General features: G+C 42.9%; 3 protein-coding genes across 3 annotated transcripts in view; 1 reads left to right on the plus strand and 2 right to left on the minus strand.

Moving 5' to 3' along the window:
- Positions 1–43,763: 43,763 nt before the first annotated feature.
- Positions 43,764–46,600, minus strand: zic2a (zic family member 2 (odd-paired homolog, Drosophila), a; the record flags this gene model as incomplete). Its single annotated transcript, XM_080752505.1, has 3 exons — positions 43,764–43,961; positions 44,269–44,432; positions 45,625–46,600. The coding sequence occupies 3 exons, from the start codon at positions 46,598–46,600 to the stop codon at positions 43,764–43,766; spliced, it is 1,338 nt and encodes a 445-aa protein (XP_080608631.1).
- A 5,109-nt stretch (positions 46,601–51,709) lies between these two features.
- zic5 (zic family member 5 (odd-paired homolog, Drosophila)) lies at positions 51,710–54,795 on the plus strand (the record flags this gene model as incomplete). Its single annotated transcript, XM_080753028.1, has 2 exons — positions 51,710–52,754; positions 54,353–54,795. 2 exons carry the CDS (start codon positions 51,710–51,712, stop codon positions 54,793–54,795), a joined length of 1,488 nt encoding a protein of 495 aa, XP_080609154.1.
- A 15,059-nt stretch (positions 54,796–69,854) lies between these two features.
- clybl (citrate lyase beta like) overlaps positions 69,855–72,089 on the minus strand; it is a 106,703-nt gene continuing 104,468 nt past the window's right edge. The window contains exon 8 of the mRNA XM_080753740.1: positions 69,855–71,712. Within this exon, the coding sequence (XP_080609866.1) occupies positions 71,617–71,712 (96 nt within the window). The 3' untranslated portion in view covers positions 69,855–71,616. The remainder of the gene's footprint in view (positions 71,713–72,089) is intronic.

Here is a 72,089-nt window from a genome sequence, read left to right on the forward strand (position 1 = left end):
CGGTGCAGTCACACTGTCCAAACAGTAGGGGGAGCAGCTCCTCTATTGTTCTGAGCAGATCCAGGGCCAAGTTGTGGTGGCTGGGTTCTAATTGCTTGTGTATGTGCGTGCAGGGAGGGGGAGATGCACACGGTAAAACGTTGGGAATACAACATATATTTATTATATTCACTTTTATTCTCCTATACTGCAGACTCAAGAAGGCAGAAAGAAAGAAATGAATTCAGTTGAGTTCAAATTAAGAAAGGGGAGAGGGTGGGGGGCAAGCAAGTGTAGAAACATAGTCTGGATGTGTTCTTCTTGCTGCACAGTGGAGGTGAGCATTAGGTGAACATTATTAGATCAGCTTTTCAACCAGTGCTTTTCCATCACTGGTGGTCCACCTGTGGGGACGACCAGTGGTCCTTGAGGTGGTTCCAGGTGGTCCCCAGCTATGATGGAGAGTTGGTAACCAAATTAACCTGTATAGATCCTTAACTAAAGCATAAATTGAAACCAAATGGACCCCAAATGGACCCGTACTGCTGAAATGCTTAGAGTAAGAGCAGGTCCATAAAGCAATAGCCACACGCACGCACACGCACACACACATCCACAAACATGCACACAAACAAACACGCGCGCGCGCACACACACACACACACACACACACACACACACACACACACACACACACACACACACACACACACACAGTGCAATACACACGTATAAAACCGAAACATACATACAGTACATACGTACATGTACACACAAAGACACTCAAAAGCCCTTTCTCCTTACTTTCCATATAATTACTGTTGACTGGCCAGATTTCCCAGTCAGGCAATTATCTGAAAACTGGCTGTTTTTTGAGGGGGACGTGACTACTTGTAGTGACATCCAGGACATCACTTGTTTTCTTCTGTCAGTTTGACAAGACACGCAGAGCTGGCTTGTACTACGGCTCCAGAGAGTGGTACTATGTATGCTACATTGTTCCGTCCCATTGTGTCTGTCCCAGGGTGTCTGTAATGGAGCGGGTTTGTGTTTGCAGCGTATAGTGTTCATGTGCATGTCTACCCTGTCACTCACAATCACAATCACCGGTGTGTGTGTGTGTGTGTGTGTGTGCGTGTGCGTGTGCGTGTGCGTGTGCGTGTGTGTGTGTGTGTGTGTGCGTGTGCGTGTGCGTGTGCGTGTGCGTGCGTGCATACAAATATAATGCAACATACAGTATAGCTTGTTTTAAACTTAAACTAAAACGCAATACAACATGATTGCAGCTGATGTGTTAACAACAAATTAAATTAGGCTTCGACAGTGGTGTGTTGAAGTAGCCAAATGCAGACTATTAAAGAAGGCCACTTTTAATTGAATGGCTTAGTCTTTCTTTTTCTCTTCTGTCCGTTACTCTCTTCTCTTCTCACACACAAACCTAGAATGGAGTCACCACTTCTTTTTAAGGGCTCACACGTTCTACACCTTTTTGTACATAAGCATATATAAGTGCTCTTTCTATTACACACACACACACAGACAAACCACTTAAACTCTATATGTCTTTGTAAATCAAGTAGCGAAAATAGCCAATCTGTTGTTTTCACTCTGTTTTTCCATTTTTACATAATGTTCACCTATTATGGAGTGCCCAAAATAGGAACGCTAGCTAGGGTTAATGGGTTTAAGCTGAACAAAAATACGCTACGGTTATTCATCCTTTGCCTACCATGGAGAACTGTACAGTTTGGTGTTTGGTGGCAAGGACCAGTTGTGAGTGGACCAGTGATTTATGAAAATTCAATCCAGGGACCAAGGCGAAAGGCCCTGGTTTTACACTTCTGTATCTGTACACAAAATGTAACAATAAAACACAACCTTGATTGTACGTATTAGAAGTGTTTGCTCCAGGAAAAAACTGCAAGCAATTTTTCTGCCTTTTTTTCCCTCCAAGATTCACTCCTCGGGCCTACTACCTTGTTTGAATGGGAGAGCAGTAGTAGACTCCAGAAACAGACAGGTGAAGGAGGGCTTGAGTGAGGGATAGATGGCACTCGAGCAGATAACTGACACTACATCAAGTCTGAGTGAGACTCACACTCTCCCATCAATCTCCAGCTCTGTTTACCTCCACCCCTCTCTCCTCCCTGCTGAACGACAGACCTGAGTCATTTGCCATCACTTGTGGGCACGTGTGTGTGTGTGTGTGTGTGTGTGTGTGTGTGTGTGTGTGTGTGTGTGTGTGTGTGTGTGTGTGTGTGTGTGTGTGTGTGTGTGTGTGTGTGGGCGTGCACACATGTGTATGTCCCCATGCTTCCTACAGGACTCGTCACCTTGACCACCCAAGCCAGACTGACCTTGGCTTTCCTATCGGCCATTAATTCTCCATCTTTCTCTCTCTCTCAACTCCGATCCCCCCATCTCTCAGTCCCATCTCCCATGGCTTGAGTAGTGTGTGTGCATGCGTGTGCGCACGCCCGTGTGTGTGTGTGTGTGTGTGTGTGTGTGTGTGTGTGTGTGTGTGTGTGTGTGTGTGTGTGTGTGTGTGTGTGTGTGTGTGTGTGTGTGTGTGTGTGTGTGCATGCATGCGTGCGTGTTGTGGTCTCCCATGGCTTGTGTGTGTCAGGTCCACTGAAGGTGACACCTTGCGCCTCGTGCCGAGATAATGAAGGCTTTAACTTTACAACTCAAGCATATCAGATGGCAACGCCGCACTCACACACACATCACACATACATATACACTCATACAGACACCTGCAAACGCATTATGAATGAATGATCAGTGCTGTAAAGCGTGCCAAAAAGGCCTCATTATCATCATCATCAAAGCCATCATGGCCATTCTGTACGTCTGACTGGAGTCAGGGATTTGGCCCAGTGAGAGACGTATGACCACGACGCACATACGTACATGCAGATGGACACATTCTGAACAGTACATGAACACTGTCACACACACTGTCACACACACGCGCACACACACACACACACACACACACACACACACACACACACACACACACACACACACACACACACACACACACACACACACACACACACACACACACACACCACACACACACACACACACACACACACACACACACACACAGGGAGCACAAGGGAGAGGTCATACTGTATACTGTTTACCTACTGTTCTGGCAGCTGCAGTAATAAATAAATAAAAGTATAATCCTTGAGCTTGTGAGAGTCAAGATGTCACACATTATTCACATACCTACTACGTAACCTACCACTGAGCTGCTAAAAAAGAGAAAGAAAAACAAAACAGAACAAAAAACAACAAAATGTAAAAATAAAAAGCCCACCCCTCCTCCTGAATTCCATCACTGTCCTCTCTTCCATCCTTTCTCCTCAACTTACCTTTTCCTCCCCCCCATTCATTCAGAATGGCTTCTTTTCCATAATAAAAGGAACCTGTGGAACTAATCCCTGCAAATCTCCTGTGCTTTCTGTCCTATACCTCCAGGCTACGGAGCACACTGAAATCCCTCCATTTGCATGCCTAAACTGCACTAACTGTGAATAAACCCTTTTAGCTGCTAATGTAATAACATCTCCATTTCCAGAAAGGAGCAGGGGGTTAGGCAGCCCCTCGGAGATTCAAGCAAACTCAGCTCTCTCTCTCTCTCTCCCTCTCTCTCTCTCTCTCTCTCTCTCTCTCTCTCTCTCTCTCTCTCTCTCTCTCTCTGCAGTACAATAGGTCTGGCATACAAATGCATTAACTGTCCTGCCTTATCAACCACATCCAGTTAAAGGTTGCCTTTGGCACGTGGAAGTGAGGACTCCTGATTACAAGGTGATAAGAGAGAGAACACACATCAACACGCTCACACACACACACAGACACTCAGACAGATCAGTAGGTGGGGAAATATGGGCTGTAATACTTGTTACCCCCCCCCCCCCCCCCCCCCCCCACACACACACACACACACACACACACACACACACACACGCACACAAATCCGGAGCACATTGAAATAATATCTGTGGTTCTCAAAGTGGGAGTTCCAGGGAGTCCCAAGCAAAGTGAGTTAATATAGCACCAAAATCTGTTTAACCACATTAATTGACATGATAAAGTTTGACACCCACTGGTCTATATAACTGAATAATGTTGTATTAATGCATCATTGACAATGATGAGACGTTTTATTTTAATTTTTTTGAGCGGTGGTCACACCGTCTCCATAGTGTGGCCGTGTGTATATGCGTGTATCCGTGTATGTGTGTCTGTAGAGGTGCTGCTGAGCAGCCTTGAAATGTACATGCACACACCCGCACGCACACACACACACACACACACACACACACACACACACACACACACAACACACACACACACACACACACACACACACACACACACACACACAGCCTTGAAATTAATGGACACCACCGATCACTTCAAACTTGGGTTTGATTTTCTTTCTTTTCTTTTGCGTACGCCAATGAGTTGGAACAAGTGAAAAGCACCGAGTATTTGTGCTCCATCATTGGACTTTAGGGGATCTAATTGGGCTGAAGCCTCTCCACCATTCATTCCACAGCAACAGTAACCCACAGAACCCCAACACTGCCTTTCATCTGCTGCTGAATTACATTAACACTGCTATGTAGTACAGAGGCCACAAAACACACTCCATTTACCGCACATACACACACGTAGCACTCCATGCACGCTCGCAGGCATGTGAGCGCAAGTGCAGCGCACATACTGTACACACGCGCGCGCACGCTCGTGATTACGCAGTACTAGGCGAGCGCGGACGTGGGTCAGAATACATTACGAGCTCTCCTTTCTCCTCCTCAAAACAGATAGCTCGGGAGATGCCAAGATATCATTTTAATTGTCCAATTACATGGAATTTGACTGCACCAGTCAGCCCTAGAATAAGTACTGCTCCTCCCAAAAATCTGTTCTTTTTGGAGATGGATTTGGAGGGGTGGAGGGGGTTTTAGGGTGTGTTTTTCTCTCTCTCTCTCTCTCTCTCTTCTTTTTGCTTTGCGTCTGTGAATTAGGGGCTTGAGCGGCGGAGATAACTGAGACATCGCTCGCGCTTCCCCCCTCCAAGAGCCGGCGTTCACTACCTCACAGAGTTCACACGAATAACATTAACATCAAAGTGATTTTGTTGGAAACCATCTGATCAAGCTGTATCATACACCACTCTGACATGCCTATAACACATCCTCTCTCTCTCTCTCCCCCTCGCTCTCTCTCTCTCTCACACACGTATACACACATGGACAATCAGATGCTTGCGCTCGATTTTGATGTGCCTAACGCACATTGGTATTCTCTCAGTGTAAGGAGCAGATCTAGTGACTTCAAAGGAACCGTTTCCGCTACTACTACTACTACTACTACTACTACTACTACTACTACTACTGCTACTACAGCTGCTGCAGCTGCTGCTGCTACTACTACTACTACTCACTGGCACGTTAAGACATCAATGCTGAACGTGACTGCTTTTATTGTGTACAGAATATATGCAAAGTCAAGTAGATAACTGCAAAGGATGACCTATATGCGGAAACAGACAACAGACAGATATCGAAAGCAATATCAAACAAGTAATGGTTTGTGTGGTATTGACTGACCCATTTTGTTTCCTTACTAAAGCCTCCATTCACTCTGTGTGTGCATGTGTGTGTGTGTGTGTGTGTGTGTGTGTGTGTGTGTGTGTGTGTGTGTGTGCGTGCGTGCGTGCGTGCGTGCGTGCGTGCGTGCGTGCGTGCGTGCGTGCGTGCGTGCGTGCGTGCGTGTGTGTGTGTGAGTGTTTATCGCCTCTCATTCTTATTCAACACCAGAAGCTACAATCTTGGCTCCCATGCCAGTGTGGAGATAATGTATGTAGAAGCATTGACACATTAATACACAAACACACACACACACACACACACACACACACACACACACACACACACACACACACACACACACACACACACACACACACACACACACACACACACACACACACTCTGGTGGAATGAGACAGGAATGATCAGGGAAACCACAAACTAATTAACCTACAGACCTGTGACAAAATAAACCCACACACACGCACGCACGCACGCACACACACACACACACACACACACACACACACACACACACACAACACACACACACACACACACACACACACACACACACACACACACACACACACACAAGCGCACGCGCACGCACGCACACACACACACACACACACACACACACACACACACACACACACACACACACACACACACACACACACACATGCACACACGCACACACAAACACTCCACACACACTTGTGGGATGAGGAAACATCCAAAAAGAACAGCTAGCAGTGCTACCAGCCATCAAGCCAACCAACCAACCAACCAGATGCCAAGCGAGCACCCCCTCCCAAAAAACACACGCACATGAAAAAGATGAACTTATTGAGGTCTCTATTTCCATGGCAACACAGAATAGTTTTGATGCTGTTTCTTCCCAGTCGGCAGGCAGGGTTTGGCCGAATCACGGCACAGATTGGTGCTTGGTGCCTTGTTACTAAGGGCTGGTTTAAAACGAGCAGAGAGATAGAGGGGAGGAGAGAGGGAGACAGAAACAGTGGGGGAGAGAGAGAGAGAGAGAGAGAGAGAGAGAGAGAGAGAGAGAGAGAGAGAGAGAGAGAGAGAGAGAGAGAGAGCGATAGAAAGAGAAAGAGAAAAGGGGAGGGGGGAGGGGGGTCGCAGATGGCGGAAGAATCACCACTTTGAAGAAAACCCCAACCCACACTCACAACTGGGTTCTGCAATATTGATTTGAATGGATGGAAGGAAAGAAAACCTAGTGGCCAATGAATAATAAGTAATGGATAATATGGGCTAAATCAAAGGCCATTCAAACTGAATGGGATATGCGTTGTCAGTGATCTCCACAAGAAGCGCATGGTACAGTACCGAAGCGTACAGTACAGTACGGTACGGTACCGACTTGTGCAGTCACAGTATCTAAATGACATGAAGGCAGAAGATAGTAGCCTTCTGTACCAAATTGTACAGTCACTTTACATGAGGGCAGAACCCGTACAGTCACAATTTTTTACGGGCAGAAGTATATAATGTACAGTTTCTACATGAGAGCAGAAGTGTACACTGTACTGAGTTGTACCGTCGGTCTCTACATGAAGGCATAAGGGTATAGTAGCCTTCTGTATTGAAGTGTACAGTCACTCACTGTACATGAGTGCAGAACAAGCGTATGGTAGCTTGCTGTACTGACTTGTACAGTCACAATATGATGGAATAAGCGTGCAGTACTGTACTGACTCATACAGTCACAGTCTCAACAGCTCCTGCCTTGGCGCTTATGTCCCCCAGCTCCATAAGCAGATAACTCAGCCGAAAGACACTGCCGGGGGGGAAATATGGTACTACTGTATGATAAAAAAGTCAGGGGAATACCAAAAAGCACTGCGGAAGAATTTAATCGTCGTTTTAATGAGCGCAATTTTCTATAGCTCTTTGCTCTCGTATGAGATTTTGTAAAGTGTCAGTCACAGTCTAGACGCCAGTGTAGTTTATTAGAATAAATGGCTGTCGGATGGAGCCTCTGAACACAGTGATACATCAACGTGGTCAAAAACCTACTTCACCATTTATTAGATCAGTGGTTCTCAAAGTGGATTCCAGGGACTCTGTGGGTTCCTTTTGGGGGGTCTAAATTGACCCATACATATGTATGTAACTCTGATAGTGTAAAAATGGAACCAATTGAACCCTAAAGCCCCTATCATAGTAGGCATCGCGGTGATAAGCTATCCACCGCGGTGTAGTCTTTTTAAGTCATAAAACTACAACATTGCGTCATTACTCGCGGTGGAGAGCTATCCACCGCGAACCCCGACACATCTCTCTGTTTTTACTTTCAGATAGATCGGCCCATCACCCCGTTCACTGATTGGTCGATCTAGACCAGTCAGTCACAGTGTTAGGACTTCACCGTGACTGACTATGATGGCCTCCACTTATTTTCTCGCTTCAACGCAGACTCTGATAAGGGCTTAACGGGTTCATCTGGTTCCGTTTTGTACACCGTCAGAGAGATGACGCCATGGGGTACCTTGAAATTTGAAAGTTTGTGTAAACACTGTATTAGATTGGCACCCACACCTATCTTGTTTGTTTAGACTTTAAAATCTGTTCTTTTTCTCCTCCCCTTAAACAAACACCACACTGTTTGAGTATTCTAATTCACCCAGCAGGAAAATGTGGGCTAAATAAAACCCAGTTGTGCGGAAAAATACTCTTTCCTCTCCTCTGCACAGATATCAGTAGCATGGTGGACTGCGGCGTGCAGGCAGCAGAGGAACACAGGGCCCTGCCAGGCCCCGGCTAGCCGTGATGCGTGTTCAACACGACGACACTGCTGTTCAGACAGACATGGCTGAAGACACCGGGTTGATAGCGTGGCGGCATTTACACAATCGCAAGCTCACACACACACACACACACACACACACCCGCGCGCACACACTCTTGTCGTCTCCCCTTGTCTCACCTCTCGGCTGTCCCCCACTAGCCCCCATCCCGTCCCCACCAACCCCGAATCCCCCCGGCACGCGGCGACATGGCAGACAGGCAGACACGCAGACAGGTGACCATAAACAATTAATCAACATAGTGACACCTCTGCATCTGCCAGGCTCAACACGGGGAGGGAGGGGAGCTGTCAGCTCCGCACAACAGAGCTGCCCCCCACAACATGTGCACACACGTGCGCGCGCACACACACAAACACACACACACACACACACACACACACACACACACACTTGCACAGTGCACACACAAACGCGCAAAAATAATGGCCCACTGGCAAATGAAACAACACATAACTGCATGCCCCCCCCCCCCCCCCCCCCCCCACCCCCCTTCTTTCTCGCAGCTTACAAACAACATGACATTTTGACCTAACACACTTGTCAGTGACTGATGTGCCTACACAGTACAATCCTTGGTGTTTGCACTGGGTCCACTTGGTTCCATTTGCACTCTCTCAGATTTAAACTAACATTACAGTGTGCAGTTTTATAAGCAAGTTTGTTTTGCATACCAGAGGGAGGGGTGGTGGTGGTGGTGGTGAAGAAGAGCATAACAATGTGAAAATGTGCAAAGTGCTATAATAATACATAAACTAGAAAGATGCAATTGGAAATTGCGAGTGTGGTTGCCCTGACGTGAATTTCGCAAATGAATTTCGTCTTACCATTTGAATTTTCCCCATTCAAGTCAATGGGGAAAATGTATTCACTAATAAATTAATGGCCATATATGGAGATCTCTGTGTCAGTCCTTGTCCCTTTTATGCCCATATGTGGAGATCCAAATCTCTCAATATTAAGCCAATATCTTGGAAAGCCCATATATGCACATACGGTGTCGGTCTCATGTGGTCTATGATGTCAGCTCCATATTTGGGAAAAGTTACATTTTTAATTAAAGTCAATGGAGAAAATGTATTCACGAATACATTTATATAAATTAAACTATATAACGTATCTGTTAGCAAAATAGCACGCATGCGTGTCCCGATGAAGCCGGTCGAAGTGCGTGCCACCAAAAATGTGGAAAGAATAAAAAATAAAAAAAGGTTTACTTAGGAGACGATGGAAGATGGAATAAAGTAATATAGTCACGCTAATAAAAACAACCCTCCCCCAAAAGACTTTCCAGACATTTTCATCTCCTAATCCAATTACTTCTGTTGAGCAACGCTGTGATATTGTGCTCCTCCGTTAAAACCGTGTCCCATGCGACGCGCCATCATTGTCCAAAGCCACCTCCACACCCATGTCGGGCTATCCCTGCAGGCCAGAGGACAAGGCTGAGTGGCATTTTCATATGGATGAGTCTCGCTAACAGGTGATGAGTGTCAGAGCCACTGGTGGCCTATTGTCATCGTGGACAAGGACAATACGAGGGCAGAGATGGAGAGGGCAATAATGGCTTCTGCGCTGCTAAAGCTTAAACTATAAGTGACCTGTGCCATCCATCAATGCAGACACACTATGAAGAATAGGGCCACCGTGCCCCCCAGGCTGCCCCGCAAGCACATCATGCGTGCACGCGTGTGCACGTGCGAAGGCACACAAAGACGACTTATTTCAGACGGTTGCGGGCATGTCCCCGCCTCGCACGAGTTACAACATTCTGAAATATAAATGAGGCTTTACTATTAGTAATTAGCATTTTGCTAGATAAGGCCTTTCAGGCTCCTCGGCTCCTTTTGAGCTGGTGTGTTGTTTCCTTGTGAAGAGGCAGGAAGCTGGAGTGTGCCCGTTGCACAAACACTCCTGGGGATCCTAATAACAATGCTGTGGTCCTGGGGAGCCACAGAACTGTCGAGGTCCATCAGGGCCCTTTGTTTCAGCGGCCACTCATTACATTACAATCCCAAAGAAGGGGCTCCTTCAGGGGGGCACAGAGTGCCATGGAGAGGGGTGCATTGTTCCTCTCTCCATGCGTACCCCTCTGCTATTGCAAACCTGCAGGAAACCCAGTCCTCTGGGATGGACTGACTTTAGAAAAGGATAAATACCCCCCACTCCCCCCCAAAAAAAAGAGATTGGGGAGAATAGCAGAGCTCACCTGGTGTGGGGAGGGAGGGGAACGGAAGGAAGAGGAGGATGAGGAGGAGGGGAGAAGAGAAAAGACTTGGAGTTTGGATTAAGCTGCCATTTTCATACTCTTTAAAGGTAATCATTACCCTGCCAGCTGGAAACTTGTGGGGTGTGAGCTAAAAAGCAAGACACCGGGCTCCTTTCTGATTTGTGTTTGTTCTTAAAAGAATGGGTATTGGTTTGCAGGGGATGTGACATTTACAGTGGTGGGGAAGATTTTTATTTTTTATTTTTTTTATTTTACAGAGGAGCAGGGGGGGATGTTTGGGGTGTGTGTTTGACTGCATCTCACACATCAAATTGAGGTAAAGTGTAACATGTGAATGTTGTGACATATGAAAGACACATGACAGAAAGCCGAAGTAGGTGAGAATTGGGAAGCGTAAGGGAGGCTTCCCTGGGGAACGTGTGTGTGTGTGTGTGTGTGTGTGTGTGTGTGTGTGTGTGTGTGTGTGTGTGTGTGTGTGTGTGTGTGTGTGTGTGTGTGTGTGTGTGTGTGTGTGTGTGTGTGTGGGTGTGGGTGCAAATGTGTGGCAGATGACAGGGACCCTTGTCCTCTATTGAGAATCTAGACAGACTGCAGGCTAGAATGTTAAACGTGATATCATACTAAATTACATTCACATTCAAATCTAATATAATTTTGTCCCTTGAAGGTTTTCAGTGGTTTTAGCTCTAAGATATTGTTTCAGTTCAACTCATTTTATTGTTACTTTAGGTTATGGTAAACCTCAGGTGAAAGACTAAACACATAAAGGTGTCATCTTATTCCATGAATTAATAAATAATTGATATTATGATACCAGGTAATTCAGCACTGTAGCAAAGTTGTTGCTGGGTGGAGCTAATTAGAATAATTCGAGTAATGATTGTTATCTAGACATAATTATTGTTCCATAAATAAAAGAAAATCTGGATTTCCGTGAAGAAATGATAAGAAATGGTTTGATCTAGCCTGAAATACATTATAAACACATAAAAATATGATACAACACAGAACACACATATTATCCAAAGTTATAATTTTCCATCCCCCATTGTAGACACTGGCCATTAACATAACGTTAGAGATGGTGTGTGAAAATGCGCATACGCACGCACGCACGCACGCACGCACGCACGCACGCACGCACGCACGCACGCACGCACTCATGCACACACTAAACACAACACAACACACACACACACACACACACACACACACACACTAAACACAACACACACAAGCGCGCGCGCACACACACACACACACACACACACACACACACACACACACACACACACACACACACACACACACACACACACACACACACACACACACACACACTCAATTCATACTTTCATTCACGGGACATTTGCAAAAGTAATTTTCAGCTCCGTCACACTAATAACTTTTTAAAGCACTGGTCCAATCATTTTCCACTGGTGAATACTTTCCACTGTATTAACAATTGCATAAATCCTCTTTAAAACACACATTAATAGTAGACTAAGCCAGGCTAACTCCACGCGCCGGCAGATTACATAGCCCGTCTCGCATTTTCTGCGGAGAGAGAGACGTGAATGAACTGAGGAGAGAAGCGTATTAGTGCAGGTGCCTGAGCTGTCAGTGAAAGGCTAAGCCTCTGACCCAGGCTCTAATAAGCACGCCACTACTCAGCCCTTTTCCACTACTGCAGGGACAGAAGCTTTGGAAACATACCGTACGAGGCTCTGGCTGAACTGGGACAGCATACAGGGGCGTCACAAGGGGGGGGGGGAGTGGGACTGAGTTATTAGGACCCAAGGTGGAGGGGCCTTCATTATTTTATATTTTAGATATTGAAAAATAGCAGATATACAAGCTCACAGCACGGCACCGAGTGCCGCGCTGCGAGCTTGTAGATCTGCTATTTTTGAAAAGTTGTGAAAATGTGTGCAAATCTTTGAATATATGCTTCTGGGGGGTCCCTGGAACTAAATATTTTGAGATGGGAGTCCGTGGCCAAATACATATCATTTTGGGGGTCCTTCACATGACAAGGCTTGAGCACCACTGACATAGAAACATAGGTTTTTCAAAAAACCTTCAACAACTTTTTTTCACGATTTTTCAAAAATAGCAGATCTACAAGCTCGCAGCGCGGCTGTGAGCTTGTATATCTGCTATTTTTCAATAGTTAAAGCACAAAAAAACGCAGTGAATCCTTGTACCCAGGGCCCAGAATTTGGTGCGCCACCCCTGACAGCATATTACCAAAAACAACATGCTAAGCTAAGCTCGCTTTTTTCTTTTTGTCCATTATAATGCCTCAGCTTGTACCCATGTGAGCCAGAAGAACACTTAGTCCATAGAATCCCACGGTGGCATACGAAAACAGCCGATCTACAAGCACACACGCCTCGATCTACAAGCACACAACGCCTCACATCGCGAGGTGTTGTGTGCTTGTAGATCTGCTGTTTTCACTAGTTTTGTGCGACTCTCTTGTATGATGAGGTAGGGCTTTACTTTACGAAAAAACACACAAATTTGAAACTTGGAGATACAAGGTTTCTGCCCGACGATGACGATATTCTTATGTTCGTACTCTGACTGCTGATTGCCAGTCCTGCTCTAATTAACGTACACTCATTTGTCCTTTCATGTGTGTATAGGTGTCTGTGTACAGTATGTGAGTATGTGCAAGCACAAGCTAGTGTACGTGCTTGCAAGAAAATGTGCACATATTTATTCAGACAAATCTATTGATTCTCACATCCAACCCTGGTGAGGAATGGGGCTCATTAGGGCTGAAGTCACTGAGCTCCCTGATTAACACGCACTGAAACTTCTCAACTTCATTTCAACACCTGTTACTATTACTGCATCTTCACCTTAGCTTGCCACACTTTTGCCACTCATCTTTTGCACAATTTGACAAGACGGACAACCGGAGCTTGACTGAACTTAGGCCTGTCACAATTATAATCGTCTAATCGCAATTATTTGACGTAATCGCGATTATTTTGTCATAATCGTCATAATCGTTCCATGTTGAAAAATGTTCTTATATTTTCAAAAACCTTCATAAATTGCTTTCAATGTTCTTTTTTAAGTATAAAGTTGTCAGATATGTCAGTCATTTCTTTGTATATTTAGGTTATGTGTCATATCTGCAACTTCAAAGCCTACAAGCCAAAATGTAATTGTCAACGACAAAAACACAATTAAATCGTTAATCTCAATTATTTGAGTGACAATTAATCGTCATCAAGGTCAAGGTCAAGGTAAACTTTATTATCCTGTTCAGGGAAATTCATTTGGTCCAAGGTGTGAGTACAAAAAACATAAATTCACGAACAACATCCAACATTAAATACAATAAATACTGAATGTAAAATGTCATAATCGTGACAGCCCTTACTGAACTGGACCTGCAAATATATGCTGACCAGAAGAACCACTGTTTGGGAATGCAGCAAAACTGACCACAGATCAGAGCTGCGATCGGTGTTGTGCACGGTCATTAAGGTCTGAATCAGCCAGTGATCTCCGTGATGAAAGAGGGAAAGGATGAGAGCCTGGCGATCCCCCTCGCTTAGAAAATCTGACCACACTTTCATCACCTCTCTCTCACTCCCTGTACGTCTCCCTTTCATGTTTCCCACAGATGCTACTGAGGCCACCTTTCAAACACAGATTAAAAGATAACTGTGTATTTTAAAATCCGTTTGATACTCGCTTCATTTGTGTCGCATCCGTTTCTAGGGCTCCATATGTCGAGTTATCTCGTGAAACCATTATAAATGATAAATGATGTTAATGCTAATGGCCATCATATAGTACAATACACAACCTCAGGATCGAAAGCGGGATGAAACCATAGTATGTTGTTAACACACTGCCAATGCTATGAGGATAAAAGGCTTTGAAACGCAATGACCCACCAGTTCTTTCTTCTTGGTTCTGCCAAACATCTCCCTTTTCAAACCCCTCCACTAACTGACACTGAGACGTCTAACGTTAGTGTGCCATGTGGCGGGACTTCCACTGCCCAGCACCAAACCCCAAATCAGCAGAATCACTTGAGCGCATCACCAATAAGCCCTTTGGCACACATTGAAGTGGGCTGTAGTGTGAAACCCAGACACTGGTCTGGGTTCATTTAGATTTTTCCCTCCAGTAAGTTCTCTAGAAAGGGGGGGGGGGAAAGCTCTGTGCCGCCAGGCAACTTTATCTACCCATGCTTGGAGGAAGAGCCTCAAGGCCCGTCTCTGAAGAGAGACACTTCCCAAAGATTGATGATGGATAACGCGTCTCCCTGTCCATGGTGAGGGTTCTCTGAGGGTTCTCCCTACCTGTTCCGCTGCACCTTTACCTGATCTAATTATCAATACAAAGACAATTAAGAGTTTCTCCATTTCTCAATGACCCTTATGCTGTGTGCGTGCGTGTGTGTGTGTGTGTGTGTGTGTGTGTGTGTGTGTGTGTGTGTGTGTGTGTGTGTGTGTGTGAGAGAGAGTGTGTGTTCGCGCTTGCCTATGAACACAGGGTGGGTGTGTGAGGGGCATGCGTGTGCAAATGAAGTTTTCACCCTGACAATCGCACCTTTAATTAAATTAAGACAAAGGTGTTAAAGCTGTTGATTGTCATCGCGGAGAGGGGGCGAGCGGTCGTGTAATGCAATGCATATCAATGCAGCCATGACCGACTGCCAGTCCCCCAGCTGTCAGGTAAATTAATGTGAATATTCATCTCTTTCTCCTCCACTTAACTCTCATTTCACTCTGATGACACTTTATTAGCTTTTCCCTCAGCGGTGCTGGGAGCTAAGTGATCCAGGGAAACACTCTTTTTCCTGTTTATCCCATCAGTCAGAGAGAGAGAAAAAAAGAGAAAAATGTATCTCGTCTTTTTCCTTTGTTTGGAGGCTGTCTGGGAGGAGAGAGGGAGGCATCACCTTGGGGTTTCTTTTTCTCATTTCATAGCTTATTGTAGTCAGTGGAAGGAAAAAACCTGCATTTTTCCTGTTAATTAATCAATTCCACTGTGTGGTGTGGTGTGCGTGCGCGCGCGTGTGTGTGTGTGTGTGTGTGTGCGTGCGCGTGCATGCGTTTGTGTGAGAGAGAGTGTGCTGAAGACTGAAGCAGAGGCCGTCTCATGCAACATACCGTATATTTCATCTTTCATAGCACAAAGCATTTTTCTCCACTGTATGCACTGTAATCTTTGACAAAAAAAAAAGAGGAGAAAAATAAATAAAGAAACATGAAACAAACAAAATATGGAGGCACGCTCGGCTGAGATCCAAGATCATCTCCCCTCCCTCCTTCCCTCCTCCTCCTCTCATCCATCCATCCCTCCGGCCCTCTCTCTCGCTCCGCTCCAGCTCTCCACTGTCAACACATGTTCTCCGTGTCAGGGCTGATCGGTGCTCAGTCCTGACGCCTCTCGCTCCCGTCTTCAGTTCGCCCTCTCCGTTCCCCCCATGCCCCACATATTGATTTGAACGGAAACAAGTTGCTAATCCAAATAAACACCATGTCAAAGAGTCATCCAAGCTAACAGAAATATCAGCCCAGCATGATACTATAGGGCAAAGAACCACGGGGGCCGCTGGCGCTCCTGACCTCACGGGGGGTCGAGCGAGGTTGGTCTGTGTGCGTGTGTGTGTGTGTGTGTGTGTGTGTGTGTGTGTGTGTGTGTGTGTGTGTGTGTGTGTGTGTGTGTGTGTGTGTGTGTGTGCGTGTGTGTGTGTGTGTGCCGTATGCGTATGCGTGGCTACGTGCATGTGTCCACATGTGAGTGACTAATCATGTGCATGTGACGACTCTTTTCTGGCCATCTATCTGGTCAATAACTGCTAATAGAGTTATGGAAGCGGCAGCCGCACTGTGCCATTACTGTAAGTAAATCATAATTCAAGTCAGTACAAGTACTCCACCACAGACTGCAAGTGGACGATGCACACGGTAATGTCATATGACTGACTGTCAAAGTCACATTTTCCAAGGACTTAACCACATGAAACCTTCCGTCCCTATCCTGGGCATGTCATTATAGGCGAGCATTCGCTAATTACGCATCACGTTGCGACACGCTGTGAGCATGTAGATTTGCTATCTTAAGCTAAGAGATTTGATGTAGAGGGGGGAAAAGACCCTGGTCAACAAAGTATATAGGGTTGAAGTGTAGGTTTACTTGAAAAGTGTGTCGGAAGATATTTCCTGCAGAAACTATTGAACACAATTCAGTTGTCCATGAACCTCTTAGCTATGCTAAGAATGACACAGTTAATTATAACTGTGTCATTCTTATATTGTTGAAATAAGGGAACAGGGCAACATGAAAGCACTCAATGGCAAGCCATTTAAACTTTCCCCCCCTTAATGTGACAAGAGCCACACTACCAAAGACAAATGTTAACACTGCCAGGAATTCATACTGTTATGTGAGTGATCCTTGAGGTGTCAGACTGCTGCATGGTGAAATCCTCAGAGTGTGTGTGTGTGTGTGTGTGTGTGTGTGTGTGTGTGTGTGTGTGTGTGTGTGTGTGTGTGTGTGTGTGTGTGTGTGTGTGTGTGTGTGTGTGTGTGTGTGTGTGCGCGTGTGCGTGCGCACGTGTGTGTGTGTGTGTGTGTGTGTGGGGGCATTTTTGGTTGATTTAATTCCATTTCTATGCAAACGTTTTTATATGTGTCCCTTTTCTTTGTCTAACATAGTGGCTCTACAAGCAAGTCAGTACTACTGTACGGCTAGGCCAAGCTTTTCTTGTGGTCTTCATTCAAGTGGTGACAACGCGGGTTTCAGACACGCAGACATTGGCCATGACTCCTTGAGGGGCCCAGAGACCCAGGTGACCTCTCGTAGGTTCCTGATGTGGCCCTCCAGGGCCCATGGAGCAGCGGGGGCCACCGTCATCTGTTAGACCCCACTCACAGCCTGGGCACAGCAGGGTCAGTGGCGAAGGACAGGGCAAGCCGGTGGTAAAGAGAGCAAGGGAGTGGGGATATAAGGGGTCCGCGAGAGGGCAGCCATGGTGTTTTTAAGGTCAAGCTAATTGCCACAGTCATGCAGCATGCCTTTAGTTAGCCCTGGCTCCATTGAGGAAGATGAGGAGGGGGAGGAAGAAGAGGGGGAGGGGGGTTGCAGGTGTGGACCTTTAATTAAATACCACTGCAAAGGTTAATGCATAGAGTCAGGAACTGCAGCCACTGTTAAGTGGGGTATATTTAAACACGGCTAGGAATATTACCTGTGTGTGCATGCATGTGCGCTATGCGTACATGTGAATTTGCGTGCGTGTAGTATGCCCTGTATGCCTGGCTACATGTGTGTGTGTGTGTGTGTGTGTGTGTGTGTGTGTGTGTGTGTGTGTGTGTGTGTGTGTGTGTGTGTGTGTGTGTGTGTGTGTGTGCGCGCGTTCATGATCACATTGGGTTTGTGTCTGCTTGAATAGACGAGAGACTTTGAGAGAAATGGAGATACCAAGAAGAGGGGAGGAGAAAGAGCGAGAGAGAAGGAAGGAAACAAAAAAATAAGTGAAATGGATAAAAGTGATATTCAAGCCACATTCTTTGGAGGTGAAAGGATGTGTGCGTGTGTGTGTGTGTGTGTGTGTGTGTGTGTGTGCGTGCGTGCGTGCGTGCGTGCGTGCGTGCGTGCGTGCGTGCGTGCGTGCGTGCGTGTGTGTGTGTGTGTGTGTGTGCGACTGCGTGCAAGCCGTGCATGCAGGCGTGCGTGCGTGTGACCCTTGATAATTAGTACCATCTGCCATATGAGAACACCTCTGGAGAGACAGGTTAACTTCACAGAAGCAAGACGGACAGTATGACACGCAAGTCTCTCAGCTAATGGCAAAGGCAAATATGACAGGCTCAAACTCAAATCACTGAGTGCAACAGGGAAGGAAGCATAAAAGTAATTAACCATGTACAATGGTCGGCAGATTTCTTGGTCCGCAGTACAATTCTGGCTGCAACCAGCCTAGAAAGTGACACACACGCACGCACACACGCACGCACGCACGTACACACGCACGCACACACGCACGCACGCACGTACACACGCACACACACACACAGCAGACGCAGAATGCGCCGCAGACTGGAGACAGGGATTGGGATCATTTAAATCGCCACTGTCGGGCAGAAACCTTGTATCTAAGTCTCCAATTTGTACGTTTTTTCGTAAAGTAAATCCCTGCTTCATCACACAAGACTGTCACACAAGACTAGTGAAAATAGCAGATCTACAAGCAGACAACGGCGTTGTCTGCTTGTAGATCTGCTATTTTCACTATTTTAATGCAAATGCATTTGCAAAACGAACGGTTTTGGACATACAAGGTTTCCACCTGACAACAGCTACAGAGCAGAGGCCCCATGTAGTCAAAATAAGCAGAAAAAACTTTAAACTATCTTTGTCCGAGACAATGCTTTCATCTCACATCTCAAATTAGACGACACACAAATCTTATTGCCTTGCTATAGTAACAGCACATTTATGTGTATTCTGTATTTGCCACGATTCAACATTAAGTGCGTATCTTCAGTTATAAAACGGTGTCGAATCTTTGCGGCACATAAATCATTGTTCGCGGTGAACCGAGGGGAGAGGCAAATGGAACCATGGCGAGATGCCAGGCGGTAGTTTTTATTACTTTCTACCTTTTCCAAAAAACATTCCTTTTCTGCCATTAGGCCTTTACCAGAAGCACTAATTGGGTATTCATATGGCGTTTTTGTTTGTTTATGAGCGTGTTAACACTGCGAGTCTTAGTTCAACACATCTCATTTTCATCCCTGACATGAAAGGCAGAGACGGTGAAATTCCTGCACCGTATAGTTTAGGCACAGAGCATAATCTCAGTTAACACAAGTCGCTTCCAATTCTCTTTTTGGTCTTCATTACCACCCGCAGTGGTTTTGTTGTACACCCCACCACAACCACACATTTTGTTAAATAATAAATTCTTCCTTGAAGAATACTCCCGTAATCTATACCTTTCCATATGTGAAAAGAGTGACTGCACTCATGACTCTTTATTGACAAGTACTAAAGTACCTTATCAGTGGGCTCAACACTGTGGCATGTGGTACAGTAAGTGCCGGTGAGTGAGTGTGCTGTAAAGTGGTTGGTCATAAGGCAAAGAGGGAGCATGTACAGTATAACCTTGCAAATAGGTCTCCGTCCCATGCAGGCCATCTGCTTTCCTCAGTCCTCCCTTAGATGCCTGCCTCTGTCTTCATCGCTGCCTCTCTGTACCTCTGTTTGTGTGTGCCTCTTTCTCCCTCACTCTCCCTCTCTCTCTCTCTCTCTCTCTCTCTCTCTCTCTCCCTCTCTCTCTCCCTCTCTCTCTCTCTCTCTCTCTCTCTCTCATATACTATACAGTGAGGACATTCACAGTAGCATCCCTTCCGCCCTCCTCGCTCCTTTCCCCAGACTGCTTGCTTACCCCCTCCCCCATAAAGACGTTCATTTGCATCACGCTGTAAGACGATTTTCCTCCTTGCACTTGCTGCATCCCACAGTTGGCACATCTCCTTTTCCTTCCAACTTTTAGCATGCTCCATCTCTCTCTCTCTCTCTCTCTCTCTCTCTCTCTGTGTTTTCCCAGGTTTTGAGTTTGTCTTATGCCTAAGCAGCTGCCCTGGCTGAGAGCTGAATCTAGCCTCTTTCAGACTCACAGATTGTGCTGTACTCTAACTCACTCATTCACTACTCCTTGTAGAGTTATACCGGTATAGGGGACAATATACGTATATAAAACAAATCTCTGCTCAGCTTGCCGTTAATTATGTCATTGCTGTCACACACATAAACCATACCAGATAAACAACAGCAATTTTATTTTAGTGCAATGTATGATAGGGTTTGCGATACTGACCATCTTTACCATACTTTTCACAGTGCATTGTGGGATACGATGAGTCCACTAATGGAGGCTATAATTCCACAACAAATAATCACAATAACAGTGCACTATATAATGAGTATGAGTACTCAAGTGATTTTGAACACAGCCAATGTCTAGCATCCAAACCCCAATCTTTAAAGGGATATTTCACTTTCAAAAAACTTTTGGTCATTTTATCAGCTAATCAGGCTTTTATGAACACCCTGGACAGATTTTATTTAGCTTGATTCAATAATTATATATTTGATGTCAATGTTACCAGGCCCTCCTCCTCCGGGGGCCCTCCCCATGCACACCCATTGTAATTTCAAACTCCATTTTAACCATGATAGATTCATTAAAAACATCCATTATTCTTTCTGGTATACTACCCTCCTAATATGTGAGCTGGCCATGTTTTTTCGATACAATTTTTCATATATTGTTATTAATTCTTTGGGAAAATGGAAAAACATTAAATACAATAAAACATTATTAAAAATAAATTAAATACGGAAAAAATCAGGGGGAAAAAAACACGGCCAGCTCACATATTAGGAGGGTAGTATGAGTCACCAGAAAATATTATGTGTGATTTTAATGAATCTATCATGGTTAAAATGGAGTTTGAAGTTACAATGGGTGTGTATGGGCCCTGGAGGAGGAGAGACTGGTAACATTTACATCAAATATCTAAATAAGAATCAAGCAAATTAAAATCTGTCCAGGGTGTTCACAAAAGCCTGATTAGACGATAAAATGACCAAAAGTCTTTTTGGAAGTGAAATATCCCTATTGCATGCCAGGCCCGATAGTCCCGAGATTATTTCAACTAGCCCTTACCCGTTCAAAGATATGAGCTCCAAAATGATGTGCAGTGTGTGGGTTATGGGATGTGCACTGTGCATACAGTATATGAGGGATGGAAAGTAACTTTAACTGGTGCTTGCATGATAATATGTAGGAGCATCAATGTAAGAAACCCGTTTCGTTTAATGGCTACAGAGATACTGTCCCCCCCCCCCCCCCCCCGCGCCCGCCCACCCGCCTGCGCACACACCCGCCTGCCTGCACACACACACACACACACACACACACACACACACACACACACACACAGAGAGCTGGTTAAACATTTTGCCTCAAGCTAGATGCAGAATAGATGTGCCTCATGCTAGATGCAGAATAGATAGTAGATACACCATAAAAATGCTAATATACAGTATTATTTGTGAAAGTGACAAACGGGCTTCACAGTTATGTCAGGTGTGTTCATATGCTAATGGTGATGCGATTTCAGATCAATTGCTCCAGCCACTGAGGAGAAACGCTGTTTCAGACAGACAGACAGACAGACAGACAGACACTCACTCACTCACTCAGACATTCGCAAAATTATAGTATAGATGTCTTTCCCCGCCAGGCCCGATAATCCCGAGGAAAAAAAAAAAAAAATCAAAAAAAAATTTGGACCCCAAAAAATGTAGTAGGCATGATAGCAATCGCGAAATTGCATGTTTAACCCCCATAGCAACCCCATCTTTCAAACATGGCAGCCATCTTTGTTTACATTTTAGGAAAACATAATGGCTGCTATCTCATGAATGCCTGAACGGATTTCCATTCGGATTTTTTTGTTTGAAAGCTGTGAGCAATGTGGACACACGTGGTGCATTATCTAGGCATGGGTGTGCATGATCCGTGCACTATGAATTACATGACAGGGGCAGGGGAGAGTACGAAGGTATTGTTAAATGGCGGGGAATGTGTATCTGTCACTTGTTTTGAAACACAAAGTTTGCAACTGGAAGAAAAGAACTGCACGACCAAACTGGCGCAGAGGAGGAGAAACAGATTACACAATCTCTGACAAAAGATGCAAACATGAGAGATTTTTTTTTTATTCTATACGTGTCACCAATGAGTGTAAGAGCAATGTGTTTTATGACATCTAAAAAGTACAAGGGGAGCCTTTTAATGATTACACACTCCTCTCCACAGCGTAGCCAACCAGTGGCTGTTTCCTGCTAATTAACAAGAGTTCTTGGGCAGAGGAGGCCTCCCGCCACCTACTCTACTCCACACACATGGATTAACGTACTCCACAAAGCCGCGACGCCGCTGCCAGACTTTTTTTCTTCCCACGCGCGCATGTAAACGTGAACACATGGTCGAACACATAGCTCCACTGAGTCCACACCCATGCATATACAGTATACACACACGCATGCTTGCACGCACACCCACATGCACACGCATGCATGCGCGCACACACACACGCACGCACGCGCGCGTGCACACACACACACACACACACACACACACACACACACACACACACACACACACACACACACACACACACACACACACACACACACACACACACACACACACACACACACACACACACACACACACGATAGGTCTGGGATCTAATGAATAAATATTCAATATCTAACTATTCATTTACCACACACACACACACGATAGGTCTGGGATCTAATGAATAAATATTCAATATCTAACTATTCATTTACCACAGTGTCGCCACCATGGTAACAATGCCCAACTGACATCAACAAAGCCCAACTGACATCACTACACTGCCCACATTTGGAGATAACATCATAGGCTGGCCTGGACACGGAACAACATATATGGGCAGAAAAGAGCCAGACAGACGGATACAACAGGTATTGCACAACTGGACATCGATGGTGACTATTCTGCCCAACGGCCAACGGTCTGGGTTCTCCAACACTAGTAAGACGCCTCAGGGCGACATGCGCCCTCGTCGTGCCAATTCTTGGCCATCTGGCCAGTGATGTATATCGGCCCAGTTACCCATATATTGATTGATTGATTGATTGATTTATTGACAAATATATGCACAAAACAAAGCAGTGTACAAATAAAACATCAAAAGGATAGACACAAGAAAGCTAAAAGCTTATTTCCATCATGGTCCTCTTTGTGTGTGTGTGTGTGTGTGTGTGTGTGTGTGTGTGTGTGTGTGTGTGTGTGTGTGTGTGTGTGTGTGTGTGTGTGTGTGTGTGTGTGTGTCCGCGTGCGTGTCTGTGTGTATGCGTGCGTGTGTGCACGTTTGTACGTGTTGGGGGGCTTCAAGTAGAGTTGGCAATGAGCCAGCTCTTTAGGGATGACTTAAAGCTAGCCATGGAGGTAGTAGACTTAATTATTTTGGGTAGATCATTCCATGCAACTGTTGCAGTATACAGGAATGAACTTTGGCCCATGCAACTGTTGAATGGATAAGGCACAAAGTTGGTAGAGCTTCCTCTAGTTGAGTACCTGTATTGTTGAGTACCTGTACCTATATGGAGACCCCTGCATGATAGTCAACAATGTTATGTCAAAACACGCCCATATGGGCATTACCAAATATGGGCATTCCCAGATGTGTCCTAAATATTGATGACATTGGGACAGGGATCTCCATATCTGGGCATAAAACATAATTAGTAAGGCCAAGCAGGGCCTTGGCGAGTTAGGGCCTGGGTTTGATGCCTGGGGATCTCCATATATGGGCATAGGGGGGTACCCTACAGGGAATCATCTGGGAATGCCCATACTGTATATGGACATTGTATTAATTTTATCCTTTATTAATATCTATCCATATACATATATGGACTTAATATTAACGTTTTTGGGGAAGGTAGGGTGTAAATCAGAGTAAAGCAGGCTCTTGGGCCAGTTAGGGCCTGGGATTGATGACATCAGAAATTTCGATGACATCAGGGATCTTCATATATGGGCATAAAAGGGGTTCTCGGGAATACCCATATATGGACTTTTACATAGGTGATGTCACCTGTGATATCACCTGTGATGTCACAGACAAGGGAACCAACCCATAGACTGTAAAAATGTGTGTACACACACACACACACACACACACACACACACACACACACACACACACACACACACACACACACACACACACACACACACACACACACACACACACACACACACACATGCAGACAGACAGACATTTCTCATGGTTAACTGCGACATTTAGTCGCAATTACTTCTGGACTCCTACATTCAATCCCTCATTGCACACGCCGGGCACAGGATTAGTATACTAATACTTATGGATAATTTAGTTATGACATCCAATGCTATGTGTCCTGGGTCTAAATCCATGTCAAGGTCTGCTTCCCTGTGTACTGTATTTTCTCAACTCTGGACTAAAACGTCATATTGATGTTACCTTGACACCAAACCATATCTCGGTTTACTAAAGTGTCAACAAGTTAAAACAAGATTTTGACATACAGTAGCCTCAAGAGATTGCTGACATTTCTCATGTCAAATAAACAATCTGTGGGTCAGTATAATGTAGTTAACTTGCAGGTGCCTCTCCGGACCACAAGATACTAACCTTTCCAAGATGACATCATCCTGCCATCCTCTCAACTTAGCCTATGGGTTTGCTAATCACTACACGGTGGACCTGTCATAATTGTCATCTCATTAATGTAATAACAAATTGTGTCATAATTGTCGGACCATGTGGTACGTTTCCGTATTAACCTCGTCTGTCTCTCGAATACAGTGATTTTTACAAAATACACATGGGCATTCTCTCATAGGGGAGTCTTATGATTCTTTGTGGAATTATTCTGGATTTCATGGAAATAAGGTTTAAGATTTGAAATGGATATCTTATATATTAATATAAATGTATGACGCATGAAACCACCAAATCCAATCCAAAATATTAACAGACCATTTCACCTCTGGGACAACCAGATCTTATTTTATTGTTGTTTGGGACACGATCAACACAATCCTGAGTTATTTTTTGTGTCCAATCAGGTATTTTAGTATTTCAGCATGCTCTAATGCATCATATGATGCAAAATGCATCATATGATGAAATGGCCAATTGGTATGGTGACTTTACACATTTTCAGATACTTGAATGTGTCCTTATATCTTCATCACTTAACCCAAATCCAGCTCAGAGGTTTTTGACTATTAATGTGGAGGCTTTTTCCGCCTGACTTCGTCGTTCTTATCAATGATGGAAAAAAGAGGAGAGATCCGAGCACTCAAAAAAGTTTAAAAAAGGAGGAGAGTGGGCGTAAAAACTGGGTACTTTATTTCATAATAATAAAAGCCGGCTTTTATTATTATGAAATAAAGTACCCAGTTTTTACGCCCGCTTTCCTCCTTTTTTAAACTTTTTTGAGTGCTCGGATCTCTCCTCTTTTGTTCCAAGTTTTATCCCACTGATCCTAGAAGCACCCACTACACGTTTTTAACTTTGCCGCTTTGCTCCTTTGAGCACCTATAGTTTTCTCTTGTTCATAACTGAGTAAGCATGTTTGGGGTCTCACAGCATATCTCCATATACATGGATCTCCATATATGGGTATATCCGATATACATCACTGGCCAGGTGGCCAAGACATGGCCAGACATGGCCAGGTGGCCAAGACATGGCACTACCTCGCCCTAAAGGGCGAGGTCGCTTTTCGCCCTTAGGCGTCTTACTAGTAGTTAAAGCATAAAATAATTTTTAAAGTACCGGTAATAATGCGTAATAATACGGCCCAGTACCACATTTTATAATTTCACAGAGCAGCCATAGCAGGAACTGAGTGAGGGTTCGCAGAGGATCCTGGACCTTGTGCTAAGTTGCAATGGCTGCTGACATTGTTTATACATGCAGATTCAGACGCTGCTCTGTGCAAGCACCCTGGGCAGTGTGGCATAATTAAATGAATTGACTAAAAGGGATGCGATGAATATCCCAACACAGCGTCGGGTCAGCCTCACTCACAAATTAGAGCCAGGGGCCAAAGGAGCTAAATATCAATTCATTTGAAGTAGGAAAAACAGAGAGATGGACGGTGCAAGCCTTAAATGCAATCTTCTAAGTCTGCGATACTCATTCTTGTGTCATATGATAAAGAAATGTTGACATATTGATTGATACATATATTCAGGTGATAGGGGTGTGCATTTGTGGTGTTACATACTGTAAGATCTTTGACAACGAGCAAGCTTCTTTTTCCCATACTGCAGATTTCACAGTTTCACAAATATCACAAGATGTAACAGTTTAGCAGTTGGTGTAATTAATAATAAACAATTAGACGCTGTTCCGCCACACTCTCCAAGTCTCACTTTCCATCACACAGGTGTCAATAGAAATGTTGCAGTGGCTCAGGATTTAGAGCAGCCTTTTGGGAATCGGAATCCTGTTTGATCCCTGGCTCTTCTTAGGTTTTTAGTGCAAACTGTCAAAAATGTCCTTGAGCAAGACACTGAACCCTAACTACTTCAGGGGCGCTGTTCCTAATAGTAGTAATGCAAAGGACAAATAGCAGGTATGTGCAAATGTACTTGGCCCATACCCCATCAACAACTAAATGGGACACTTTTTTAAATCCATTTTACTATGAACAAACAGAAAAGTAAAGAACAAACAAAAACAACAACAATTGTACATACAGGCACGTGTATTGTATGTGCAAAAACGTGCGCAAACACATATGAACACTCACCGCACGCACGCGCGCGCACACACACACACACACACACACACACACACACACACACACACACACACACACACACACACACACACACACACACACACACACACACACACACACACACACACACACACACACACACACACACACACACACACACACACACACACACACACACACACACACTCTCTATTTATCTTTATCTTTCTCTAAAACACACACACACACACACACACACACACACACACACACACACACACACACACACACACACACACACACACACACACACACACACACACACACACAACTTGAGGAGCATGTGGTGTTAAAACTGGAGGCTAATTAAGTGACAGACAACAGCACACGGGGGAGGCATTCCTGGGGATTACTATCATCAACTGCATGGAAGCAGCAGCCTATGGAGGCTTTATGGACCAGTTGTTCTCCTCGTTCCTCGTTTCACCTAGGTGCTAAAATGATCATTGCCTCCACTTTGGCTATGTTCAGACTGGCAACCTAAATCAGATTTTTTTTTTACCTATTCAGATTGGAATCAGATTGGATTATCAAAAAAAGAAAATTGTGAATCAAATTTGAACAACATTCATAGGTGCTTTGAAATTAATTTCAAATTGGAGAAGTTGTGTCTCAGTCTGGACAAATTTCGGACACTTTTATTGTACAACAGTGTCATGTCACTCAAATAGACAATCTACAAGCTCACGTACATACCACGTGTTGCGAGATTGTACAATAGTATCTGCAATCTTTGGCAAGTGACACCATCGTACAAGTATAAATTATAAGCATTACTAACGCCTATGATGTTGTTACCAGAGCAGATAACTGATAACTGCAGAGCATGTCTGATACACAAATCCAATCCTAACATTGACTTGCAAATAACAGTGTGGACAGTGAGTCCTCCTGACGCCATGCATATGAAGTCCCATTCACAGTGCACTAAACTGTGTGTGTGTGCGTGTGTGTGTGTGTGTGTGTGTGTGTGTGCGCGTGCGTGCGTGCGTACGTGCGTGTGTGGGCGCGCTGCATGTGCGCGCGAGCGCACGTGTGTATTGGGGGGTACATGAGTAATGCAATTAGGTAGCAGATGACAACCTCTTTCTGGTTATAGCTGCATAAGAGTACCATGTTCTAGGATTCTGCTTGAAATATAATGTTGATATGGTCAGTGTGCTGGGCATGAATATTGATTCACAGGCTGGTGCTTCTTACGCGAAAGCAAAGCATCCAATGATATTGTGCATACATGCGGCACAAATATTCTTGTAAAATGTGTTGACGTGAATCTAAACATGGAAAATTGCTCAATTCTAGCCAACAGTGCTGCGTTGCTGATGGTTAAGGAACCATCTGGATCAGAAATGCCTGGGAGTGCTCTGGTAAAATACCACTTCGGGCACTGGATTACCGTCTACTTGCCAGGCAATTCCCTATATTCAGCCTGGTTCATTGGGGAGGTGTAAAAATGCTTCTGTCTATTGTGTGCATCTCCATCACAGACTTGTGAACCCCCATACTGTAAGTGTCCCATTAACAGTTCTTCCAGGAGATGGGGAGATTGATTCTCAAAAGCCTTCCTTTGTGTTGCCAACGCATGCTGCTATTGTTGGCTCTGCAACCAGGAAGTACGAGACTGAAAAAAGACAATCACAACAATCAAGCATTTGCGTTTATACGAAATGGGGATGTGGAGAGACGGTCCTTTATCAATATGGCAGGACTTCAATGAAAAAATAAATCTAGCAACCTTGTGTTGAATAAAAGGGCAATTCCGTGAGTTATTTCATCAATCATACAACGGTTTGGAAGGGGTAGGCTCTATCAACACGCCACATTACTTCCGATTTATACTATGATGCTGCTGACGTAAAAGGAGAGAAATGCAGAATGGTTAATTGATTTTGAGCATGCACAGGTCTTATGATATGGCTGTTGTAAGCTGATGAGACTGGTAGCTCTACTGCAGGGGTCTTGGGGTTCGGGACCTACAGGCAATAAAAATTGTGTGATAGAAACTTGTTTTTTCCCCCTTTTTTATATTAACTCATTCTGAGCCCAGGACATTAACGGATTAGGGGGTCCAGAGTGCCCCCTCCCGGCCCCATTAACGGCCGCTGTCTTATTTTGAAGGCCAGAAGTCTAGACCGGAAGTACTTCCGGTCTGACGTCATCGGATCGTGCGCCGGAACCGATGCGTGTCCACGTGGAGTTGTGTAATGGCCGACCGGGAGCTTTTATAACTGTGTAAAATAAGCGAGCATCTGCCTCCATCCTAGCTTCTAAAGTGTAGTTTTGAGATAATGGACATTAAAGATGAGATCGGCCGTCCACCTCAATGTTATGGGATGACTATTGTGTGCTCGTGGAGCCGTGATGATGACAAATCAGCGCGGATTTCGTCTCCGGAGCGTCGGCCATTGTACTAGGTATTTTTACTCGCCGTTACAGTAATATATTACTTTTCCCGCGACATCGCGTGGATGGCACTATAGATACTCTATTACTTTTCCCGCGACATCGCGGGGTTGGCTTTTAATGAGTTAACCACTTGTACCTTAGTGTCCATATTCTGAGAACCTCTGCTATTTTTGGCAAAGCGTTTTGGAGGGGGAAAAGAGCAGACTAAGTACAGTGAAAGGTCAAGTTTATTTGACGGTTAAAGTGGTTAAATATCTGAAAACCCACATTAACTTATTTCCTGCGATCCCCGTCGAAACCGGAGATTTCCCGCTGTACCACTCTGCGATGCCCGTAGATCCCAGAAATGTAATTAGCTTTAATCATTATGAAACAATTAAAAGTATGGTCGCTGTATATAGCCGCTTCGGAGACTTTAGGCCCGCCTCCTAACTGTATCCGGTCGTATTTCCGGTTTAGACCGGATCTAGGTTTCCATATCCGGTCTGAGAGCCAATCATAGCTCCGGGCCCATAGGTTTCCATGTAAACAAGGAAGCATCCTGCTCGGTCATATCATCGTCTTTTTCACACGTTTTTTTATTTATTTATTTGATAGCTGTTTGATTCTTGTGCCCTCCTGTCATATGATCCGCGCACATATCGTCTGCTATGTGCGCGAACGTGTCCATGTGTTACCATAGCGCACAGCTGGCTGTTTCCAATGTTTTCTTATGTAAATACTGGCGGATACAGCAGGATTTTTTTATTCGAAAGCTGTCATCGAGTCTACCGGTCTACTACTATGCGTGCACGTGCCCACGCTAAAAGGTAAGGACAATTTGGCAGGAAAACAGTTCAGCCTATGTTTAAAATAGCAGCAAATGAGTTAACGTGAATCCAAAATATACTGATGATCATGCTGTCAAACAAAGAAACTATATGGAATCTATATGAAAAGGTTGTGGGGTCCCTGCTTCATCTCTCTCTCTCAACAAAGGGGTCCTTGGCCTGAAAACGTTGAAGATCCCTGCTCTACTGTATGGCCCTGGGTACAAGGATTCACTGCGGGCCCCCCATGAATGTTAGCTATTGAAAAATAGCAGATATACAAGCTCACAGCGCTGCACTTTTTGAAAAACTGTGAAAATGTGTGCAAGAAACCTATGTTTTCATGTCAGTGGTGCTCAAACTTTTTCATGTCAAGGACCCCCAAGTTGATATGTATTTGGCCACGGACCCCCATCTCAAAACATTTAGTTCCAGGGACCCTCCAGAAGCAAAATTTGAGTTACAATAAATGTTCGCTTAAAAAATACATATATTCAAAGATTTGCACACATTTTCACGACGACTTTTCAAAAATAGCAGATCTACAAGCTCGCAGCGCGGCACTCGGTGCCGCGCTGTGAGCTTGTAGATCTGCTATTTTTCAATAGCTAAAGTCACTAGGGCCCCTCCACCTTGGGCCCTAGTAACTCAGTCCCACTTTCTCCCCCTTAGTGAACAGAGCCACTGCATGTCAAGCAGAGGTGGGGCCCCGTCCCCGGAGTCCCCTATCACAGCAGGTTAACCTGGCACTGCTTTTTTAAGGACTGATTGCCAGGCCCCCTGTAGCTCGAGGTAAACTGACAATTTTCCATCAGCAGGGAACGCGGCTTTATTAGTGAAAGAAGGGGGGGATGGTGGGAGGTAAGAGAGAGAAGTGAATTCAAGTTCACAGAGGTTGTTAGAATGATAAATATGACCGCAGATCTTAATCATACGATCAATCATCACAATCGTCTCTATACAAAAGAATGGGGGATTAAGTCATTTGTTAAAACAGCTTTGAATTAACATTAGCCCTCCCATGGAAAAAGAACACACCACAAACAATGGAATGGATAGATGCATCCCATCTACCTTAAAGACATTCTGTTCGAGACATTAAAAACAGATTTAGCAAACAACCTCCAGGTATCTTTTAAAGCAATCTAACCATAAAAGACAAATCTGAAACCAAAGACATACTTTAATGTCAAGCACACAAACACACCTTGAGCAGACTTACTGACAGGTGGGAAAACATCACCTGAGCGAAAAGAAACTGCAGCCCTCATATCAAAGATAAGACAAGACAAGACAAGACAAGACAAGACAGACTCCTCGAACAGCAAATCAATATTATCCCTCGGCTACATGTAAATTTAGAAAACCAAGTCTGCTACAGATATTCAAACAGATTTATGGAGAAAGAAAACTGCCCATGAACTCTTGAAGCTCTCTATGTAAAACAAAAAGCACAACTTAGAGGGCAACAAGCCAAGCCTTATGGTTTTCAAGGTCTCCATTTGTTTTGCCGTGTTCCACTGTCAGGCAGAGAGAGTAGAGAGACCAGTGGCGAGTATGGTGAACCGCAGAAGGTTAGGAGGCCACGGCTGGGATTATAGCACAAGTAAGGACCCCATGCAGGGACCTGACATGGCTACCAGCTTACAGTGCATTTTTCTCTGACACTGCAGGGTCACTCGAGGTCAGGAAGCATGAAATGTTTTCACACACGTTGACAGACGAGCGAGTCGCTCTGTGTCTGGAAAAGGGCTCCTTCAAAAGGTTATCTTTCTGTGTAGTGTTTATTATAATCACAAAGTCACATGGCAAAGTCACAAGCAGACAGAGAGCTGTTCTCCACATTGCATGCTCTGGGACGTGTGACTTAAGGGACAGCAGAACATGTCCACCTATTTGAGCGGAAGCGTACGGTTCAGCGAGTGCCATAAGGTTCACTGCAGTTCTGAAGGCGTAGATTAAAAACATCTAAACAATCCACCTGGAATCCACAACGACCTTAAAACAAACATCGATCATCTGCATCTCCACATTAATCATATTCACAATCACTAACATGATCTCCGCACGGCTAGATTATACAAATCAGTAAAATCTATATATACATAGGCCATTACTCACCTCCTCGCTGCTAATGAGAGGCCATTGAGCGTAGGGACGTAGCGAGGCCCGGGTGATAGTTACTGATCAGCATGGGAGCCAGCTAATCCAGCCACTGATGAACTCATCGTCTGTCTGTCCACTGCACCCTCAGACATGTGCTAACATGTCATAATCGTCATAATTCTCCACTGGCTCTCGACTCTATCACCCCAGCTTCCTGATTAGGGCCCTGCTCCCAAAGGGAACAGGGTTAATGCTTTAGTAATTCCACCCTTAGCTTTGCACCACCCTGTGCGTGGCCTTTCCATTAAATACAGCATATCTCAGGCAGTCAGGGAGCCTGAGAGTGTTGAGTGTTTAAGCGCAAGGAGGCGAGCGGAGGTGTTATTCTTGGTAAAGCTCTCGGTGGCATCTGTCTAACAAAACGCGGATATGCATCTCAATGTGTCATCCTTGTAGCTTCTGGATCCGGCAAGATGCCCTTTCATCAACAGCCAGCCACGACATGTCCCACATATTGAAAACTAGGGGTATCTCTTCCTCATTCAACCTCATGTGCAACCTGTTTTTGCCCCCCCAAATCTGCTCTTTTTTTCCCCCTCCAACCATGAAAATATCTGTCATGAATGCCCCTCTTTTCATGCTATTCCCCATCCTCGTGCTACACTGTAAGCGCTTGTCAACAGTGCGTCTGATTTATTTGTCAAGTGTTGGCGGGATGGAGGCTCCCGGCTGGCAGCCCCGGTCCAGGAGGGGGGTTCCACGGGGGCTGGTGGTGCCTCGGCTCCCCCCGGCTCGGGAGACTCTGGGTGGGAAGTAAACTTAGCTGACTCCCATCAAACAGAGCCCCGTACACCCATCAACACCTCCTTTGCAGGTGAGCCGAGACAAGCACAAGACAGGAGGCGATGTCAGTCTTGAGTGGAGCGCTGAAGGAGCGTATGTCGAACGTTTTGGAGTCATGTTTATATTCATGTTCTGCCAGGCAAATATGGATTACTCAGAAACAGAAAAGGCATGCATGAACTTGACAAAAAATAGCATGCTGACAAATGTGTGGTAGATTTTATACAAATGTGTGCACTGACACCGCTCACCAAAACGCAAATGTGTATAATATTGCTTACACATGCCTACCATACATGAACCTCTAGCACACAGGCACACTACAGTTCATAAGCATGATACCGGCTGTTATGCACTGATAACGATTGCTACTGAAATGTCTCAATGGCATTAGTGCAATGATGAAACCAGTGAGAGTAATGGTGAGGCTGCACATGTGGGCCATGTTACATGTGATATTCCCAGAAACACTAAGTGACTCTCAGTAGATGCTGCTTGCATTAACGTTCACTATACCATCATGCTTTTTTAAGGGTATTTTTCTATCTTAGGTTTTCAAACAAGCAAAGGAGCAACACTGTTTTCATATATCACCTCTGCATCTTCAAGCGCTAATGGAGATCTAAAAGTTCGCAACTTTTGTCAGCAATCCTTTGTTTTATCTGGACCAGGAAGAGATTTGTTGACAGGGGGTTGGTTAGGGTTAGGATTTCAATGACAAATGGCTGGGATTAATTTTGAGGTGGGCTGATGAAAAAGCAACAAAGCAAATGAATGGCTGATATAGCCAGTTTATCTCACTGATGGGGGTATCAAACTTTTAATGTGGGCCAACCAATGTTAATTTGATATTGTTAATGTGCCTTAAGGTGCAATGTATGTTCAAATAAAACATAAAATAACAAAATAGCAATGAGTGCTAGTTAATCTCTTAATCATAATACCTGCTAATATACTGATTACATCTCTGAGCGATATAACAGCCGAATGAAAACAGAAAAGGATAAAATAATAACCTGAACCGGTATCACTTCACTTGTTCATGCAGCTAACATAACCCTGACTTTAACAGGTCTGTTGGTCCGGACATTGACATGTGTCAGATGCTAACTGACTGCCCGTCGATACACTCACTGACCAGAAAGGTCTCTGGCTGTCAGGGGACTGCTAGTAGCTTCCAGTGTGGAAAAAACTTGGAGCTGAAAGTCAATCAAATTAGCTCCTTCCAGCCCACTAACTGAAGAACCGAAGGCAAGCAGTCAAAGCCTTCCTCCGAGAGAACTGACAATGTCCACGGGGTGCAATGTGAGAGGCCCCCCACAGAGAGAGAGAGAGAGACGCACAGGAAAATGAACTGACGATCGAATAGGCTTCAAATAAAAACAATATTTGGGAACTTTTAAAGAATTACAGATGGCACAGATGATTTATTCTGACCAACCAGCGGGCACTGGTTTTGATGGAAACGCTGTAAATGTTGAATGCTGCTGTTTCACATGTGACAAAAGCAAAAACCTATGTCATGATGTTTTTTTTTTTTTTGTTTTGTTTATTTGTCTGTCTCTTCAGGTGAGTGGAGCACTCTGGAGAGACGCAGACAATCCAAATGAGATAAAGATCAGAATGATAATGACTTACTGAACAGGAGTCTGCTTCGCGGGGTCCGCAACGGGTTTGATCCCTGTCCTCTTTCATTTCTGCCTTATTAGAAGAACCTGTGGACGACAGACAGCCCTTTTGTTTTTGTACCACTGATGTGCTTAAAAGACATGAAACATGCAACACAATCATGTCAGCACACATCGTGAAGTAAATCCTCAAAGCAATGGGGAAACTACATTGCTTGAAAGCACATCCTTCTGTCTTCCTTTAGATTAAGTTGATGTCAAGGGTTGTCTGTAAGGCTTGAACAAATCAATGAACAGATTCTGAAGGGGGGAAAACTAAGCAGGCGACAGATGGTTGGGTGGATAGTGTGTGTGTGTGTGTGTGTGTGTGTGTGTGTGTGTGTGTGTGTGTGTGTGTGTGTGTGTGTGTGTGTGTGTGTGTGTGTGTGTGTGTGTGTGTGTGTGTGCGTGACTGCGCGCACAGCCGCACACACACACACGTGCACGGTCAAAAGTGGTAGGGGGTATTTTCCACTCATTCCTGTGTCAAGTCATATAAATCTATTTGAATATTAGCAGTGAGTTGTGTTTTCTGATCACTCTTGAATTGAATATGAGTGACAGCAGGGGGCAGGTACAACGTGTTCCTGGGCTCGCTGGCATGAATTGTTGTTCTGAAAACAGACCTTGAGAAACTATTCAAGTGTCTCAGAGAAGGTTCAGAGGGAGAGATCAGTAAAAACAGCATTGCAGACGACTGAGTTTCAATGTTTGTTATAAGATTATGCAGCTCAAGGTTCTCACATCTTTACAACATGCTATTAGTAAACTTCTGGCTTCATCTCACCCTGTCACAAGTGTCTTCTCCTGTCAGAGAAACACAAATCAAATGCCATTGAGTATTCTGCTATACATAATTGCAATCTTGTCAGGTTTACTTAGTCAGTTCGCTGTCATTTGTTTTTGTTCAAAGCTGTCTTCTCAATAAAGAAATTCAGGAACTTTTCACAGACAATCGGCCATTGGCGGATAACGGACTGTCTGTATCCTGCTCTTGTTTTTTAAACCTGCTGTTGTATTAGATTTTTTGTTATATTTGATCATCTCATAACTAATTTGCCTGTGTCTTGACACTTATCGGGAGCGTGTTGATATTTCAACATAACATTTGTTCGACGTTCCATTTGTTTGACGCGGGTGATTGTTAACCTGGTGAAATGCTAACCTGCCGACGCTGGTGAATGTTAACCACTATGCCTAAACTTAACCCAAACCCTAACTCTAACCTCAGTAAAACTATGCCTAAACCTAACCCTAACCTCAGTAAAACTATGCCTAAACCAAACCCTTAGTCGAAATAATGACACAATAGCGAGATTTCTCCCACTTATCCTGGTCTCTGACAATGATTGCAGATGTGTTTCTGATAAATCAAGTTAGTCTGCAAATCAAATAAATCTATTTTGGCCTTGAAACTGTCATTATGGCATTTTATTGTTTAATTAACATATTTAGAAACGTTTATACTGTTTTTTTCTTCATCCTGATCTTGGATGTGGTCTCAAACTCGTCTTGGACCACGGTGTCATGGACCACAACACCGCACAGAGGAATTTACCAACATGTAGGGGAGAAAAACAAACTGAAAGACAAAATGGCCACCAGGTATGTTCCATTACTTCCCAGAGTACATATAAAACACAGAACACACACCATCTACTAGTCACCTCTATGCACACTGTCCCTCAGGGCACAGCACTGGCCTGTTTGAACATCAAAGGAGATGAGGTGAAACATCGTGTTTACAGGTGTTGGGAAATTGAAAATTTCCTTGGCTCAGTGTGCTTGGAAAGGTTGGAGGAAGGAGAGAGAGAGAGTGTGTGTGTGTGTGTGTGTGTGTGTGTGTGTGTGTGTGTGTGTGTGTGTGCCTGTGCGTGTGCGTGTGTTGGGGGAGCAGGCTACTCCATTCAGTAGGACAACAACACTATCACAATATGCTTTATAGGTGCTTATTGTTATCAGTAGGCTGTATCGGTGCTAATGTCGAGCTTCTCTGATAAAAATGAAAGCAATATTCTACTAATAGGAGGGAGGGAAAGCGATAGTCTAAGCTTCTGCATTTACCACGTGTTATGTGTCCCATCAGTTGTTATGATAAAAATAAAATAAACTAAAACATAAAAAAAGAAGGGGGGAAAAAGCACATCAAAAGAATTATCCCCACCACGTTTTGTTGGCGTTTCTGTTCCGCTCACCGATGATTTGCCTTTGATGGCACACCTGCTCCTGTCCTGTCCTGGAGGGCCTCTGCTGTCGCGGAAAGAATAGCCTGCCTCGTGCCTACCCTGAACACACCGCATGTTCAAAGTGCGTTCCTAGTGGTGGTGAATACTCCTAATATACCTTTTTCCACAAAGCAGTTATTTTGCAGTGGTGTAAAGTAACTAATTAGATTTACTTAAGTATTGTACTTAAGTAATTTTTGTTTAGGTATTTGTACTTTACTTGAGTATTTCCAATTTCCAATACGTTTTACTTCTACTCCTCTAGCTTAGCTACATCTCAGAGGCAATATTGTACTTTTACTCCACTAATAATTATTGGAAAACCTTAGCTCTTAGTTACTTTGTAGATAATTATTACAAAACATAGACTAACCACTTAATCCCTAAATACAATTCGGCCATTTTAAAATCGATCTGCAAGCTCGATGCAAGCATTGTGAGGTTGTAGATCTGCTATTTTCAAAAGATTGTTATAGGTCTACATTTGAAAACTATTGAGTAGGCTACTTTTATTTTTGGTATAGGCCTATGCTACATATTGATGTCAATACTTTTATACTTTTACTCAATTACATTTTGAATTCAGGACTTATTACTTGTAGAGTATTTCCACATTAGTATTTTTACTTAAGTAAAACATGTTAGTACCTTATCCACCACTGAACACTCCGCATATTCAAAGTGCGTTCCTGGTGGCGGTAAACGCCAGGGTAAACGCAGGTGTTACCAATGAGCAATGACACTGATTAAGTTTCCACGGAGCTTATATAGGCCTAATTGTGCATGTTGGCTCACTGTAAAGCTGCTGCTATAAATTAAACAGAAATTTAATTTGTAGCCTGTCATTGCTAACGTGTTTACCCTGATTTGTACTGTCATGAAACTGTACTTTTTCCTATGCAAACTTCTAATAAATTCTTAAATCAATCAATCAATAGGTCTATCTATGCTATGGGCAAGGTGGTGTTGAATCATAAGGGACCCTCGCCGCAAAGTGCTAGCAGGGGAGATTGTTGCGTTCGTCAGGGATTGATTGATTGATTGCATAGGCCTAGGCCTATACTTTATTAAAAGTACAGGAGAGGACAGTATAGGCTACAGTTCACTTATACAAGGTCAACTAACTAAAAGGATAAACACCACAAGAAAGCTGTTAGGCTTGTTTGCATTGGGGTCCCTTAACTCAATGTATATAGGCTACAATTTAGAATGAGGGCTATTTCTGCCTATTTTTGCCTCCTTTGGTCCACATGCAATGTAGCCTACTCTGCACCTCTTCACTACTTGAATTCCCCTGTCTGTCTCCACAAGAGGACCAATGCTTGCCAACTAATGCCAAGCATTCTGCCTGGAAGGGGGGGATAGCTTTGGAGGCTATTTTGTGCGCCTGACTCTGTGGTGTTTGTGTCCGATGGGAGGCGCCTGCGCCAGCTTCCTTACAGGAGTATAGGGAGTTTTGTTTGTTTCTCCTCCATGCCAGGAGAAGTGACAGCCATTCCGGCTCTTTTCACAGAAACACATTCATCTGTGTGAGAAAGGCAGCCGCTGAGCGCACATGAAAGGCCACGGGGGCTGCGTTACACAGGAAGGCAGACTGTACATAGGTTACTCAACATGTCAGACTGGGGGTGGGCGTCAAGGGAGGGAGTGATGAGAGCAAGGACGCTCAATTTGCGTATTATTTATTTATTTGTTTATTTGTCTGTCTGTCTTTTTACACATGTAAGGTGGCATCTGTCTGTCATTGCATGTTTGAGGGGGGAAAGGGGACCCCAATTTAAACAAGCTTAACAGCTTTCTTGAGGTCTTTATCCTTTTAGTTGACATCAGTGAACTGTACTGTCCTTATACCTTTTCCTATGCAAACTTCTAATAAAGTTTTCAATCAATCAATTAATCAATCTGATTGGGTCAACGAAATGCATGCAAAATCACAAGCGATGTGCAGCGCGCATACTAACTCGCGCAGTCGCGCCCCCATATCCACAAACCTTGTCTTGGTCCTATTATTTTGAATCGTACTATAAGGCCTAAAGCTGTGCATGGATCTATTTGCATGCTGGAAAGAGGAAGGAACCAGGACAAAAGAAGTTGGACATAATGAATCTATGCTGGTTAAAAAATAAAGTGATGTCTGTAAAAATAGGCATGACGTTAACAATTTATCTGACATTAGTGATCATCAGGTGACCTGACCATGTCTAATAATATGTTCCTGCCCATTATGTTATGAACATAAAAAACAAATATATAAGAAAAGATAGGCTTTGTGTTGGGTGGAGTGGACACACACACACACACACACACACACACACACACACACACACACACACACACACACACACACACACACACACACACACACACACACACACACACACACACACACAGTGATGTGTGTATGTACACATGCATGCAATATAGGCTATAAACTATTAACAGATTAATTCATTCATTAAGTAGGCCGTCATGTAAAGGGACATAGGCCTGCATTCAATGACTCATTTCATTTGAAACGGCTGCGTTTTCCTGAATTTAATGTTTATTTTCCAACACTTGTGAGTCTTATTGTGAGTTTAGTGTAAAACGAAATAAGAGATATAAGTCTACAGAAATATTAGGCCAAGTAACATGACTTTTGCCATAATGTGACTTTTTGTATTGAAGCACTCAACAGGTTTATAAATTATATTCCTGGAAATAAAATGGCCAAAAATCTGTCATTAAAGTTTTCTCAATTAAGACTGGCATTAGTTTAATTCGGAAAGAGTATAAATAAAAAACGAATTAAAACTTTGCTAAATGTTTAGCTTAAATAATACAAATACTCTTAATTAATTTCATGTTAATTTGTAATATGAAAAATATATAATATTTAATTAATTATATCTATAATAGTATTTGTTTTCCATTGCTGAGGAAGGCTACACGCAGCACCAATTGTATTACTATTAGGCCTATATTAAGTCTCATTAAGCATAAACTATGAAATGTTTGGAAGACAGACACAACCCAAAACACGTCTATCTAACTAATACAGTTGCTAAATCAACAGGCTAAAACTATCTCTCCCAGGTTTAGAGGGGGGAAATACATGTTATATATGTGCCCCATTATTTAATGTGTGAAATATGAGTGACTGCCAACAATATTTTATGAGGACACACGGAATCATGCCCAGACAATGTGCTTCCTACACCCATAGGTTTTGTGTTTTCGTTTTATTTTTCAATAGAGGCAACACGAGAAAAAACAATCACGTTGAAAAGACATAGGCCTATAAGCATTAAAATGTTTTGATGATGGAGGTGGCAGGGAGAAAATCTGTCTGTCTGACTGTGTGCGTGTGTGTGCGTGACGTGTGCGTGTGTGTGTGTGTGTGTGTGTGTGTGTATGTGTGTGTGTGTGTGTGTGTGTGTGTGTGTGTGTGTGTGTGTGTGTGTGTGTGTGTGTGTGTGTGTGTGTGCGCGCGCGCGTGCGTGCGTCTAATGGGTCGTGGTGCTATGAAAATAATGAAATTGACTATACCATTGTTAAAACACAAGAGGCTACGTTGGTCGTGACTCGTGCTACTAATTTCTTCAATCAATACCAACTATTGTGCGCCTCGTGCACGCGGCCTCCTGTATTATAGGCTATAGTTATTATGGGCAGGCAGGCAGACCATTAGTCTAGCTATGACGCAAATCTACTAAAGTGAGCCCTCGAGAATGATACAAGCCCCCCCTACCTACCCACATGCATGCACTATAATGTATCACACACACACACACACACACACACACACACACACACACACACACACACACACACACACACACACACACACACACACACACACAACGTTTTAGTATGAAATTACTAATATTATAGGGATGGTTGTGTACGTATTGCGCCCAGCATTTAGTTGATGCCGTTTTGTCCCCTTGTCCTATTTATATGTTGACTATCCTTTCAAGTCCCAGTAATATAGAGAAAATTGTATAGGCTTGACTGACCACGTCTGTGATAATAATTGTGTCCAAATGGAATCATATCGTAAAGCCCTGTGTGTAGCAGGTGACTCCTCGCCTGGAAGAATGGTATAGTATTTTCTAAAAGCCTTTTCCTTCTCTGCGGATCAATATCAGAACAGCATGTGCCGAGGAGGAAACGGCATCGACGCGCCGCGTGGGGCTGACCTTTTTCCACTCCCCACAGGTCATATCATCCTCCAAGAGAGAGGTCACAACACCGAGCCGTGCTCGTGAGAAACCACGAAAGGCCATTAGGACCTGATTTCACATGAAGTCCATATTCCGTTATTTCGTTGTCAAGCCTCTGAGCCAGTGGTTCTCAAACTTTTCTGATCGAGACCCAAAATAGAGATTAGACGTTTTATTTGGACGAAATCTCTTGGCGCCGCTGTGAGCTCGGCTATTTCACTACTTCTTAAACATTTGTTTACTAATTTGTGAAATTTCTTAGATTTTTCTTTTATTTATTCGTGAAATTACTTGCTTTTGGGAATGTTTTTTTGAAAATATTGTGAAATAAAAAATAATTAAAAACTAAAAAAAACTAAAAAAAATAAGGGACCCCAAAAAAGAATTCCGCGACCCACAAATGGGTCCCGACCCACTGTTTGGGAAACAGTGCTCTAAGTCTAAGCCAACTAAACCAAGAACTGGTAAGCTACATTAAAGACTTCGTTAACAAGCGAATCGTCGTGGTTCCGTATAGCACCTATGAACCGCTATATGAAGTCCCATAATAATGTTTATTGTTCACCGTTATTAATAGGCTATAGAGGCTACCGACTCAGACGCCCGTCCGTCCGCCAAACACATGATATGATCCCACGCTTTTCTGTACAATAGCTCAATAGCTCATCTCCAGCAGAAGCAAATGGCACGTTCTCTCTAAAAAATAAAATAAAAAGTCTGACACAGACTTCAAGTTCCTTCTGCCATCTAAATCCAATAGAAAAGTTTAAGCCTAAAATTCCTCTGATTTACACAATGGTCTGAAGCATTCGATGTCATGACAATCATGTATGACAACTGTATACACTTGCCTAGTATCATGTCTAATGGCGAGGTCGTTTTCCAGTGAGGCCTACTACAGCCCCCGGTCAAGTTCAAGTTCACGGCTGTTTGGCGCAGCTCCCCGTCTGCTCTCAAATGACCAATGTGGGGGAAGGGGAGGCTATTTACATTTTCGTTATAGGCCTATGCAGAGGTCTGTCTACAAATGAAGAATTAAGAGGAAAATACATTAGATAAAAAAGAAAAAGGAGAGAGGAAAAAAATAAAATAAAATTATATAGGCTGGAAAATGTGCAATTTCCCCCCATATGCATTTCAACAAGCACTGGATATGGATATCAGCCTATATCTCAAGATGTATGGCCCAAACAACAACAAATTCGTATTTGAGCCTTTATCATTCTATCCTATGTTGGCCTCTGTAACATCCAGCTAAGAAAAGACTCATTTAAATTTCAAAACATAAATGGTCATGCCATTTTAGCAACCAACAGCCATTACACCATTTTAGCACCAACAGCCATACCATTGTAGCACCAACAGATTTGTTACCACGCTTTGCAAAGCTTAAACAAGCAAACTTGTCCTTGAATAAACTATTTCAATGTCTGAGACCTGCATCCGCCAACGTTCATAATTTCTGCCATAGAAACAAGGACCGTCCTGCATCTGCCAACGTTCATAATTACTGCCATATAGAAACAACGAAAGCCTGACCATGTAAACAAATGGAATTAAGCAAAAATAAACAAAGGGAATATTTAACACTTGCAACACCTTTTATTATATTTGTATGCAGTAAAATTCTTATCACAATAAGGAAGAAAACACCTCTTAAAACTTTGAACAAAACACAACAAAACAACTGCCCATGTTTAGCTCATAATTGTACATATTTATAGTAAAGAAACATTCTTTATAAATATTGTTTCATCTGTAGCAAGTAAATACCATAATTTAATTACAAATGGATAAATATGGCAGTTGATATTTACAAAAGTAAGGGTGTAGTTACAGAAATTCGAACGGCACAACGTTTATTTTCTTCATAATCTTCGAGATAGTATTTCACAATTCGAACTTGCAAAGCACAAAACATCACAAGTTAAGCCCAGCAAACTAAAATATACATTCACAAGCAAAATAGTGTGGTCTGTGTTGTGTTGAGTTAAATGTTGACTTTGGCACGCTTTCCAGTTTATAGATGTTTAGTATAGTACAATCAATTTGCCTTAGGATCACAATATTCAACATTATGGTACAATTTTATCGTAGTATGTGCACTAAAAGTCCAGTTAGAGAAATAGCTACCATTGAAGGGACATCTATACACCAAAGACTGACAAATTCTATCACAACCAATGGGAAAGAGAGTGTTTAGTAATTATTTACAGTATTGAATACACATTAACTATATTACAAACTCTGGTGGCAATTGTCATCTTCCCTGGTGAATTGAAATGATTTCCAAAATTGTTTCTGTGTGTGCCTTCTGTGTGTCCATGTTCCAATCTTCTATGTCCAGTGCTGTGAAATGACTGTGTAGGTTCATTTCAGCTTTGTCCTAAACATACCATTCACTGAAATTGGAGGATAGGCCACTGTGACTGCTGGTATTGTGCATAGCTGAGGCGGGGGACAGGTTGTTGTTACTTTGAGTCTCAGTGGTTGGAGACACCAGGCCTGGTGGCGTGGAGGATTCATAACCAGAACTGGCTGCGGGCGATGAGTCAGACGCAGGTGGAGGAGAAGCTTCATGGACCTGTAAAGAAACAGGGGAAAAGGGGACAAAAATAGAGATACAACATGAATACAATGATTGAATGATATTCTATGGGCCCAGAAAACAATAGTAATAGCAGAGTAATTAATGTATTTAAAGGAGGACCTACTGACTCCACAAAACACACATAACACTATCATGAATACATTGTGGTCACTACCCGCACCCACTCACTCACTCACTCACTCACTCACTCACTCACTCAGTCAGTCAGTCAGTCAGTCAGTCAGTCAGTCAGTCAGTCAGTCACACTGCCTGTTTCTGTCTCTCTCGGTTATTTATTTACCTTCATGTGCTTGCGGAGAGAGCTTGGATGCGTGTATGACTTGTCACACATTTTGCAGAGATATGGCTTGTCCGACGTGTGAACATGCATATGTTTCTTTCGGTCGCTGCTGTTAGCAAATCTCCTGTCGCAGCCCTCAAACTCACACTGGAACGGTTTCTCTCCTGCAAAAAAGAAGAAAAAAAGGGGGGAAAAGAAAGACAAATACATTAAAAACAATGACGATTGATTTATGGATGGTCAGAGACATCAACACTGTTATTCAAATAGGCCTCTTGCATATTTACGGTTAATGCTGTAGGCTACTAATGACGTTCAACTGTACAAAGTTGATCATACGAATGCTACAGTATTGTGGACGTTAAATGAAGACTATTATAACTCGATAAGAGGCGACCAAACATGAAATTAAACTTCGAAACTGTAGCCAAATTTAACAGAACATGAATGAGTTGTGCTCCCATATTTTGCCTAAATGACCCATGCAGGTTTTTGCTATTGTTTTTAAAGGGATTCGGCCAATAGGCCTATATAGATAATGCTCACCATTTGCTTGGAAAACAATACAAATGTAATGAACACCTGTCCGATTAGATGGCACTAAACCACAACGAATAGCCCAAGAAAAAAAATCGTTAAAGGCTTGGTTGCACCTGGTCTCAAAGCAATGCATATGATAACAAAAGACAGTCGATGAGAGTTTATGTTGGCTCAAATTCATATGGACAAGACCAAGCACCTCCAAAAACTATAGCCTATATACATAGGCCTATTATCATTATTTTTTACGATAAATATTCAACATTTATCAGTGGATAAAAGTGATAAAAATCGATGTGAAAGGGAGGGGGAGCTGCGGCATGAATTGTAAAAGCGCAGTCTGGCGTAAACATTAAACCAATTGATGAGATTTACTACGAGGCTGCGCTCCACGGCGCACGCGATGCGAGCAGAGCACAGCCCTCGTGTCGCCTTTGACCCATTTTCAAAGTTTACGAACCACAAAACCTCCACAGACTGTGTTACATAATAATTTACTACATAGTTGCAACACCACGCACTCTTAGAATTAAACAACAAATATTTGCGGCCCGTGACAGCTAACTATTCACGTGTTAGCTCTACTAGGGTAAGATCCTAAATATTATTTGACAGAATATGTACTTGGAGGACTAAAATATTCACATGTAATTATATTGCTTGAATTGTTGTGATTTTTAAATTAATGTACTCCCGATTATTAGTAGCACAGTAAAGCTTTTGCATCGATAAACATGCTCGACTCAATGGGCCTATAAAGTAAAATGCATATACAATCTTAAAAACAATTGTAGGCCTACAATCATTATAGCCTACCTGTGTGCGTTCGCTTGTGTATCTTCAAGTTTTCCGACCGTGCGAAGACCTTCCCGCATCCAGGGAAGGGACATGGAAAAGGCTTCTCGCCCGTGTGCACCCGAATGTGGTTGACCAGTTTGTATTTCGCCTTGAACGGTTTGCTCTCGCGGGCGCACTCCTCCCAGAAGCAGACGTGGTTGCTCTGCTCCGGCCCCCCGACATGCTCCACTGAGACGTGCGTGACCAACTCGTGCATGGTGCTAAAAGTTTTGTTGCAGGACTTCTTGGGATTGCTGAGCTGCTCGGGGTCGATCCATTTGCAGATGAGCTCCTGCTTGATGCACTGTTGCCTCATGTAGCGAAAAAAGGCACCGGGATGGTGGTGGGCTGCCATGTTCATCCCCATGTTCATATTCATGGAGCCGTACTGGTGGTTGTGGAGCTGCGCGGCCGAATAGGGATCGGTCCTCGGGCTGGAGACCTGGTGGTACTGGTCGGACCGTCCGAAAACCTCTCCCGGTAGTCCCAGCCGCATTTGGCTGTTGAGTACGTTCGTGGATCCGTGGGACCCATGCTGATCGTGGATCCCTGGGAACAGAATGTGGCCTTGACTGTCTGTGTGGGAGTGATGGAGGGATCCCGCCGCGGGGCCAAAAATAGTATGCTGGCCGCTCGCCGGAGAGGACTCTCCGAAGCCACGGCTGCGAAACAGAAAGTCCCTGGTGGAGTTGAAAGGAGAGCTCGCGTACGAGGTGACATGGGCGGCGTGAGCCCCCAGCGCCGCAGCGGGGTAGCCCGGCGCCTGGGCGCTGAAGGCAGAGCTCTGTCCCGGAGAAAGATCATGGTTCAGCTTAAATGCACCCATGTGTGCCGAGTCTACAAAGCTATTCTGTGCCAAACTCAAGTCTCTCTCCTGCATCTCGCTCGCTGAGTGATGTCTGGCAAACGAGCCTACTCCCAGTCCAGGAAACTGGTGACCAGCATCCAGTAACATGTTTTCAGTTCAGCGTATTATTATTATTATTTTTGCTCGAATCAGTACTGGTTTAGGCAACGAAGTAACGGGAAGAAATTCAAATGGTAAAAGCTGACACGCAACGCTTCAACTTCCAACGTTGTGAAACATCATATCAGGCGTAATTCAAAACGGCGATCCGCTCATGAGGAAAAAACAGCTTGGCTTTTGCTATCGGCGTCTGAATTCACTTGTAGTTAAACTTATGACTCAAAAATCCCAATGTAATGAAGTGAAGAGTTTCCTTTAGCCCTTTCCTCTCGAAACAGTGACAGTTGGTTGTTGTTGTTTTTTTTTAAATACATTTAAAAAAAAATGAAACGATTATCTTACTAGGTGTCCTTCGCATTCACTGAGAGAGGGTGCTGAAGCATCTCAGAATTGTTGTTCCGACTGCTATGTTTATTTCTCTCGCTCGCCTGTGTGTTTATCGCGGACGGTCCCTGTTTCTCCGTGGACTGGCAGGCACTACCTCCTCTTACGCCCCCTTTAACTGGAGCCCGTGCGTTCATTCCACGCAGTCTCATTGGCCACTGCGGCTCATCAATCCCAGGTGCCCCTCCAATAGCAGGTACCGCTTTGGCGACTAATAGATGATCGCCATTTTCCACTAATAATTACCGCCTACTTTTTAGAAGAGGATTTTCGGGGAAAGAAAGAGATATCAGAAAACACAATTGTTTTTTCCCCCTCCCTCCAGTCGTAATGGGTTTTAATGTATAGATAATGCGAATGCCTACGTCTGGTGATATGAAAAGGGCGCTACTATTTTAGAAATAAATATAATATCCTAAATACAAGCAAATAACTTCGAACTTTGGAGGTGACGTTGACGCTGTTTTGTTTGCACAACCCAAACATGATATACAACTGCTTATTTTTATATATATTTTTATATTCGCTTACAAATCTTGCATTTATATGGAACGGTTTATGGAAAGACACCATTAAAGTATGCAAATTGAGCACTGGTAATTAATCATAATGTCATCTAAAATGAAACAATCCATGGACTGTTAATATAATTTAAAAGCAACTTAAGCTTTAACAACCTAACAGATTTCAGTAATAAATCTTTGTAACTGCATATCCCATAAAACTAGATACATCAAGCCCCCAATTTTGTAGCCTATATACAGTGTTTGACACATTACATGGAAAGAAAATCATGACGCATAACCTCCCTGTCGTGCCAAGGATAGTCAATGTTTAGTAAGAAAAATGGGTTTCCTCTGTGTGAAAACACAATTTCCAAACCAAAACAGTCTAAAACTGATTGCATGTTACTAGTTGATTATCTGTAGGCCTACACGATGAACATGTGGTCCTTAAGACGCTCTTTGAGGGTGAAATTGTGGTTAACGCTGTAAAAGCAAAAGGAAAGGATTCTGTTTGACTAGAAGACGCGTTCCGTGGTTCCATGATGCACGCCACCCCGGGGCTCCATATGGAATCATGTGTCTTCTGTGGTTCTGCGGTTTAGCAGTAGAAGGATGAGGTGCTATAATGGCCCAACTATCACTGGTTCTCGGTGACTATTTTGGATCCACAGACTATTGGTTCTCCATCAACCTGCTGTGAATCTCCAGAGCTTTTCAACCCATGCAGCTACACAATAAGTCCCGTGTTATTATGACTGCGAAGAGCGCTCAGAAAAACTATTCACAAGTAATGGTTTAGGCTCAAGAATCTCTTCAACTAACACGGTTGCTATAGGCCTATATCTAAATAAAAGTTGTACGTCAGTGCATATAAGAGCGTTTTGAAGTGGTGCTGCTATTGGTTCTTAAAAAAAAAAAGCATATTTCATGTTGCACCAGAAGTGGCTACTATGTTATTACAAGTTAAACCACTAGCCTGTTTTGTACAGTTAAGCTCCCCGTTTTTTTATTTTTTTTTTGTGTGTGAGACCTCATATTTATAGAGCGTCAATATCTCAAAGAGTCAAAGCAAAGGGATTGGGCTCACTGGCAACCTTCCATTCAAAGCACGAATCTCCGTTTAAATGCTATACGTAGCCTACAACAGCTGCCCATTCAAATGTTTGCGTTTAACTGAAAGGAGGTTTACTTACACTTTCATCAAATTAAAGTCCCTTGGAGCACTCCAGTTCCAACACTGCAACAAACTTTCTCCTGCCTCTCTCTCTCTCTCCACCCTTCGGTGCTCCAGGCGGTAAATAAATAACGGGAAGCCGAGTTGAACGTATCAGGCCCACAACTTTTGAAATTCCGTGTCTCAAAGTGGGGCAGCCTGAGCATACACGCCATTCTTCCAAGTCTATTTCAACCCGCGCCACAGGAAACTTAGGAGCTGATCCAAGTTCAAAGTCACGTCTGCCGACCTCTATAAGAACTGCTTTATTTCTGTGGAAAACCACAAAACCTTCCCGATAGGGAAAAAAGAAAAAGAAAATTAAAAAGAAAGAAAACTCAATCGGCTAGAGTCTATAGGCACACGGCTGTGGGTTTCCCTTCTGCTACGAGTAGAAGGGGGCTAACATAATGAAATCCCCAAAGACCACTATATTTCAACAGGTTTTGGGGCATGGGATAGGGGACGGCAAACTGCTCTAAACCAATCGTACACATTAAATATGATTTATTATAGCCTATAGGCTAATCTAACGCATGGCTATTTCATAACTGGGGGAAAAAGTAAAATAACAAATCAATGTGAATAACACTTGTATACATTAAGGCAGAGGAGAGTTCTATAATGGCGCTGTGCCTGAAACAGGCCAAGGGTGAGAGAAGCGGGGCGTATTTCACTTCTCTATTATTTGACAATATCAATATGTTGACGCATTGGAAGGTTACTTGTGTGGTTTCCGTGACCTTGTGTTTCATGGGTGTTTGACCCATGACCCCTTAAGACCACATATGTTGCCCTCTTGACACTTTTGGTAAAATAACCCTTTTTATGACAAAGCGTCTTTGTTTTAAAGGGGAAAACGTTTAAGACGCCCCCCCCTTACTCCTTCGAAGACAAGACAGCTTTGGGGGATTTTAAAACTAAAAAGTTTAGAGAAATTAACCCTTTCATTAGTCATTGAGTTTTTGCCCTGGCTTTTCCCGCTCCATTTTAACTAATTGATTGACCAATATATTAAAACATGTGCCTCATTCTAACATGAAGCGTTATACTTTAATATGTTCTACACATGTAGGCATATGAAACAATATCAAGACCATACTATTGACACAAGTGGATTCCTGCAAGTAGCTGGGAAGTAGCTTTTCTACTTCTTCTTTTGTTTTTTGTTTTTTTCCTTAATTAGGCTACAGGAACTTCTTAACTTCATTTTGTGGTTTACGCTGATTGCTAATTTATTTACCATTTAACTGTACTGGGTCCATGTATCCAAACAGCCATACACAATTAATCACATAAGAAGACAAAAATGTGCATATAAACTAAACCGAGAAAAACTAGTTTATGGGCAAGTAAGAATGCTGATAGGATACATTATCCTATCAGCATTCTCGTTTTAATTCTTCCAAGTGGAGAAGCTGCATTTAAACAATTGTTTATTTATTTTAATGTAGCAGGTGAACTCTCTATGGCGCATTAAATCATCTTTATCCAGACAGAATTGTGCAAACCCTCCCTCACATCTGATATAGCCTTGCCCATAAGTGCAACACAAACTCACAAGATTTATTGACAGCTGTTGCACATTTTAAGTTATCAGACCTTTGAACATCCATGTCCAACGATTTAAGGTCGGCTGCGGCTATCAGAAATGGATTCCAAAAGGGGCTTTAAATTAAATCGATAACAGATATACACCTGCTGAGAAAAGGGGTCGTGCAAGTTTAAAATAAAAGTGAAAACTTTTAGGCCATATATCTTCACAGTTTAACAACTTTGTTCACACTTCGCCCATGTGGACGTTCTGTGATGATCATTCATGGCAGCTCTTCTGGGTTATGCCTCCGGGCATGTTTTGCAATATTTATTTTCACCTATTACAAATGTTCACTGTATTGGTTCAGTGAAAAGTAGAATTTGTATATATTGTGATAAAGATTTAAATTACATGAACATATACGTTTTATTATTATTAACGTGTTATAAAATAAAGTTGGAAAATAACAATTGTTGTGGATTTTTCAGTTTGCCCCGTCTTGCCCGCATATAGGCCTAGAAGCATACAGAATCACAAAGCTGAATTTAAAATGAAAAGCTTCTTAGCCTATGTGCAAGAATCACGAGCAACATCAAGGCATATATTGAACATTTTTATAATTATTATCATAATGCAAAGCACATATTAAGAGCTTATGTCAAAATAACCCATCAACATGGCATAAAAACAAAATAATTATTTGAATGTTTAAATGTCAGATTATCATGTGAAAACTATGTTAGGTGTGATATTTATTTATTTAATTATTTTAAAGTAATGTAAATATTGTGCTTTAGATCAAAAGTATGTGAGCAGATATTGACGCATGCTTCTGGGAAAACCACAAAACACAAAACGTTAACAAGTGCCAACACAGCCCCCATGTCATCAGCAGTCACGATGAATGCATTTTTTCATGTTTTACTATTTACTATATGCTAATCAATTTGATCTACATCCAGTAGGCTAGTGGTTGGAAATGTCATCAAGTCCGTCCTAAATATTGGACAAAAGAATGACCAGATAGCCATTACTCATAGTCCTTAAAGCGACTAATGTTTATACACCACTAAACTATAAGCGGCACAAACAGATTTGTTGGTAACTTTGTGAGTACAACTTTTTGGAGTCAACAGCGATAAAGAGAGTGAGGGGGCGGAACCCTGCTGAGACCCTGCGCTGAACGACAGCCAATCGCTTCGTTCTCTTAACTGCCAGTCACCGAAATCCGTCCAATACCCGCAGTGCCATTTCTAAACTGTATTCCCTACTGTGTCCTCCAACTGTTGTATGTTCTGCCAATCGCTTGAGGACAGAGTGGGAAAAGGAGCAAGCAGAGTTAGAAGCAGGACAAAAGAAGTTATAGATCCTTATAAACATATATTCTAATGTTTTAGATTGCGTGGTGTGGGTAAAAAACAATAGCGGTGAGTGTGGATGGACTTGACAGTGTAGTTATGGAACCCCCTTTAAGCAAGAGGAATCCGGCGATAAGATTAGCGGATTTGGCAGCGACTCAACCCCTGCCTCATCAGAATATGACAGGCTTCCCGGGGCTAGGGGGGCATCACCCTCTCTCCCACCATGCCCACCTCCACCCTGGGGAGCTGGGCAACGACCCTGGAGTGGCACTCACTCCATTTGGACCAGAGCACATGGCACAGACAAATGCTCTCAAACTTAGCCCATCTCAGCACATTCAGAGCCATCCCGAAGCTCAGACCGCGGCATCTTTCAGTTGTGTTCAGACCACAGTTGGTTTCCCCGTGGCTCACCCCCACTCAGGCTACTCGAGCAGCAGGGACCTCATCCTCAGGAGAGAACTATCAGCCTCTGCTATGCATGCACTTGGCGAACAGCATAGTTCCGCCTCCTCCCCTCATCACCATGGCATGTTCATCTCCCCAACAGGTGCTTATGGGCACACGGAAAGTGGGGCCCATCCACTTTTCACTGGACTTCACGACCAGGCGTCCCCAGGTGCCCATCACCACCATGCCCTCAACGGGCAGATGCGCCTGGGTATACCGGGGGACATCTACGGCAGGCCGGAGCACTTCGGGCACAGGCCAGAACATTATGGACCCTCTTCTCTCCACAGCTACAACTCCATGAACCTCAATGTGAACATCGCTTCTGCTCCGCACGGAGCGGCGGGGGCGTTTTTGAGATACATGAGGCAGCCCATAAAGCAAGAGTTAATCTGCAAATGGATCGACCAGGACCAAACTTCGAAAAAGCCCTGCTCGAAAACTTACGGCACGATGCACGAACTGGTCAATCATGTCACCGTCGAGCACGTCGGGGGACCTGAGCAGAGCTCTCACGTCTGTTTCTGGGAGGAATGTCCGCGCGAGGGAAAAGCTTTTAAGGCAAAGTACAAACTGATCAATCACATCCGAGTACACACAGGAGAAAAGCCGTTCCCATGTCCTTTCCCGGGTTGTGGAAAAGTCTTCGCTCGATCGGAGAATCTTAAGATTCACAAGAGGACTCACACAGGTCAGTAGCCTAGAGAGAAGCGATCTAACAGTGCATGTAGGCTATAATATAACCGTCCAAAGATACCGTCTGTAATGTATTCTAGCACTTTAGTTTGTTATCGCCTTGTTGACATTCTAACTGTCCACGAACAGAGACCGTGTCGGTGCGTAATTGTGCGTAATAACGAACACATACGGTTTTGTAAAGTAAATTACGCATTTCGGTCAATGTATCGCCTCACAGGAGTAAACATGCATCATTTCCTCTCTGAATCATAAACTTTACTCGTAGACGTCTGCTCTTCTGCTGTGGTAGGCGTGAGGGGATTATCGCAGATTTGTAAACGTGTTTACGTACATCTAAACCAGTGCGCATCAATGTTAAGCATAAATGGAGTTATCCTATGATCCGTATAGTCTAGACCACATCTGGTTTATGTTGGTGGGGGGAGTTTGTAATTAAAACGTCTGTGCATATGCTGTTATTCCTATGACGCTGGATTAAAATATGTGGGCAGCACCATTTAACACTCGGATTAAAACTGTTACAGAAAAATGTAATATAACTTAAATGTTTACTTATTGTTTACTCCTTCGCGTAGTTTTGTGCAAACTTTGCTGTGCTGCATGGCTTTATACATTCAGATGATAGGCTATGTAGTCTAACTACAACAACAATGGCGTCAGTGCATGCAGCCCATGCATGTAACAACACAATGAAATGTTGTGAAGAGTCGCACGTGCTATGCAAAATAGCTTAACTTTTAACTGTAGTGTGTTGACTTCCCAACGGCCTATGTTACAATAACAGGATCTGCTGGTCCTCGAGAGCTTTTGAGCTGTTGTGCTGGTTTTCTTTTGAACAGTGGCTTGAGACTGCATGTGTTTTGAACTGACTGTTGCAAAGTCTTACACTTATGTCACGAATAAACATGTCTTCTCTATCGTGATTAATTATTAAGTAGCCTATAGGCTAACAAGTTCAACAATGGAAAGGACATGCCATTAATGGGTTTCGGGCATTCGATTATCTATCTAGCCTATTACAACGCATTCTTCATACAGCAGCACATTTTTGAATGGCTATAGTATATTTGACTGCCTCGTCGTGAATTAGGTGTTTTACTATCAAGTGTATTTGTGTGTGAAGCATGCAAGCAATATTAATTTCACTTCAGGGCACATAAACGGCTCGTTGTGGCCGTGCATGCATGGGTGCTCCGTGTAGCCAAGAGGTCCTGTGACGTGCTCCACGTGTTCAGACAGGAGCATGCTTGTAAATGTGGCTGTGGTACATATATGAATAAATAAACTATGATGAACTGGAAGTGGGTTGCCACAGCAACCATTCATTGAGTAAGTGGCCTTCATGACATGAAGTAGGCCTACTAAACGCCCAACACTTCGGTATGCCAGATATGTATTGATATGTGTTTAGCATAAATGCAGTAATCGAGCATGTAGGCCAAGTACACAGTGTGTGTGTGTGTGTGTGTGTGTGTGTGTGTGTGTGTGTGTGTGTGTGTGTGTGTGTGTGTGTGTGTGTGTGTGTGTCTCTCAGAATTGAGATTTTATATGGCGATGCACTGATCAATCTTTTTTCCCCCTTCATTCAAGGAGAGAAGCCTTTCAAATGCGAGTTTGACGGCTGTGACAGGAAATTCGCCAACAGCAGCGACCGGAAGAAGCACTCGCACGTCCACACCAGTGACAAGCCTTACTACTGCAAGGTCCGCGGCTGCGACAAGTCCTACACGCACCCGAGCTCGCTGCGAAAGCACATGAAAGTACACTGCAAGTCGCCACCGCCTCCTTCCACTAACGCCGCCTACATTTCCTCCACGAACACACTGGGAGACCCCCTCTCGCCCGGCTCTGAGCCGCATCACAGGAACCGATCTGCGAACCTCTCGCCTCAGGTTACCAACCTCAACGAGTGGTACGTGTGCCAGGGGAGCGGAGGACCCAACCACCTCCACACGCCCTCCAGCGAGGTGGCAACGTCGGATTCGGACGACGAGGACTCTTTCAGAAACACAGACCCAAGAACAATGCTCTGATGCAGTGGTTCTCAAACTTTTTCATGTCAAGGACCCCCAAATTGACACTTATTATAGCCCGCGGGCGCCCCATATGAAAAGATATGCCAGGGACTCCCATTAGAGAAGATTTGTGCGGCTCTAGTGATTCTCAACCATAATTTCAAGGACCCAAGTTTGACATGCATTAGGCTGTGGACCCCCATTTAATGGCATTTATATCTCTGAGACTCCAATTTATATTGTAAAATCAACGTTAATTTAACTCTAAGAGTACAATTTTTCTGAGCTACAGACCATAAGGGTCCATTTTGTTCCAAACTTTAGCTGGGGGGACCCTGGAACTCCCTCAAGGACCCCTGGGGGTCCTCGGACCCCACTTTGAGAACCAATGCGCTGATGAACATGTTTACAGCTATACAAGTGTTGCCCTGTTGTTCTGTTTAAATGTGTAGGCCTAATACTGGCCCATGTGTGCATGTGGGAAATTGACCAATGGCATATCAATGATTTAAATATCAACGGTAGGCCACAACCAGCCTATGTAATATTACAAGGTTGTGCTAACCATGTAATAATAACTTGATTATTGTTGTGGATGTCTAATAACATGGGGGAGCAACTGCAATGTGTGCCCTGCTCTGCTCTTTTCCTTAACAGTGAATGTAGATCACAACTTTCAGCTACTTGACACTATAGCCTACATTGGATTTGGATCGGTAAATTGTAGCTTTTAAAGGAGTTACATTAGCTTATGTTCCTTGAGAAAGAAAAGCTTTATTATTTGAGACTAGAACCATGACGTTTGGAGCAACCAGCTATTCAATTTAACCACGAACTATTGTCAAAACAGTTCAGCTCGACCGGTGACTGTGGTGTCCTAAAACTGACACTTGACTTGGTCCAAATGATCTCCCGTCATTCCCTTCCAAATGAATAGGTTGCTTATCAGTCACTGTCAAACTCCAAACATTCCAAGGGAAACAATTGGCGTCGTTTGTAAACCATTAAGTGGCAGTGAATATAGTTTATATCCAGTAGCTAATATCACTTTGAAGTTTTATTATTCCATGTGATTGGGACTACTTATACACGTGGTACAAACACTGGTCCTTCGTTCACGAGGAAAATAAATATATATATCCAAGCTGTTGTAGCCTATAACAGACAAGCATTTGAGTGTCTTAAACGTTCACACATGACTTTCGAGATTTATACATTTGTTTGGATGGATTTTTTTGTAATATTTAAAAACTATTTAAGACTATATTTTATGCAAAAAAAATAAAATAAAAATAATAATACGCCAGTGCTATGCTCGTTAAAGAGTACGAATAAGTCCCTCGAGACCCTAAATGTGTACACTGACAGGCTTTGTCCCTGAAGGATTTGTATATATGTAATTGTATTGATGCTCGTGAATGTCGTAGTTTTAATTACGAAAATGTCGTTTTGTACATTGTAATTTATTTGCTGGTATCATTGTTGTACTGGAATTACAGACACACCAAAGAATAATAATATCAGTTTTGGTGATATGTAGTATACTGATGCTTTTTATTGTGTTCTGTAAAAGAAAAAAAACATTTTTACTTGAATAGGCTGTGTAATGTGAAAAAGTCCCTTCTCGCATGCCCTTTTGTAGTAATCTGTCTTTCTCTTTGAGGTGCATGGTGCCGTTGAATCTGTTGGATATCATATATATATTATATAAAAATGACGAATCAGTTACAGTATGACTGTGCAGACCCTTGATGTTGAAAATCAAATTTGAGATAGTGTGGCAAAGCTGAATAATCACACCTATAGGCCTAAGGCATAAAAAAGTGAATATTGAACAGGTCTCATTTAGTCAAATTACTGTTTTATAAATTATTTTGAGCAGCTCTATGATATCATGGAGACAGAATAGTCTGGCCATTCAACAATTTAGTAGGACTGTAAGGTGTATGATTAACACAGTATGAATAACAAAACAAGATAAAAAAAATCACTGTTTCTGAGTAACCTTCAAGAAAAACAATCAAACAAATCATATATGGTTCCTAAATGTTTATAATTGTTAAATGAAAATATACAAAATATTTGCCTTACTTAAATTCATATGTTGACATTTCTATAAAGTTTTCACTGTTATCTCACAATATATAATGGCCCAAATATGAGACTATATAAAAACCAATCACTGGACTAATGGGGGAACTTCTAGCCCCCTGATGGCGCTACCTCTGAAAGGCGGGACATGCACAAAGCTGCCGAGGCATGAATCATTCATGGGAAAAAATAAAAGATAAAAGCTATCTGACAATAAGCAAGACCTTGTATGGAGTGTATGAAACAAGTCCCCCCTCTTATTTCCTCCATTAAAACGCACAATCTCACTTTCAAAGTGTTCCCTGTCCCGTCTATAGAATTAAAATTGACCAACGCGAGTCCTGCACCACTTCAAAGGCTGCTACTTCTGAGCGGAAGGCTGCCCGCTTTGACAGTCTTCATGGTGCGTTAGGATTTCTATGGCAATTGGGTAGTGAGACGCTCACATTTGAATATTTCTGGTTGAAAACCATTAGCTTGCCACTAAATGAACTATAATCAAAGCGCACGGCACACCTTCTCCCTAAATGTCTGGTATATGTTATTATCACAAATGTAAGTAGGGGCTATCTATGCCCATGTTGACAGGTAAACGACATGGGCCTTCGTGCATTCAGGCGTCTTGGCTGCAAATGAATGGTAACTAGGAATGAGGAGTGAATATGGTGAGCCAAACCATGATGCCCAAATGTGTGCAATATTTGAATTGGGTTTACAATCTGGAAAAACATCCTGACTAAGAATAAATGCATGCAATGTAGTATTCTGCTATTCAGACGAGTCCTTGGTTCCTTTTTATTGCTCGTGAACTCTTTCTTGGGACAAGGGCCTATAGAGTAACCTATATTGTAGGTTCTATTTAGGAACAAGTGCTCCATGAATGTTACAAAATAAACACGATGAAAAATAACCAAAGAGATAGCCCCTTTGGCATGAAAGGGGGGACTTAATAAAAGGAGTGAAGCAGTCACCCTTCAATGAGAAACGCTTTGAAGTAGAACTTATTATCTGAGAAATACTTTTTGGTTGTCCTAACGACGCTGCTGAATGGGAAAGGCACTCCTTTGTCAGCGATTTGTTCTCCTTTAGTGGGATGCCCGTGGAAATCACTTACATGGGCCACCTTAACATACTGCCTGCAAATCAGTAACCGGCAGAGTCAGGCAGAGTCAGACATGCAGACGCCACTTTGGAAAGGACAAAGCAGTGAAAACGATGCTCGTTCTCTCATTCCACCGTTTAAGGGACTGGATGATAATTTCTCAGACGACCGTAGAACCCAAACAAACGCTGTCTTGTCAGATTTTACAAGCATTATCCATCTCCTGAATACTGTCTGCACAATGCACATATAGGGCTGTTTTGTGAGGTGATCATTTTGGGCTACAAAAGTTAGTTTTGTATAATGGGGTGTAGACAAGGCTGGTGCGCGAATGCACCTGCGCCAAATCGTTCCTATTGGCTTACCGTGAGAGAGGTGTTATTGTTGTTGCAACAAAAGCATCTCTTCTCTGTCACTTTTATAGTCATTTTTTTCTGTCATATTTTTAACAGACAAGAAAGCAGGTGGGAAAACCTACAAAGGCAGCACCTCGTGACAGCTTTGGCACGTTTTCACAATCCCCGAAGATCAAATCCCTCTGATTCCATATTTATATGGGAAGAGTTGACTCAGGAATAATGGGGAAAATTTGAGAACATTAATGAGGATGAACCCATTTGTGTTAGTTGTAGGAAAGTTTACTTTAGCTGCTTTTATTGCTGCTGTAGCCTAACAGTGAAAATTCCCCCGGGATTAAAATAGTATAGGCCTACTTACCTTGGGGGCAATATCTCGGACAAACACAATAATAATCCAATGCATGATCCGAATTTGTTGCTAATTTATTTGAAGTTGTTGTGGGGAAACAAACAACAACGGACCACTATCAGTTATAGGTAGGCTATAACTGATTATTGTAAATATACTCAATAAATAAATCATTTTTATTTTATTTTATTTTTATTTGCAAGTCTATTCACATTTCGTTTACCTTTGGATACAACAACATAAGGAACACATCTAATTGGAGTGTGAAATGATTTACACCATTGATTCAATCAATGATTGGCCTAAACTTCCAAACAAATGTTACACTCAGAAGCCACTTGTTAGAACATAAAATAAGTCTATAGCACACACACACACACACACACACACACACACACACACACACACACACACACACACACACACACACACACACACACACACACACACACACACACACACACACACACACACACACACACACACACACACCTGCAGGAAAACATTTCAACAACAAAATCCACAAGGCAAATATTATATTATATGCTACCATTTCAAAATTATGTAGGCCCATTTAGATCCTCTGTCGCAGTGTGATAGAGTGCCAGACGAAACTGCAGATTGTCATTATCTAGGCAGATTGCCAACCTTTTCCAAGCACCCTACCTGGCTATCTTATAAGTTTCGCGAACAAGTGAGAAAACGGGACCCAGTTCAGTTCCAGTTGCACACGCTACGTCAGCCACATTCGGAACCACTAGTAGACTGCTATCGGAACAAGACGTTTTCTGTGCAAGCAAGGCAAGCCCAGACCAGAAGACCAAAGCTGTTCCTTTCTGCTCAGCGAACAGTGAGTATGCACGTCACGATAAGGGGAATATATGCAAGTTACAATCGACTTACACTCTTTCTTTGATCTATTGGGCGTGAACTTTAGTCTTTCTTAATAAGTGGATGTTTGTCGCTCCGGTAGAATTAAGTAACCTTGTCGTCCCTTTATAGAAGTTGGGCGAACTACGAGTGAAGACTCTGTCTGCCTGGTCCAGACTGTTCGGACGTGTGTAGGGAAAATGTCGCTCATCACAGCCCCAACTTCAGCAGCTGTGGTTTCACCTATTAGCCCCGATGTCTTTCCGAAAGGAGAGCGCGAGTTAACACCTGACAATGGGCTCACTGGGGGTACACTCGACTGACCTGTATAATAGCCTACCCCGTTTTTAATAGTTTCATTGGAACTTCATTAAATTAATTATTTAGTGAGCATATCATCATTTATTTGTAATTTGGCTCTGAAAAAAGTAGTAGTCAAATTTTAGATACATTATCATATTTATTCAATTACATAGATTGCAAAATAAGACTATTCTACCCCTGCATGCAGCTATATGTTGGTAAATAATTCCCAAAGTCTTTAAGGCTTTGGGAATTCTCTTCTCTTTTGTATATTGCTCCATATTCTAGACAATATTGATAATTTAATAAATGAAATTGATTTGACTGTGTTACTGTTTTACAAACCCTAAACTTAAAGCACTTTCATGCAGTGTTCAGACAAAGTTAAATGAACACCTAGAACGTCGTACTGTCCATTATGCAACATACCATTCTGCTGAAAGTTTACACCTTTTAATTTGTGTTTGTAAATTTTTAGGCTACACTATTGTATTACCTGAAGTGTAAAAATGTAAAAACAAACACTGCAAAAGGACCAAGCTCACACAATACAGTATATGTGTCTCAGTGCTCCGATAAGAGATAATAAATTATCTACACAAAACATGTACAATATTAAATCTAATAAATAATATATGCCAAATTGTTACATTCCTTTGATTTTCTTTTATTTAAATTAATTAATATCAGAATATATATATATATATATAATTTCTTAAAATTGTTTAGGCATTTGGTTTCATTTTAAGATTTCTGCTTTTTTTCTGCTGTTGCTGAGTAGTGGGTGAAATAAGTGGACAGCAAAATGGAGAATTGTAATTTAACAACTAAAGTATAGGCCTATACAAGTCCATTTTTGCACGGTCAGAGTAAATGAACATTCTGTTATTTTGTGGCAGTTGGCTGTCAAACATACAAGAAAGACAGACAATCTATATATTTATATTTCATTGGGAGTTATGGGGGATTGAGAAAATGCCACTGGCCTTCCATGTACTGTACAGTTACATGGGCTGTGTCTACTTTACATTCATCTACATGCTCTACAGAAGATACATCACTCTAATCCTGCCTGTCTCCATCTCAGAGAACTGACATAATATCTGCCGGCTCAGTAACATCTGTGGGGGTAGAGACTTGGTGCTGGTCCAAAGCCCCATCCGAGGACTGGGAGCCACTCCAAGGCAGTAGGTGAGGAGACCAAGGTCGTCCACGGACAACCACATGAGCCAGGCCCTGCTACCTGGCCCTTATACAGCCCACCGGCCAGAAGGTAGAAACTAAAGTGCAGATAAGCGTAAGTGCGTGGTAGTCTCTCGTTGAGTGACAGGGCTTTCCTAAAAGCCCCTAAATGCAAGATGTAACGTTGAATGTAACAGGAAACTGGGCTGGCCAGGTGTGTGTGTGTGTGTGTGTGTGTGTGTAGGGAGGTCCAGCGTAATATATATATATATATATATATATATATATATATATATATATATATATATATATATATATATATATATATATATACATATATATATACAGAACACTTAATGTTCTGTATAGTTTGAAAACAACGAATGCAGGGTATAATTACCGTAACTATACTTCAAGAAGCCTATATAGCTGGGATTCAAGAACAATGTTCAGCACCTGTTGTTTTATTTGTTGCAGGTTGGTTGGCATGTGTGGGCATAGTTGAAAGATGAGAATGTTGAGAAATTATTGAAAAATTAAGTTCATCATATTCCTATGAATCTGATCTGATTATTGCTTTTGATGTGGCCCACAGCAAAATACAATTGAACATTTAATGTATTTACCTTATACCTTTAAGACTTACTGAAATACTTGCAACCCAATTTGGAAAACTGTATCTTCTCTCTTTCTTTAACCAATCGAAGGACTCATACTGTGATGGGCCAAATTTCTACCAACATCACAGTCCGAGTGCACCATGTTTTATAGACAGACAGATTGGTATCTCCTGGCAGATTTGTGAGGAACTATCATACCTGCAACATCAGAGGGTCATCCCTGAATGCGTCCTGTTTTATTGCAGAAAAGGTCAGCATTCAGAATGGGAGGAATCATTCTCTCACAGCTGGAAAGGGGAATGGACTATCCTTTAAGAAAGGAGACGGAGGTGAAAGGGAAGGCCAGGTAAGGATAGAGAAAAAGAAAGGCATAAAACACATCCTTATAAATAAAGCAAACGTGAGAAGGAAGAGTCCACAGGAACATATCAGTAAGATATGAGTTTACCCCATCCTGCAGATATTTGATTGACTTCACATTGTGGGCCTTCTAAATTGTTTATCGTGGGCAAATTGGTTAAGTGTGGTCACCAAATACTTCCCTTATACCAGTCCATTCCTGGAGCCCTAATCCCATGTGTGATAAGCCAGTGCAGCAAAGTATCCTGTGTGGCTGTCCACTGTCTCCCCAACCATGCAGAGCCAAGACCTCCCCCTGACTTCATGGATGTGGCTTGGTGGATAGGAAACATCATAAGACTCACGCCCATCCTCTCTAACTGACTTTGGATTGGCAATAAAAGATATGGCCCTGGTTGGGCAGAAGGAAATATGGTGTCTTGATGTTTTCAACTGACCAGGGATAAGCCAGAAAGGAAATATGGCTGGATAGGCAATAAGATTGAGATATGGGGTCTCCAACTGGCTGGTGTCTTCAAAGAGATGTTATAGTTCATGGAAGCCCCGGACGAGGCTTAAGAGATGAATGATTTAATAGCGAGATGACCTATGTTATGAATGTTGTCCAGTGAAAAGCACTTATCCAGATCATCATCCACCTTTCCACCTCTTACCTCGCTTCTGAGTCCATCTTGGTCTGTTGTGGAGTCAACATGAGTCTCACTCCAATGCTCAGTCCCAACCTGTAGGTAATACATCACAATGATGAGCAATATTTCAAATGCTAAATCAAATATCCAATAACCCTGTCCCCATCTAAGGACGAACAGCTAACATATTAGGGCAGGCTCTTTTACTTGTTGTGAAGAAACCGATGACAGCCATAATGTGTCTGGTTGTCCCATAGGACACTTAGCTCTGGACTGTCCCAATCACAAGACTAATTGTATAATTAGGCCAGCTCCGCTGGGGATGGGCACCTTTTGGCCCTTCCCTGACACTTGCCATAGTAAATGACAGTATATCTCACAAACTATCACTGCCGATCCATCTTAGTGACACAAAGCCTAGAGAGACAGCAATATTTCCTTAACATGACTGATGGTTCCTGGGGGGAAAAAAGGTAAAAGATAACATGAGATTTACTTCTCAAGTGAAACAGTACAAACCACCTGATAGGCTATTGATATGTCAATTGTAAAGTTGTACAGTGCACTGGTCAGAAAAGTATAACCACACATAATTCCAGGACTCTTCTCTTTTCTGTTTTTAATATATGGCAATGTGCCTTCTTCCCAGTTTATAGCTAATTTCAGGTTCTAAGACTGTAAAGAGTGACTTTATTATTGGGTTTGTGATCCGTGTTTTGTGGACTCATAAAGCCCCTTGAATTGGTCCTGATGCAGACAGCGAGGCCCCTCCCTCCCCTCGTGGAAATGCTTTTATTTTCCTATAGAACAATGCTAACCAACAACCCCTCCTTCCATTTTCAGCATCACCATGCAGATCATTATACAGTAGTTGTCAGAAAGTTGTGCATTGAATCTGAACTGCCGGTGAAAGGGGCTGCGGCAGGCGCTGCCCGGGGGAGCCGTGGAGTGAAGGTGGTAGAGCGCAGTGCTGACTGGCCGTGGCGAGGTTAGGACACCTTTCCATCCAGGAGGCCCCCACAGGTACCCTCATTACGCCGGCTCCTGGAGCACCGGGCTGCGCGCAGAGGTGCGACTCCTTAACTGAAAGTCTCCCGTCCCCACCTGGCCCCTGTCTGCCTGTCACAACTCCTAGAGGGAAGAGTCCTAATAATATGAATTATAATAAGGATGATAATCCCGTGTTTGCGGGAACACTGACTATATTACTATCAGTTTCAGAGGCATATGAACGTGCCTCACTTTCTGTCTTCTGATCATTAGCCTATATATGTGTGCGCACTTTAGCCAACTTCATTCATTAAAAGAAAAATATATAGCGCATAGTTAATAATCACTTTAAAACGGTAGGATCTGCATGCAAGATGAATTACCCCCACTGCTTTTACTTCTTGGTAAATGCATGCAGCGATTAAAATTTCCTCTGCATTTATTTGCCATTGTAGATCCCTACTGTTTGGCCACATCATCATCATCATCGATGCATGCATGTGTAAACGAATGAAGTTGGACCAAACTTCCCCGCTGCATATCTTTGACCGAGATTCAAAGGGCAAGTGGCGCTTCATTAACCGTATCCCCATTTACTTTAGTTCCCCCCTGAGTCTCAGAGAGAGCGGATTAATGTCAATTACCTGTCATTTCGGAACATCTACAATATGTTATGTAGGCTGCTTGGCTCCAAGCTTACAAGGGCACGAAGCCATTTCGTCAAAAACAATATCGAATTGTTCGTCAAGTTTCATTTAACGGATACCACGCTGAAGAAATGGTCATCCAACAACCCTTTTTTAAGACGTTATCATAAAATACTGATGGACTAGTGACTGCTTTCATTTCATATAGGGCACTCTTTCATGACATTTTCATGATTATTAAAGTCAAATGTAATATTGGCTTATTGACCTAAACCCCAAATACTGTTCTGTGTTCTCCTCCCTATCCTATAAATTGTTTTACGTTAATACCTGCAAAGTCAGACCAATTAAATATACATATAGGCCATTAATAGTGTCATGGATTCAATAAAAAAAATCGCGTTATCCTTCACAAATGTATACGCAATTAGGATCCAGGGGCACACATAATTGTTCAACTGAATCCAAGGCAAGGGACCGTCCATCTCATTTTCAAGTCGCCTACTTCTACAAGGGGATCCTTATTCCTTTCACTTTTCAATCACTCCTGCTTCTGTTCGGGATTAAGGAGAGCTCTTGACTCCCTCTTTCACACAGAAACCAAGAGTGCTTGTCAGCAACTCGACGGAGAAAAGAACGGAATAATGTAGGTGTCCTGCGCACGAGTCCAGGGTTATCATGTTTAATTGGATTAGATGGTATCATATTGAAGGTTAGGTCTGGAGCACGACAAACAATTGCCATTGACAACCAAGGGGGGCATACACAGGCTTAAGAGGAAGAAGAAAAGAGGAAGACAAAAACATGTCCAATTCGTGAAACTATAAGGTATATTTTCCACGAGGAGTTCTCACCAAAATAAACTAAACTATTGCCCACATCATTAAACCATGCCCCCCGTCGTCTAATGCAACATGTTGCGACGAAACAGTCAAGTTTGTGGCATTACCTTGACTGCATATGCCGCTGAGGCAGCGAAATATATGGGACAGGAACGGAATCATTATCTTTTTTCTGTCTGTCTGCATTCCCCCTTAACCTGTTGTCAGCCTGAAAGAGGGAGGCAAGCACAACTAAACAGTCTGTTCTCGACAAAAAGTGGAAATTAGCGGAGCGCCCATGCATGCACCACAACTCACTGCATTGGAAGGGAATAGTGCGGGACAGTGATTGTTGGCGGAGCGCGCAGCTGAGCGTGCAGGTGCCCATGGCGCGCGCGCCCGGCCTCCACCTGTTCTGAGAGTGAGAGTGAGGGAGAGAGTGAGAGAGAGAGTGAGAGAGAGAGAGAGTGTGTGAGAGAGAGAGAGAGAGAGAGAGAGAGAGAGAGAGAGAGAGAGAGAGAGAGAGAGAGAGAGAGAGAGAGAGAGAGAGAGAGATTTTGCGCGTGTGGTGAGCCGAGGCCGGATTGTTTTTTGATTGTCAGAGTGAGAGAAATGAGGGGAAAACATTTTGTGACAGCATTGCTTTAAGTCAGGTATATTTTGTCCTTTTAGGCTGCATGGTTAGGCGACGGATGTGACCTTCAGTGAAGCTTGTCAGTGTTTAAGGCGTGAAAAGAAACCTCAATTCAATCAATATTGGCTGAACAGTTTGGTTGATTTTAGTCAAATAACACGTTGGCCCTGGCATTTTGATCTGCCATAGTAACTACACTCTGCAGACATGCAGGTGAGCTTAAAGTTTCTTTACGATTTGAACTTATTCGACGTGTTAAATATATCTTGACCGTGCGGGCATGACGGCTATAGGCCTATAGGCTATTCATTGTCTGCTCCTTTGAATTGTGAGTACAGGCAAAAGACCTGCACAGAGCAGCCATCCATTCACTTTACGAGCCGAGACTTTCCACTGCATATCTTGTCTGGTGCGTTACAGTTATTTGTCATAGTTCGACAAAATCAGCACGGCTGTAGGCCATGTTATTAAAAGTTTGTATGTAGGTTCGGGCCAGACTTTAATCTATAGGGCCTATAAATTGGCTACATCAATTAATTACTCAATCGATAAACAGTAAACACCCATTGGCCATAAAACAAATTTCCAGTATAGGTCTGAGTTGAATCCAATCTGAACAGCAGTATCCGTTATCCGCAAGCAGAGCTCTGCTCAACCACCACGACGTAAAAACGAAAAGTTGGAGAGACCTCGTCAGTTCGTCACACTGTAACGAGTCTCATTACTATGCCCCCGACACCCTTCCTCACTTTACTAGCCTCCTAGCAACAGCAGACAAAAGCGGCCGGCTTTTAGTGGTCTCCATCGGGGCCGGGTCAGCCTTTGATCTGTCCCCGTTAAGGAGAAGGGAGTAGAGGGTTGTCAGCCCCAAAGCACCCGGGGGCCGGCCGAGACTGGAGACTATTCCAGTCTGCTCTCCCCAAGAACTTCACACGTCGTGGGCAACTCCACTGACAATGAAGAATTATTTCAACATACCAGACAAGGCCCAACACAGGCCTAGAGCAAGGGACACTGTACGCGAAACAGGCCTCCTATAGGCATATAGCGCAAACGATTCAACACACCCGTGCAGGCGGTGCAAGGACGAGTTAGGCCCAAAACCAGTTGTATAGAGGTGGATTACACAGGAATCAAATGGATGCGTTCCACGATTACTTTAGGGCACATATAGGATTGTTAATAATAGGCTGGTGGCAGGAGCAGACAGTCCCGCTGCACATATACTTGTTGTCCCGGTCCTCGTGTGTTCCGCTCCCTCTGACTGTCATGAGCCGTCAGACAATAGATCTTGTCAAATGAAGTTGGTAATGGTCCACATGTGCCAGATCACTCAACCAGTCGCCATGCAAATTGAATGAAAGAGAGGCTGGACATGGGCGGTCATATGCCTATCACCGCTGGAAAATATGCGTTTCATGCCATTTACTCTGATCTTGCACTTGTAAAGCCGCGCGGATAATACGAGCGTCTGCTAAATGTAAATTGTAATTACTGCTACGGTTTTGGAAAATAGGAAAATAGGCCTATCCGAGTGTTTATTATTTTAAGGACCCAAATTTAAACAAGCTTAACAGCTTTCTTGTCCTCCTTTTAGTTGACCTTGTATCAGTGAACTGTACCTTTTCCTATATGCAAACTTAATCGAAGTAATCAATCAATCAATCCAGGAATATGACGTGATCAAAAATATATAGACGTTTGACAGTGTGACCTGGTTGGCTAATTCAAGATGATTGGTGTCATTCTGTGTCAAATAATAAACGGGGGGAAGCGTTACCAAACAGAACGTGTTGTGTATAACAATACGTGCTACGTGCATGTCTCTTACAAAATATTTCAATTAGGGAATGTTAGTTTGTTGATTCTTCTTTTTATTTTATTCAATATAGTGAAAGTCGTTTGCATTTCAGAAGAAAGGAAAGTGAAACGAATTAATTTCCTAAATAGGCCTACTTTTTTGCAATCAAATAATGCATATTAAAACAGTTCCCTGTCATATACAGGCTATGAGATGTCGAAAATTAAACATTATTATTAGAGTAATAAGCTTGATTTGTAAAAAGAAATAAATACAAATGTTGCTTCTTGAATGGGCCTATATCACAGAAGTGTACTCAATTTGGAAATGTTCTTACAATTATTAAATGTTTCTTAAAATCAATAAAATGGCCTACTGAATTAAAGACCAATTATGTTGTTTCTTGATCAACTCAATGAGCATTTTTATTTTAAGCAATTTCGCCTAATAGCCTGCCACTTTTCTGTTCAAACAGCGAATATCTGCAATAACACGAGGTTTCATCACTCCGAAATAATCTTCCATTGAAATTAGTTTGTCATATATTGTCATTAGCACACTATTAAAACAATGAAGTCATTATTTGGGCGTCCCTGGGCGAGGAATTAGAAGAATAAACCCATCTTTGCCACACGGGTCCCATTTAGATTAATGGAAAAATATGTAAAACATTTCGTTTTAATTTTCCTCTGACAGTGTTTTGCATACATGCATTTTCTCCGCCTGCGTTGATACCTCATAATTTATGAAAGCAATCTTCACCAACACATTACGGGGGATATGAAATAGTGCTCGCAGCCTAATTGATTCCCGTCACAATTTTGTGAGGTTATAATCGTGTTAATTGTAATTTACTCCCAGGGAATAGCGGAGAAATGTATTTAAATAAATTTGCCGAGTGGACTCAAAAGATTACACACTAAATAGAAATGTCAATTACACAGCAGAGGCAGACAAAGAGAGAAACATTCCACTAATCTACAAAGATGTCACTCACATCAATGAAGTTTTTCTCCCGATATATAATGTTACAATTATTGAGACGCTATGAAAAGAGAGAAACTCTAATCAGTTAATTTTAACGGAAACAGTTATCATTGTAATAAGACTAAAGAAACAAAAAAGTTTCAGTGGAAAGATGAACTAAAGTTTTACGTTTTTTTTAGGGAAAATTAGAGTCTCAAAAAGAACTCACACTCAGATGTGATTACAAAAAAGAATGATCCCAAGATGATCATTTGATTAATTTCTGAATAATGTCAAGTATTTGACATCATTACAGTAGGCCTAGTTGTATATTTAATTGCATGTTTTTTCTTTGTGACACCTGTTTGTTGCTCCAGGAAAGGAGATGATATATTGACCAATCAGCGGTTTGTCCTTAGCACATGTTGGAGTAAGGTAACACATGCACTTGTCACCTCATCCATGGCTAAACTGTAGCTGATATAACATCATCGATGTTTATATTTATGTAGCAAATTTTTACAAACCAAATGTTCAAATGTACATCAAAGACTCTTCTGGGCCGCATGACTTTCAGTACTTGTTGAGTCTACAAGGCATATAACCATGAACAGATGATATTGTATCATAACTATGTTTTGTGAAATTGTAATGTTTTGAAAAGTCACACATAATATGCTCCAAAATGGGATAATGTGTTGTTAATATCAACTACAGCTATATATGTATGACACAACACGTTAATCATGATCTCATGAGACTTTTGTTCTAAATGTAAAGCCCTTGCATTGATGTAAAATTACGTATGTGATCTATACATTGTCAGTAATCTAATCTATCATATGAATTTGAATTAGGAAATAAATACAAAGCCTTTAATAATTCCTATTTAAGCTGCGTTCACTATTGACCAATGCATTTTTCTTTTTCCTTTTCTTGTGACATGCAGATGATTGTTTGGTTTGACAGTTGTCCAAAGAGCAGTTCAAATTGACTTAATGGTTTGATTTTGTTGGCTCAGAAACACCGGCTAAAATTACACTTTAAATAATAAATAATTTCTTCAATATAATTTAGCCTAATGATGTGTGTGTGTGTAACTTGACAAGTTCATATTGAACCACATCCCCGGTTTAGCCTTATTGGTTGGTCAAGTGGCTATTGGAATGAGGGGAAAAAATCTAGCCGTCCTGACTTTTAAGTGGTTATACTACTATAACAAAGATCCACCTGAATGTACAATTATTAAAGTAAACATATCTTATAATCATTACTTCAAGTGTTCTTTCAAGTGTTTTAATCAGCAAAAAAAGAAAATAAAATCTGTTTCAAATTTGCTGTACATATTTCGATATATCACAGTTTAAATTATTCACACCGTAACATAATATGGAACCTCTGAAACATAACACTCTGCAGAACTTGCTCTCTTTCCCAAACACAGTTTGTGGATTTAACTAAATGTCACACAAAGCAACCCACTTTGCTTCAAGTTCATAGTAAAATAGTGGGTGGGACTGCATGGGCTAAAAACAAACAACATACATTTTAAATGTGGACCTGAATGCAGGAGAGAAAAGTGAACCAGGGGTTAGAGAGGGATACGTGGCCAAGTGCCAAGGAGGCAGCTTATTGTTTGGCCTTTAGCTGGACGCAGGAGTGGTTTCGATCTCTTCTGTCTGGCTTGGCCTGGCACAGACCGCAGGCCTGCTCCAGACACAATAGATCATACAGTAGCCTGACTAGTACACAGAGAGAGACAGAAAGAGAGGGAGAGAGAGGAACGAGAGTAGGGTGGGGTGGGGTGGTGTCGTGCCTTTCATTGCCATGGTCACCAATGGTACTATTAACCATTCAACACCTCCCCAATTATCCTCCCATCCGCAGTCAGAGAGACAAAGCGCTGGTCGTGGTCTGCTGGAGCAACATGGCCACTAATCTGTCCCACTCCAGTATCACACCCACTTCACCGTTTCTCAAAGTCAGGCAAACACAAGCACTTTACCCCGACGCATTGTCGTTTTATTTGTAACTTGGCACCACGAAAGCGTGATGCGCGACTCTGGTTTGTGTGGTGGTGGTGACGTTTTTCCTCCAATGCGTTCATCCTCTTTTTTTAAACAAATGTCAATGATTACAGCGCATGGCACAGATAAACCCCCCAAAAATGGTGCTGAATGGAACTAACATTAACGTGTAATTGTGGTTTAATTTGAGGGATGCGTGTGCAGATCTAGAATCCCGTCCCGCGGATGGACCAGGTAAAGGACAAAGCTACAGCATGTGCCACTGTTCCGCAGGTCTGGTGCCACACGCCTGTAGTGCAGCAACGACACAGGCCCTGCTGCTGATGGAGAAAGAGCCACATGGCCTGATTGAAACAAAAACACAACGTGTTGGTTTAACTAAATTCATTGAGGCTGTTTAGCTAACAGGACTTTGATGTTTTTTGAGTTGGGTCTGGGGCAAGGGAGGGGGGCATGGGGGCTGAGGCCAGCGCTGAGGCCTGGCTTTAAGGCTGGGGCCCAACGTGGTATGGATGAATAGCACGACAACAGTGGCTTGTTGTGTTTGTTTACCCTTTTGCTCAGCTGCCTGGACCCTGGAGATGGGAGAGCATCCGTCGTGACCCAGGGAGAGGTGGGAGGCACAGACGCACGCACGCACGCACGCACACACACACACACACACACTGGAGGAAAACACAATACGAACACCACATGACACATTAAATGGCTTGCCAAGAAAGTGCCCGCGCCCACAGAAGAATCTCAGATACTTCATTTTGACAGGAGCGCCATCAGATGTCTAAGTGTTGCTACATGTCCCAAACAATTCAAAATGATAGAATTTGCATTTGTATTTTCTTTTTTTTACCATAGCAGCAAAGACAAAACAAAAAAACATAGCATTAACTGAATCAACACACTTTCTTTTTTTACAGAAATATTGAATTTCGTTCGCAACCCGTTTCCAGTGTCCCATTATATTTGTTACTGAGAGAATTGTTCGTTAAGCTTCTCACACAGTTATCTCCTTAAAATTGCTTTGACAGATTCTGGTGTCATGTGATTGATCTCCTATCACGTCCGTCCGTCCTTCTAGCTCTCTGCGCTTATTTTCCCGTAACAGCGGCAGACAGAGTTATGATGTTCTGGGCCTGCTTCAACGAGGGCATGTCAATCATACTGCCACGGAAGGTGAACGCACCCTGGACAGGATCACAACACAGCAGAGGAGAGAGAGAGAGAGAGCAACATTAGCAAGTGAAAGGTAGAGCAGAGTTAAATGCAGGTAATTCAACTGAAGGCATTTCCCAGAGCATAAATTCTCTCTGTGGCCATTTTGCTTCTACGTCATACTCGGATGAAGCGGGATACCCCAGCCACCATCGGAATGGGGGTTCCCTCCCCACCAGAGTATGATGTAAGCGCAACATGGCATGCTATTTCATCAGCAAAGACAAAAGAGTGACAAATGATGTGTAAATTGTAAAGCAATGAAGAAACTCGACTGTTTTTTGTTAAGTAAATTATTTTTCTATATTATACCTGTATTCTTTGAACATCAACGCAAAATAACTTCATC

Source organism: Nannobrachium achirus (genome assembly GCF_963921795.1).
Source record: "Nannobrachium achirus genome assembly, chromosome: 22".
NCBI lineage: Eukaryota > Metazoa > Chordata > Actinopteri > Myctophiformes > Myctophidae > Nannobrachium > Nannobrachium achirus.